We start from the raw sequence: 72089 nt of genomic DNA, 5'->3' as shown, positions 1-72089 counted from the left end.
GCCTCTGCTGTGAACACCCGAGGGGCTGACTTCCAGGAGCTTGTTCACCCTCTGGTAAAAAATCCATCTGTGACACTTTTGCCATGAAAGGGGCCTGCCCCACTGTCCCAGCTCTTAGCACTTGTCCCACCTGAGGGTCTGTCCTGGCATCTAGCTGCCCAGCACTAACAATCAGTCATTTCTCGTCAGACAGGAGTGGGTGATGGTGAAAGGAACCAAGGCTGTACTTGCAGCCACGAGGGAGGTTTTGCCTTTGGTGTTTCTCAACAGCTGGAAGATTTATACCTGCAATGACATGAAGACTCAACCTGCAGCACTTTGTGACACCTTTCAAGCGACTGCTGGAGCACTGTTGGCTCCTAGGGGGAGACGGCAGAAGGCGTTGGGAGGACCGGAGAGCGGAGGAGGGCTGCTTGGCAATTTTAAAGCCCACGCTCTGGTTGCTGTTTGCTGAAAGCAGTTGGAGTACAGAGAGAAGACTTCAATTCATAGGATCAGAGTTTAGAAACAAAAATGCAGATTGCGGCAAGGTGGTGGCCGTTGCGTCATAGTTTTTGAATCTCTCCTAATCACTCCATAAAAACACAGAGAAACTGGGATAGCAAAACTAAAACTCATGGATGCCATCTACACCAAACACAGGAGAAAAGTATCCCCCAAAACCCTTACTATGAGCAGGTGTAGGGTATCGAGTGTGTTATTAGCATTTGTGTAGCAGGAAGCCGCAGCAATGGGGTGTCTGATGGACCTGAGAACCCCAAAATAACGAACAGGAACCCAAAATCTCAGTGAGTCAATTTGAGAATGGCGACTGAAACTGGGAGTGGTTTGCACTCTCCAGTAGGTGAGTGGGAGGGATCTGTGGTAAGACCCACAGGGGCTGGAGCAATCAGTGTCCCAGGAACCCTTACGACAAACTGAGGAGAAACCACTGGGAGTAGGATCCAAGCGGGAGCAGGGCAGGTGAGACAAAGGAGAAAGAAGGTTCCGTCGAGGGGAACAGAGCCAGGAGATCGCAGAAAGTAAGTGCTGTATTTATGAATACTTCACGAAATCAACAGAAAAGGGGCTCTAGAGCCCTAAATTAGAAAAACTATCCTGGTTCAAGTCTCTCTTCCAGAAATTCAGGAAAATTAATTTCACATAAAAATAAGCAACAGAAAAAAAGATTGAGATAAAATGCTAAACAAACTAGGGGCCGGCCCCGTGGCGCAGCGGTTGAGTGCTCTCACTCCACTTTGGCAGCCCGGGGTTCGCAGGTTCAGATCCTGGGCGCACACTGATGCACCGCTTGTCAAGCCATGCTGTGGCAGCATCCCATATAAAGTAGAGGAAGATGGGCACGGATGCTAGCTCAGGGCCAATCTTCCTCAGCAAAAAAGAGGAAGATTGGCATTGGATATTAGCTCAGGGCTGGTCTTCCTCACCAGGAAAAAAAAAGCTATACAAACTTAAGGAAAATGAGGTACAGAATGATATGCCCACAATGAAAGTACATCATAAAGATGTGCCCATAAAACAGATGGAAACATTGATGCTTCAAAACACATTTACAGATTTAAAAATAATATACATAAGAATGACGTAAAGAGTCTGGCCGGGTGGCGTAGCAGTTAAGTTCGAGCGTTCCACTTCAGTGCTCTGGGGTTTGCCGGTTTGGATCTTGGGAGCTGACCTACTCTCTGCTCATCGAGCCATGCTGAGGCAGCGTCCCACATAGAAGAACTAGAACGACCTACAACTAGAATATACAATTGGGGCCAGCCCCGTGGCTTGGCGGTTAAGTGCGCGCGCTCTGCTACTGGAGGCCCGGGTTCGGATCCCAGGCGTGCACCGACGCACCGCTTCTCCCGCCATGCTGAGGCCGAGTCCCACATACAGCAACTAGAAGGATGTGCAACTATGACGTGCAACTATGACGTACAACTATCTGCTGGGGCTTTGGGGAAAAAAAAAAGGAGGAGGATTGGCAATAGATGTTAGCTCAGAGCCGGTCTTCCTCAGCAAAAAGAGGAGGATTAGCATGGATGTTAGCTCAGGGCTGATCTTCCTCACACAAAAAATAAATAAATGAATAAATAAATAAATAGAATATACAACTATGTACTGGGGCTTTGGGGAGAAAAAAGAAAAAGGAAGATTGGCAACAGATGTTAGCTCAGGGCCAATCTTCAAAAAAAAAAAAATAATGACATAATTAGAAAAGCTAAGAAATTAAGTGAGAACTCAGGAAAGAGTTAGAAAAAAACAATCATTTTAAATATGAAGACTCAACTAGAAGGAACTAGAGAACAAATAAACACTACAGACAATGCCCTAAACAGAAGAAGAATAAGAGGAACATTTAAAAAAATCAAAACAAAATGAATAAAAAGATTTAGGAGAAAGTGACAGATACAGAAGATAGGTAAAAAATTTAACATTTATATAATAGGTTTCCCCAAAGAAGAAAACTAAAGCAAGGAAATAGAGCAAATATTAAAAACGATAATTCTAGAAAACATACCTGAGATTAAAAAAACAAGAAAGAATTTGAAACTACACATTTCAGGGGAATACCATGTAACTGAATAAATAAGCCCAGAATGACCAACAGAACATATTATAATAAAATTATTGTACTTTAAAGAAAAAAATCCTTTAGTGTTCAAACAGATGATCCAGTAACTTATAGTAGAAAAAATATTAGATTGCCATCAGAATTTTTCACAGCAACATTTTAGGTCAGAAGAAAATGGAATAACATGGCTTGTGGTTACAAGAGTGTTCATTATAATTTATTAAGCCTCACGTTTGTTTTATGTGGTTCTTTGTATTTGTGCTAAATTTAACAGTAACAAAGTCAAAAGAAAATACCAATAGTGGCCAGGTGGGCAAGTTATTTGAGTTAGAGCTGGTGGGATTGGATATGATGGAGGGGAGAGCAAGTGCCCTGTGTGAAGGAGGCAGGAGGCACCCACCTGCAGCTGATTGGCCCTGTAGTTACCCCGGCCCCTGGCCCCGTAAGGCATTAACCACGACTTGCTCAGAACAAGCCTAACATATTACCTTTAGCTTACAGGAAACCATGAAGGGAGGAAGGAGAAGGTGGCTGAGACCCATGGTCAGGACCAGTTTAAACCGGTTGAAGGCAACATGGTGGTCTGACTTGACCTGACATAGACCCTGCAGCTCATTACATGTTCATTGTAATACATTACCTTACTAAATGCACACCTGCCCATGGCCATGACAGGAAACACCAGACCTAATAAGGAAAGAAAAGAGGTGGCACCCTATTCCCTCAAAAAGCCTGCCCAGTTCCCCAAATAACTATGAATATTCCTCCCTTTCCTTACCTTGACACCTTATAACAGCTGCTTGATCACCCCAAGAGCTGAGAAGCTGATTTGTGAACTTTGTTCCCACTTCTCCATTCTTTGACCATTGAATAAACCTTGTGCTGTTGAACACTCAGCTTTGGTTTCATTTCAGCTCCGAGACACCGAATGGGAAAGAACCTTCCGAGGGTTATTTGGGTCCGAGGCCCACCCATGTGCCCCTCCTTGGAAACTTTCTGAATGTGGGTTGGAGTCCCACTGGAGCGAGGTGAAATTGGTAACAATGTGATGAAGAAGGCTCACAAGAGAAGCGTAAGAAGGTGATTTTAATGAGCTGAAACTGCTTGTGTGGGACATATCCCAGCCAATTATTTAACATTAAACAAAACAAAAACATGCGTGGGTCAAACAAAACACGTGTGACCTGAATTTGTTTCTTGGGCAGCAGTTGTGTCTTATTGGAACGTAAGCTCCTTGAGGGCAGGCACATAGCCATTACCCTCTCCTGGCAGCCTTGTGGCCAGGTGCCTGCTGCTGAGTGAAGGGACGACTGCCAGCAGCACTCACAGACACCTAAGGCTTAGGTGTGCCCATTGCACTGTCTTTGAAAGGAGATGCTGCAAAAGACACACCAGGTCACGTGGTTGAGAATCTCTTTCTTGGTCCAGAACGCTCTGTGTTCTAATAGTCAGGGTGGACTTTTTTTTTTTTAAGAGTTGGAAGGGACCATATGAGGAAACTGAGGTGCAGATTGAAGGCCCAGACCAATGTTGCACCAGTTCCTAGTCTCTTGGCTCTCAGGCCAGGGCTCTTTCCACCAGGGAGTGTTCTTCCCCAGTGCCTGCCCCAGAAGCAGGTACAGCTGCTGGCTCCAACCTCCCTGCCCCAGGGCCCACTCTTGTTCTTTTTTTTTTTTTTTTTGTGAGGAAGATCAGCCCTGAGCTAACATCCATGCCAATCCTCCTCCTTTTTTTTCCCTTTTTCTCCCCAAAGCCCCAGTAGATAGTTTTCTGTCACAGCTGCACATCCTTCTAGTTGCTGTATGTGGGGCGTGGCCTCAGCATGGCCAGAGAAGCGGTGCGTCGGTGTGCGCCCGGATCCGAACCCGGGCCGCCAGTAGCGGAGTGCGTGTGCCTAACTGCTAAGCCACGGGGCCGGCCCCCTCTCCTGTTCTTCATCTTTCTAATTCCTTCCCTTCTTCAGAGTCTAGTTCAAGTTCCACATGTCTCTCCATGAAGTGTTTCCCGATTGCTCGAACTGAAAGTCCTTGCTCTGAATTTCTTCTGCATTTACTTTCTTCACCAACCGTAATAGATATTTCCCTCTTAAAATTTAGCTTTACCCGTGTCTCTCCCACTAGACTTGTGGCTCCTGGGGTCCAACGCTAGCTATTGCCCAGGACCGGGCACACAGTGTGTACTAAATACATATTTATTTATTGATATAACGGGTGAAGAAGTTCAAACACGTTTACAGCAGAGTGGATAATGGGAGTGGAACTGAATCCAGTCCCATCACTTACTAGCCAGTGACTTTGGGCAAGTTACCTATGTTCTCTGACCTCCAGTTTCATCATCTGTAAAATGAAGGTACTAATGGTATCTACTGATAGCATATTTGTGAGTGTTAAGTGAAAAGATGTGTACAGATCTCGTAGCCCACTGCTGGGCAAGTAGTTAGCACTCAATTAGCTGTTTCTTCTTATGACAGGGCACCTCTGTGTTTAAACAGGAAAGAAAGGTGCCCATCCTGTTTTGAATTCTCTGCTAATTGTCCCAGAATTTCTTAATTATTGTCCCCTAATTTCTTCCTTCCCAAAAACTCTCCAATTTTCCCATATCATTATTTTTTAAAATAAACTTTATTGTTTAGAACAGTTTTAGACTTACTGTGAAGAGAATATAGAGAGTTCCTTTACACCCTGCACCTAGTTTCCCCTGGTATCAATGTCTCATATTAGTATGGTACATTTGTCACAATTAGTGAACCAACGTTGATGCATTATTAATGACTAAAGACTACACTTTATTCAGACTTCCTTGTTTTTTCCTGATGTCCTTTTTCTGTTCCAGGATCCCATCCAGGACACCACCTTACATTGAGTTGTCATGTCTCCTTAGGTTCCTCTTAGCTGTGACAGTTTCTTGGACTTCTTGTCTTTGATGACCTTGATAGTTTTAAAGAGTACTGGTCAAATATTTTGTGGAATGTCTCTCTATTGGAATTTTTCTCCTGATTAGACTGTGGTTATGGGTTTTGGGGAGGAAGATCACAGAGGTAAAGCGTCATTTCACCACATCATACAAGGGTACAGACTATCAACATGACTTTTCCTATCGCTGTTGACCTTGATCACCTGGCTGAGGTGCTGTGCGTCAGGTTTCTGCACTGCAAAGTTACTCTTTTAATCCTCCACTTCCATACCGTACTCTTTGGAAGGAAGTCACTATGTGTAGCCCACACTTAAGGAGTGGGAAGCTATGCTCAATCTTCTGACAGTGGACTATCTATACAAATTATTTGGAATTCTTCTGCACAGCAGATTTATCTCTTTTCCCACATTTGTTTGTTTATTCAATCGTTTCTTTATATCTGTCGGATAGACTTATGGATATTTATCTTACACTTTGTGGTATAATTAATACTACTTTATTTACTTTGTTGCTCAAATTGTTCCAGCTTTGGCCACTGGGAATTCTTTCAGTTGACTTCTGTGTCCCTTTGACACACCCCCATCATTGTGTGTGTGTGTTTTAAGCACTTCCTTACTTTCTGGCGCTACAGGATGTTCCAGGCTCATCTTGCATATATCTTGTCTCAGTTCTAGAATTAGCTATTACTCCAAGGAGTCCTAGTTCCTTTTATTGGAGAAAGGTATTTAAAACCACTATTTGGGCTCTAAGTGGGTTCTTTGCTACTGGATTGCCATTGCTTCTAGGCCCTCTCAGCTGAGAGCAAGGAAGTGTATTTATGTATACTAACATGTATATTTCTCTATATAACCATCTGTGTCTATATTAAGCTAAACATGAGTTCATACTGATATCTCCAACTCGAATCCATTTTCACGTCCTCCTGCTTATCTGTGACCTCCCGGTCCACTAGTGAGAAACCTATCTCCCACCATCCCCATCCGTTCACCTAGTTGTTCAGTTGCTGTGTACACGTGTAGCAGTGTTAGGACTGTTAACCTGTACCACTGCGGGGAACAACTGTATCAATTTGAGTACAGCGTTTACGCGCAGTTCCTTTTGCTTTGGCTTCACAGACTCCACTCATTTCCAAAGCTCCTTAAGTCAGCACCCTTTTCTCCCACTCCTTTCAGGGAGGTTGTTTCATACATTTTAGTACAGTTAGATTGTTCTGTCACACTCTGCATTCCATCCTGGGATTCCGTGACGTCTTCAATGATTGATTTCAATTTGCAAACATTAAGGTTCACTCTGTACTGTAAGGTGCAGTGGGTTTTGGTAAGTGCACAGTGTTGTGTATCCACACTCACAGTATCATACAGAGTAGTTTCACCACCTTAAAAAAATCCCCTGTGCTTCACCTATTCAGACCTCTCTCCCTCCCCCAAGCTCCTGGCAACCGCTCATCTTTTTATTGTCTCATAAAGTTCTGCCTTTCCTAGAACTAGAGTGTCAAATAATTGGAATCATACAGTATGTAGATTTTTCAGACTATATTCTCTAGCTTAGCAATATGTATTTAAGATGCGTCCATGTCTTTTCGTGGCTTGATAGCTTATTTTTTTTATCACTGAATAATATTCCATTGTCTAGATACACCAGTTTGTTCATACATTTACTTATTGAAAGACATCTTGTTTGCTTCCTATCATAATTTTTTTAAAATAAGAGAGAAAGTTTTTTTTCCAAGGAAAATTTTATTTTATTTTTATTTATAGAAGTAGCGTGTGAAAGGCAGCGTACTGTAGTGCTTAGGAACAAAGCAGAAGGCACCGTGTACTAGCTGGGAGTCCTTGGGCAAGAACACAACCTCTCTGAGCCCTCGTTTCACTCTCTGTAAAGTGAGGTTAGTGGTGGCCTCTCCCTGTCATTTAGTTACAAGGACCGAATGAGAAAACTGCTGTAGAGTGTGTCCCTGAATGTTAGCATGGCGTGTATGCCCATGTCTTCCAACCAACCTGAGAAATGTGTTTTTTAAATTGCAGCTTTATTGAGATATAATTCACATACCGTACAATTCACCTATTTGAAGTGAGACACGTTGATGCTGGTGAATTCTTGATCTCTCCAGAAGGTGTCAAAGAATGTTTTCACACAGAGCCATTATGACTCTAAGAAGCATCTTCATTTCTGAGGCGTTAAAATGTGAAACAAACCTCATTACGGAAAATCTTACCAAACCCGCTTGGGTGTTGTGGTCTGGGCTGTAGTGAGACCTCTTGGAGAAGGGCTGAGCAGAAGGCGTCTCGCTCTCTCCACCGTTCACGCTCTTTTTCTTTCCTCTGAGGGTCAGAAGAGTCTGCAATTTACCCAGGTGGGTGGTGGAGGACACATGTTTCTGAACAAGAGAAAGGTTTTTGAAGAAAAGAATGATGAGTCCAGGTAGATGCTTGGGAAACCATAAGGGAGAGAGCCTGGGGTTCCCACAGCTGACTGCCGCATGCCAGGGGTTAGGAGAGCGTGACTCTGTGAGCCAGGCATTGGGACTTTCCAGCAAATCGCTGCAGGGCGGGCACAGCTGCACCTGAGGCTTTCATGTGTTCTGCCAGCAGATGGCAGTGCACTTCTGCGGAGAGAGCAGAGACCATCTGCCCCGGAGGATGCCAGCTGAATTACAGATATGAAGTAAGATCTGGGGAGGACCCTCATGAGCTCTCATACTGATATGGAGGCTGGCACGTGGCTGTCACTCAGTGTCCTTTCAGGGGTCATTGTACCCAGCCCCTGACTGTAGGCAGGAATGTAGGTAGAGTTCACTTAACAAAGATGGACTGAAGCGCCAGCTCTGATGGGACCCTCAGCTGGGTATGATGGGAACAGAAAGACGCGTCCCATGGGGCCATTCACAGAGCATGTGCTTTAACGGAGACATGACACCTCCAAATTTGACCGCAGCACAGGGGAGTTTATAATGTGAGTGGAACAGGCAGGAGGCTTCTACAGAACCTCCCTAGGGCCTCCCCAGTGCTCTGTCCCATTGGCACATCCTGTGCCTGTCTCAGACATCCCTGGACTGTGTGAGTGCATTTAGTTAGAGCAGCCCGCCTCTGGCCTTTGCTAAGATGGCTCACCAGGATAGACGCTAGAAAGTCACCACACCCTCGCTCCCCAGCCTTTTTTTTTGTTTCTTTAATAGACTTTATTTTTTTAGAGCAATTTTAGCTTCACAGCAAAATTGAAGGGAAGGTACAGAGATTTCCCACATACCCCTGCCCCCACACGTGCATAGCCTCCCCCATTATCAACATCCCCCGCCAGAGTGGTACATTTGTTACAACTGATAAACCTACAGGGACACAGAATCACCCAAAGTCCATAGTTTACATTAGGTTTCACTCTTGGTTTTCTACATTCTATGGGTTTGAACAAATGTATAATGACATGTATCCATCATTATAATGTCACACAGAGTATTTTCATTGCCCTACAAGTCCTCTGTGCTCTCCCTGTTCATTTCTCCCCTATCCGTCCCTGGCAACCACTGACCTTTTACTGTTTCCATAGTTTTGCCTTTTTCAGAACGTCATATACTTGTAATCACACAATATGTAGCCTTTCAGATTGGCTTCTTTCACTTAGTAACATGCATGTAAGATTCCTCCATGTCTTTTCATGGCTTGATAGCTCATTTCTTTTTAGTGCTGAATAATATTCCATTGTCTGGGTGCACCACCGTTTGTGTACCCACTCACCTACTGAAGGACATCTTGGTTGCTTCCAAGCTTTGGCAATTATGAGTAACGCTGCTACAAACACCCATGTTTTTGTGTGGACATAAGTTTTCAACACCTTCGGGTAAATACCAAGGAGCACAACTGCTGGATCTTATGATAAGAGGATGTTTAGTTTTGTAAGAAACTGCTCAACTCTTCCAAAGTGGCTGCAGCCTTTTTATCTTCAGCGTCAAGAATCTCACCTCCTTTTCCTTTCCCTCTGGACTCTTCTTTGCAGCCCTTTGTGGCTTTCCCGACTGTCCCATCTTGTCTTAAATGAGAAAACTGTATGTAAAATCCATTTTATGCAACAGGATGTAGAAGGCTAAGGGTTCCCTTCTAAAGTGCTGTTTCCTATTTAAACAAAGGCTTTGTGGTGTTATAGCACTAGAAGTTTATGTTCACTGGGACCCCAGAATCTTTTTCTGCCCTCTCCACGTCTTGTGCTTTGTACTCTGTAGCTCCACGTAGTCTGGTTAGTTCAGTGGTTTGGAGCTCAGCACCAGTAAGATCAAAATTCTTTGCTGAGACCTCAGGTGAGCCAGTGGGTTTCTATTGTTTCACGATCATAGCCAACACCTTTCACTTTGTCCCCATTGTCGCGGTGTCCTGGCTTCTCTTCCTGCATCCTCATCTCTTCAGTCCAAAAATGAGGTCCTTTAGCCCCACCTTCAGGACCAGCCCCACCCAGACTCCAAGACCACACCCGTGCTCTGACAGGCTGAATGCTGAGCTGATTCTGAGACCTGTTTCTGTCAGTCCTGTCTCTTCTCCCTTGTGCCCACTTCTAAGGCAGGGCATGGGCTTCTGGATGATCCTCTCTACCTGAGATCCAGCTCTGGCTTCCTGCTCAGCCCTGTGGTGGCTCCTGGACTCTGGGATGGCAAAGGTACTAACGGGGTGGGGTTGAGCTTACCTATCACTTCCCTACTGTGTGACCTTGGCTTGGTTCCCTGGCTTCTCTGAACCACAGTTTCTTCCTTTCTTAAAAGGTATAAGGGTGTTTATTAATGCTGCCTTGTATAAATCTTATGCAAAATAGATGTTCAGTCAGTGCTCACTCCCATACTCCCAGCTGTCCCTGTCTTTGCATTCCTGGGGCCTGGAATGCCCCAGCTTGATTGATGCCAACTGTTCGCCTGACTGTCTATGTTTTTCTCACCCCCAAATTACAGAATCCCAGCTTCCTTCATGCCTGTGGGACACTCTCCTTTTGCTGTACTCCCCAGAAGTGCCACCAGCCTGGAACAGCACCTCTCACCCTTTCTCCAACACCACTGCCCTGTCGCTGTGTTTGTGTGTTGCTGCCTGCCCCAGGGATGTTTAGGTTCAGATCCCTGACCCTGCCAGGCCACTTCCTGCTGTGGTCTATGCTTCTCTTCCCAGGGCAGTCAGGACACGCATCGCTTACCCCTCTGCAGCACTGGATTTGGTCGCAACCAGGTGAGGGAGTATGGATGACAGTGCAGCCCATCACTGTTCTGGGAGCCTGGTTCAAAGAGCATCTGGTAAGGAAGGTGGATGGCTTGCCAAAAACAAAACAAAACAAAACAAAGCAAAACAAACAAACAAACAAAGCCCCAACGCTGGTGTTTAGGAACATTTGGGTCTATGGGACTGCTGCAAAGACTGGCAGCAAGGTCTCTACAGAGTGCATATATATGATGGAGGCAGAGTCAGAGCAAACACTTATTTTACTGAGCTCCTCCTAAGTGCTGGATCGTCTTTGAAGTGCTACACAGTTGTTGTTTCCTTTAATCCTCCCAACAACCCGAGAAGGTGGGTGCTATTAATAGTCTAATTTTATATGTAAAGAAGCTAAAGCTGAAATGAAATGAAATGACTTGATCAAGATTGCACAGCTAGTAAATGATGGAACTAGGAGTTTCTTCTGGAAGTCCGACTCCAGAGACTGTGTTCCTATCTGAGAGGCAGTGTTGCCCCTTGTCCCCCCACCCCCCCAGTCCCACCCCCATGCTGAGCTCATGTAGGCAGCTGACGTTTGCAGATTTGGACGAACTCCTTGCACAAGCTGGATACGGTGGGAAGGCTTGGGGAGCTGGGGGAGCACTCTTGGTGATTCTGTTATGAAGGAAATTGTATTTCCCATGATCATGGGTCAAGAAATAGAATCTGCAGACACAGATGCACGTGTTCCAGCTGTTCTTTGGTAGGGAGGTGACAGAACGCGAGGTACCAGTGGGTGAAAAAGCCCATGTGCATAAAGTGAAAGGGAAGTCATTACTACCCCCCCTTCCCACCCCCGCGTTGTGCTAGAGTTAGTTGAGTTAGAGGACAGATGTATAAGAGATAGACCTGACGCTAATTGGCAGAAATGCTCTTCACTGCCTTATGAAGCATGGTTCATTAATTAAAACATAATGTTCGGTGTGACTTTAAAATTAAATACCTAAGACATAATGCCTCATGAGGCAGACATGAAGTGGAGTTATTTATATTCTTGCACTTTAGTATGTTAACCTACTGTATTATTTAAAGCCAAATCCACTCTAGGAGATTTAAGGTGCTTCTATTTTGCCTCTTCTCAGTGAACCTCAAGCTGAATTTTGATACCTTGACTTGTGAGGTCATCTAATACCTTTTCTTTGTTTTGTCAATATCAGTTAGTGTCACTCAACCCTTTCATTGAGCATCCATTTCGTTGGTGGAATGGGACAAGATAACAGAACATGTCTCTATCACTGAAGAACCCACGATGTATTGGAGGTAGAGTTTGTTGGGCAGACATATGGTCACATTATACTTGTGATAGAAACTGTACCAGCTGGGTTCTCATTTGTAAAATCAGAAACTGACTCTGCCTATATTTAGGGAAAAAAGTTGGGAGAGGGAGGGACTTATGGAAGGGTGTTGGTGGCATGGGTGTTGGTATCAGAACAGTTGGTGTCAAAATGGTGCAGTCACTGCTGAATCCACCCTGCAAACATTCCCTCTAACTTAGCACCACTCGGCAAGGCTCAAGGTCCCAGGAACGAGCATCTGACCAGTCAAGCCTAGGTCTCTGGCCTGCCTCAGCGGGTGGTGGAGAAACAATGTGGCCTCTTGACTTTGGCTAGTAGAGGAGGCAGTGTGAGGTGGCAGGGGCTGGGACTTATCTTCTGCCAAGACCTGGCAAGTTGGGGAATTCTCCCAAACAGGAGATCGAGGGGCTAACACAGTGGTGGGTGTTGAAGGCTGGACAGCCCAAAACAAGGCAAAACTGCCCCCTGTAGAAACAATGGCAAAAATACTCAACTATAGAGCGATGCTGGAATGTGTCTTGCTTTATGCAATATATAAGGTTTAAAAAAAGTTATGTTTATAAGGAATCCTACGTCAGATGGACCAGGACACTACCTATTAAAAGGAACTCTTGGTGCATCCTTTCGCAAACTGGAGATACAAAACACAGCCTCAGATTGATTTGGTTTTGGGGAGCTGAGTTTTCCCTTGAAGCCCCCTCACCTTGAATAAATCTCAATGGAAGATTCCATCACAGACTCCATAGTCTCACCAGACAGTTATTCCTTAAGAAGTGGGCTCACCGGGATTCCCTTACTTTTCTGTATTTCGCGTTTATCTGATTGCTTCCGCGGCTCCTTCAGGGCAGGGAATGGGTCTGGATGATTTTCCTTGTCAGGTTTCTCCACAGGGGCACGTTGGGTGGATGCTGCTGCAGATGGACTCAAACTCCATCACAACTGTATTGCTGGCTGCAGCACAGGCGATTTTCTTGCCCCTCTGCCGGGGAAGTCAGTGCAACAAGCATTTTTTTAACTGAATGCCCGCCATGAGGTCTTGCAATCTCTTCAAGGTCCTGCTTTGGCTCTGAGGGCCTCCTGAGGACACAGCCCATGGACCATCCTCCTCTGTCCTGAATTCCACGGGGGCCCTGATTTGAGGACACTCGGACTTGAGTTCATGCTGCCTTGCTCTGTTCTCTGGTCCTGTCCTGTAAGCAGGTTACCCACCACCCCTCCCACCTCCAGCCCAGACCTCCATGCTGCCTGACAAAACCTCACCTGGTCTGTTTTAAAGGGAAGTTGAAACTAGCATACACTGTCACTGTGTCCACACAGTGCGTGGGGGCTACAAGCCTCTCCTCCTTTTCTCCTTTCTCCTCTCAAGAAAAGTCAAGAGTTTTGGTTCTGTGACTTCTTGGGCACCTCTGCGGGTCTGTAGAATTCTCTGCATTCACACTCAGCTGTCAGGGGGCTTTAACCAGAAAGCTGAGTCGCAAAGGTCCGCCTGGTAGATCCCAGTGCCCAGAGCCCTGGGCTCACTCAGTCCAGCAGGGCCCACATTCGGGGATTTCCTGGCCCAGCCAAATTTCAAGACAATAGAATTTAAAGATTGAATTTGCTAAACAGGGACAAAAACAAATATATCAACAATAAAACAAAACAAAAAACCAACCAAACTTCCAGGACATTATATTACAAAATAGATGAAAGAACATTGTCTCAGAATAAAGGACGGTCATTTAACTTAAACACACTTAACCTGAAGAAAAACTCACGGTATTGACTTCATTTTTCACATTTCTTGGAATGTGTTGTTGCAAACATCCTCACCACACACAGCACAGTGGATGATGCTGAGTGGAAGAACCAGGCACAAAATAGTGCACACTCGAGGCGTCCCGTAGAGACAGGACAAACACAAGGTGAGGCTGATCTATGTGGCCAGAGGGCAGGATATGGTTACCCTGGGGGGTTGGTTAGTGGCAGGAAGGGAGCAGGAGGCGGCATCTGAGCTACTAGCAATGTTCTGTTTCTTCATCTCGGTGTTGGTTTCATGGCACGTCCCATTTGTGAAAATCCAGAGAATTGTACACTTATGAAACATGTATGTATTATACTTGAATTAAGTGTTAAAAACACACACTTCGTCATTGTCCACCCTGGGCCTTAAGTCCATGGGACCTACTGACCAAGTTCAACCTCCACATTTGATAGAGGAGGAAACCAAGCCCCCGAGAGGGGAAGTACCAGTTCCGGGTGACAAAGCAAATCAGTGGCCAAACTGGGAATGGATCCCCAGCCTGAGGCTTAGCTTGGGGACTCCTCACTGCTTTAGGCTTTTCAGTCCTGTAGTAACCCCGGAGCTGGAGGCTGGGCTAGTGGAAGGGTCCGGATGTCTTAGTGGGGGCCTGCTCACGGGGAAGACGCTCAATATATATTTATTGGGTGAAATGTGGAATGGATGCTGCTGATGCCCATCCCCACCCTGAGACCCTTCAATTCCCCCCACTGAAGAGCTGTCTACTTCCTACCTGTAAGTCCTTTGCTCACGATTGCTTCGTACTATTATTTCTTTAGAGGAGAAAGTTCTTCTCCCTTTCAAGGCAAACTCTTCTCCCACTTACACCCTTGAGGCTATCCAGTCTGCTTTATTTTATTAATTCCTCTTGCATTTGCATATTTTATCTTTTTTCCCCCTATAGGGTTCTCTCCTTCTGACTACAAATATACTCAATATTTTTCCCTCCCTTCCTTGGTCCTGATTGATAAGTCAACAGATATTTATGGAGTGCTTATGCTGGCCGCTGGGCGAGGGGCCGGATGGATGCTGTCCCTGCTCATCCTCGAGCAGGTCTCGCCGCCTCTCAAGTGATTTTCAGCATCTTCAGACTTTTTGTAGAAGCTGAGTCCGTCTGCATTTCCTCCAGTTCCTCATGTCCTGTTTCTCTTTTACCCACTGTTATCTGGCTCATCTTCGCTGCTATTTCATTTCCTTTTATTTATTCCATTTCATTTTTTACAGCCAACCTCCTTTTAGTAGGATGAACACACATGCTAGGTTGCCTGGGATGGTCCCATCTCACACGAGTTCTTACAGCATAATTGTCAACAGCACCCATTTCATTCTCTGACGTGTTCTGGTTTGGATTTTGAGCTATAAGGTTGTGCCACCTCTTAGTAGCCATATGCAGTGGACTCTTCTTTTTCTCATTTATGTTGGTCCTTGTGTCAGTTTTGGCAAAGTGTTCGTTAAGAGTTTTGACTGATGACACACAGACCTGAGTTTAAATCCCAGAACCTTATGCACAAGCTCTGAGCTCCAGTTTCTTTATCTGTAAACAGAGGAATAAAACTCATAGTTCCTACTTCACAGAGTGGCTGCTGGGTTCAGGGAGGGAAGCATTTAAAATGCTTGGCAGGGCTCCAGGCACAGAGTAAGTGCTGAGTAAGCAGTGCTCCCTTCTGGAAGCTCCCTTCTCCCTTGACACTCAGACTTCTCATAGTCTCCTCCAGCTCTCAGATGCTTTCTAGGCTCCTTCTCTGGTACTGCAGCCTTTCCCACCCTAACCTGCAGGAATCCTTGTCTCCCTGATTTCTGTGATTCCGCCTAGTCTCATTATGAGGAGTGTGGTCTGTGTGACAGATGCTTTGGTTCAAATCTCAGTGCTGACACTTACCAGCTGAGTGCGCTTGGGCAAGCTGTTTTAACTCTTGCTGCCTCAGTGCCCACACCTGTGAAATGGGGATGCCCACTTCATAGGGTGGGTATGAGGATCCCTTGAGCCAAGACACGCATCAAGTGCTCGCGTAACTCCTGGCACCCAGTAAACATGAGATCAATGTTGTTACCAGTCCCAGCTCCCCAGGTGTCCTGCATTGATTCCTTCCTCTCCCACACCCTCCTTGTCAATCTTGTCCATTCTGCCTCTGGGGGTTTCTCACAGCCCTCTCCTCTCCTTTCCCACTGCTGCTGCCCTAGTTCTTTCAGAACTTTGTTCCTTTTTTCTGACCTACTCATACCAGTATCCCTGCTACAAGTCTTCCCTTTCCAATCCATTTCCATGTAAATAGCAGCTGATATTTTCTGAAGCACATTTCTGATTGCACCACTCCCCTGCTCTAAACCTCTTATGACTCCCTGTTGTCCACAGACTGGATCTCAAATCCCCAGTCCTGCTGTTCAAGCTCCCCCCATCCGGACCCTCCCTACCTAACCAACTGATTCCCCTGCTGCATCCTTCCTGCACCTGATTATCCACGGAATGGACTTGTTCTTTCTCTGTCATCTCCTCCCTGTAATTACCTGCCTCAGGGCTTCGTCCCTGCCATCCATCTGGAACACCCATCCTTTCCCGCATGCCCAACTTCTACCATCCTTCAAAGCCCAGAGGAAATGTCACCTTCTCCTTACAGTCTGCCCTGATTTTTCCTACACCCCAAATTGGAAGGATTCTCTAGAACTTGGTCTGAACCTCTCCAATGGCTGCTCCACTTTCTTCTCTGCATTTGTCTAAATGCAATTTACTCACAACAGGTCGTCTGCCACTGTTCCTGTGTCTGCTTGTCTGCTACCTGCTGTCATTAACCATGGCAGTCTCCCTCAGCGTGTCCAGGACAGGAGCTGTTGAATGTCGTTGTGTGCAGGACCTGTGTGCAGGCTCTGAGGTGGATGCTGCAAAAACCATCCAAGTCTCTTCCCCTGCCGTGAGGGAAAAAAGCTGAGTGGAGGGAAGAGTGTGTGTGTGCATACACACAGGAATAAGATTTAGGAACATTCTCAGAGCAGCAGAGCACACAAACTGGGGCAGATGAAGGCAGTGCCCCAGAGAACTGGTGAGCTCTGAGGCTGCAGAGCAGGAAGGACTCAGCCTTGTGTGTCGGGGGAGGCTCGGCAGAGCCGGGAGTTTTGCACAGAGACTTGAAATCAGGGAGGCACAAAGATCGGCTGGCAGTCGGTGGGGACTCTGGGCAGGGGGCAGTCATATCTGTTTCCTCATTGGTCTGGGGGACACTTCCTGGCCCTGCTGGGGACCTCTCTGAATCTTGTTTCCTCGTCTGCCTACGGCATGGTCTAGTGACCAGGATCACAGGCTGTGGTATCAGAGTGACTTGGATTTAAATCCTGGATCTCCTAATTGCTGACCGAGTGACCTTGGGAAAGTCATCTGAGCTTGTTTCTCATCCTGGCAGGATCACAGGAGGTAGAATGACATAGCGAGCCTAAGTGCCTAGAAGTTTGCAAATGCTCAGTATGTCTTAGGATGCGGTTTCGGAGCCTCAAGCTCTTCCCCTCCTCTGAGGAGTGTCGTAGCTGGGCTCCCTAAGGGCTGGCACACAGCACTCAATTAAGTCACAAGTTACATCCCAAAGCAAGATGTGTCGGGGGTTAAAACTTAAAAAAACTTGATACTACTCTATTTAATTAATTGTCTTCTATCCTTTTAGAAAGTGTTCAAAGATATATAGTTTTTAAAAAGATAAAACCATGACTTTCATACCAATATAAAAATGAACACGTCAGAGATTTCACTTAACTCATGAATGATGGAATCCATGCTCTTGCCCCAAAGTCTTTACTGTTGTCACATTGATCATTTCAATTTTCTTTCATGGGTTTTAATTCCTACCGTACAGGCTGAAAAAAATTTATGTGTGTGGGTATGGGTGTGGGTGTGGATGGGGAGGACAAAAACCTTGGTTTATGAAGGTGCTTTCCATTTTATAGTTATAGTGTGTTTTGTTGTCAATTTCCTAATTCATGGCAAGCCCTAATTAGTCCCAGGAGGGAGGAGTTCCCTGAGGGTGAATGCTATGGAGAGAAGAGAGACAAACCAGAAAGGAAGAGAGGGGAAGAGATCTTTGCGGAAATCTAGCTGAGCCACTCAGGGAGGCTACAAACCCAAAGACAGATTAATAGCTTCATTCATCAGCATTTATTGAGCACTCACTGCATGCAGTAATGCAATGTGCAATGTCAGGCAGTGTGAGGATTACAGACACAATTATGACCCCAGCCCCCGTTCTCCAGAAGCTTGTAGCCTGGTTAGGGGAATAAAGCCACCTTGAGTCAGCCTGTGGAGCACCGTGATTTGGTGGTCAGAGAAGACAGAGCAGGATGGTGAAGCATCTTGGGAACTTATTTTAGGCAAGTTTTAGCAGGAAGGACAGGGTCTTCAGCGTCTGAAAGGGTGGCAGGTAGAAGGCAGACTTACTCCATGTGGCTCTGAGAGGCAGAGTGAAGACTCATTCATTCATTCAACAGATATTCATAGCGTGCTTCTCTGTGCTAGGCTCTGTTCTAGACACTGGGGTTACAAGTAGTAAAAAAACAAAAAGACAAAAATCTCTGCCACCAAGGAGCTGATTTTCTTCCCAGCAAGAGGAAGTTGAAGGAAGACAGGGTCAATATCAGGTTGAACTTTCTACAGCCAGAGCTGTTCAAAGATGGACTTTTTCCTTGAAGGGATAAAGGGGCCATTCATGTTTACTGGTTTGACAGTCTCTTGGTGATGATGTGGGTAAAAGAAATCAAATTGACAAGTGACAGAGATAAATGGTTGTTTCATTTATCCTCTTTTTACTACCCAGTTTTGGCCCTTTTGGAAGACCTTCTTCGTGGGTGGGTGAGAATGTTCTAACATAGGGTAGCCTGGTACTTGATGGCCTCCCTTCCTGGATCGGGACTCGGCGGGGGCAGCACGGTGCTGCTCTCTCCCATCAGCTTGTGAGATTGTGCCCATAATATTGGCCAGAAATACCAGATCTTTACTCTATTCCTCCTGCGTGCTCACTTCTGTGCCAGGCGACTGAGAAATGCGTGCAAGACCCAGGCCCTTCTCTGGGAGAACTTCAAAATAGAGCCGGGAAAACAGCATACCTTCTGAGAGGTGGACGGGCCATCCTATAGTTGCGGTTTGAAGAAGCAGCAGCCAACTTTATTAAAGGTGTAGATTAAGCTTTACCTCGTGCAAGTGTCCTTTCTAACATGAAAATATGTCTGGGAAGGGGTAACACATTGTTGCGACGTAGTTTACTTTGATCCTGGTGGCAAGGCATACCGGAATCAGTTTCCACAAATGTTTGTGGGGCTTCTACTACCAACAGGCGTAGTTCTGGGTACGGTGGGTACAAAGATGAAAGTGGCCCCAATTTCTTAGCAGTAAAAGGTTCTGTAAGGAAAGCAAACATCTGCCTACATAAATAAATAAGCCCCCTCTATACAAGAGCTGACACGCAGCCATTGCTCCCTCCAGCGATTTTCACAATTGGGGTTGCAATTCTCTCAGCCACAAAGCTTCTCTCCTTTTGTAAGTTTGAATTCATATTTATTATTATTTTGGCAGCAAGAAGACCCAGCCCAACTGATGGAAATAGCAGCTCAAACATGAGACATATATTTTCCTGCATTGTTGAGACGTCTTTGGGAGGGCTGGAATTTAAGTTTGGAGCTCTCAGGGACCAACTGCACGTCTGCTAAAGTTAAACTCAACCCGTGGAGCATCCCCTGAAAACTTCGGCGTGTAGTAGACACTCATTGTTGAAGGCCCTGCCTTCGAAAAACTTACAACCTAGGGAGCTTGTATGTGGGGGTATTGGTCTAAAATGCAAACTGATATAAAAGCTTTGGAAGGTTTAGAGGAGAAAGCTATCATAGCCTCTAGAAGGGCAGTAATCAGGAAAAGCTCAACAGGAGAGGTATTGTTAGAAATATGGACCCTGATGGTTGGTGGAATTTCAACCGAGGGAGAGGAAAAGGGGACCCTATGGTATTGTGCTTGGATTCATGAACATGGCAGATCTGACAATCAATGAGACCCCCTCCCCAGGAGACAGACTATTCAGTTCATTAGGGAGACAGAATTAAGGGTAAAGGCTCAAGTTCTTAGTTGGAATGTCTTTGGTACTTAGAGAGTCCTCTTAAATAAATAGAAGTCCCAATATTAGTCTTGTAATCCACACAAAGATAAGTAAGTGCAAAGTTGGTGTTGTTCTCATTTAAAAAGCTTCCTCACTTATCAGAGTCCTCTATTATATACTAGAAGCCCAAAGGTACAGTGAGGAATCAGTGTCATTAAAACACCCTAGAGGGAAAGCAAATAGGGCCATTGGTTCATATACAAAAGTAATGGGATAGACCTGTGACCTTAAGTCACATACTCAGAGTTCCTGCAAGAGTGAGTGAAGTGGCATGTCACTGAGGTCCTTAGTCATGGTCATCAGGGTCAGGAGTGCAGTCTAGAGCTGGACGGTACAGTGACACTGTGCTTTTCAGTGGCCAGGAAACTGCCCGCCAGGTGGCCTCTGAGCTTATCTCCCGCTGGAGCTGAATGAGTTAATGAGCACCAGGAGGCGACCATACTATTTTCAAATGTCTGGCCACATTCTGATGCTCTTCCCTCCATTATTTTTATTAGTTTCTCTGAAGGCCAAAAGGTCAGTGCACGTAGCTGTGTTGCCAAGGATCCACTTGAAGATGATTTCAAATAGACGACTCCCCCAGGAACAGAGTTGTCAATTTAGCACCGAGAATGAGACAGTGTAAAAGCTCAGTAATGAAATTATATGGTTATTATTAACCTTCTGGTTACTATTTCTCTCCTCTCACCAGGCAGTTCTGCTGCTGCCTTCCTCCTTTTGTATCAGTAGTTTTCTCACTGGTTTTGAAACCCAAATCCAATTATGTCACCCCTCTGTTTAATATCCTCCAATGACTTCTGTGACTCTTAGAATGAAGACCCTGGAACGTGGAGCTAAGGGCCTGCATGACTTGATGTGCTTCCTTCCTAGACTTATCCCTCACAACCCTCTCCCTGACTCTCTTTTCTCTGGCTCTACAATGCTTCTTTCAGCCCCTGGTAACTTCCAGATTCCTTCCCACAGGCCTTTGCACATGCCACTCGCTCTGCGTGAAATGCTCATCTCCTCCGTCTCCACCTGTTACCTTCCACTTGCAATTCAGATCTCAGCTAAAGCTTCATTTTCTCAGGGAAGTGCTCCTTGACCTTCCTGACCAGCTCAGAGCCCCCACCATAAACCCTCTTACCACTGCACATGCTGCTTCTTTGTAGCACTTATCGCATCTGCAAGCCAACATTTATTTTGTGATGATTTGACTGAAGGTCTGTCTTCCCCATTAGTGAATTCCACAGTGTACGAGGCCATATTTGTTCTTCTCACAGTCTCATCTCTAACACCTGGCACAATACCTCACAAGTGGTAACAAAGTTTCACAAATAATTTTCTATTTGTTCAACAAATATTTATTGAGCACCCATGAATTGATTCTAGTGACTGTTGCACAAAATGAGAAAGAAAGAAAAAGCTCAGATGATAATGGTTGTGGAATCACCGGAGAAAGGAAAATTTGCAGAGATAACATGATTTAAAGAGGCAAATGAATGAAATAGAGAAGTTAGTAAAACAGTTGCTCAGTCTCCGACAAAGAAAGACTTTTGGCATATCCCACTTTAACTCATGTCTACTACCAGGTACTTGCGGTTTCCCAGGATTACAGAGTCACTGATGTAGCCAGCGCTTCCTAGGAGACATCAAAATAGTGGGGGGTTGTTCAGAACTCTGCGAAATTCAACTGAGAATTTTTATTTCATTTAGCAAATATGTACTTAGACATAGCCTTTTGTGTGGTAGCTCTAAAATGTTAGGAACAGCAGGAAGAGGCTCACCTGCTCAGAAATGATTCAGGCACAAGGCAGAATGTGCTTTGATGGCTGTAGGAAAGAGCTATAGCTTAGATTTATTTATGTCATCTAAGAAATATCTAGAGAATACTATCTTTCAGAATGAAATCAAGTCCTGGAAATGAAGAACTGTTTTTAAGGAAAGTTTGTTTGATACTGACACAGTCACTTGAGAGCATCAATTTGAGTCTTTGTATCCAGAATTTACTGAACTGTAGAATGAATATACTATACCTCATCTGCCTTAGGCATTGCCTTGTAAATATTTCATGGCTTTAAATATGTCCCATGATTAGGTATATTTTAGTAGTCAACTGAATAAGTGTTTAAAGCAACAAAATGAAAATATTTTCTTTTAGTTTAGCATATTTTAATCTAGGGGCTTTAAAGACACGTCACAAAGAAAATTCTGTCTCCAAGGCTGAGGTTCTCCTGGTGATATCAGAATTGAGCAATAGGAAAGAGATCCTGAGTCTTGATCTTTAGTGCTCCCATTTTTCTAAAAGAAAATTCCCTAAAAATGCTCATAGAAGTCTTCAGCTATTTCAAAAATTTGTTTTAGTATTAGATAATATTATTTCAAAAGCCAGTTTTAAAATAAATTAGCAAAGACTGAAAAAGAATTTTAATGTTGAAGTGGCCTTGAAATCGAACAAATAAACAAATAATATTCAACAAATATTATTGTGTACCTACTGTGTATTGACCTGTTCAATATCCAATCTGAGATGACAAGTAGTGGCTCCTGGCACCCTAGACATCAAGATAAGATCAGTTTGATTTCCTAAATCCATGTTCTGTTAAAGTCCATATTCCTCCTCTAGCCTTGAAGGAATGTACCATTTAAGAGGGGAGATAAGGCAAGTTCAGGAATAATTACAATATAGAAAATAAGTGAATTATACAGAAGAGAAAGAGAGAAGCACTTCCAGCTGGAAGAATCAGAGAATGCTTCTTGGAATTGTGGAGATGTGTTTAGATGAAGGAAGAGGATGCGATGATGGACAAAGGAAGCAGTCCGAGCAAGAACATGGCGGCAGGAAAGTGTGGGCAGGTACGGGGAAGAATGGTCCTTTGACTGGAGCACAGGGTACATGAAAGAGAGTAGCCTTCTTAGGCTGCTCTTGCCTTCTTACACCAGGAAGGCAAGAGAAGGCCAGATTATTGCAGATTTGGGGAAGTTAAGGATTTTGCCCTTTAATCAGTAGTCTATGGAGAAATTATCCAAGTGTCCTGTAACATAAAGACTTGTTCTTATCCCCTGACACTAGTGACATTTGTGTACAATGATTTGTTTGAGGACCTGTTTTCAATTCTTTTGGGTATATACCCAAAAGTGGGCAAACTCCATTCTTAATCCTGACCTGGTGGACGACCACAGTCCATTTTTACAGCTTGATCCCAGATCCAAATCCTTCCTGAAGAACTCAAAAGCACCATTTCCCCCTTTTGCTTGACTGTTCCCTTTAAATAAGTCTTAGGTTCTCTTAGTTGAAAGGCAGTGTGGGGCAAGATAAAGGACACATGATTGGAAGCCGGAAGACCAGCAACCTAGGACCAGGTCTATCAACTAGTCAGCTAATCGTATGTCCTTCAGTTAAACCTCAGCTAAACCTCGGTTTACTCAACTATACCCCTTATTCCTCTCAAGGTTGTGATTAGCATCAAGACAACTGGTGTTTTGGAAAGTAGTTTCCAAATAGTAACATAATCTAGGTATGTACTAGATTCTTAAAATTCTTAAAACTTCAAGCCAGAAAGGACTTTTAGAGATTAACTGCTGCAAAATGCTGTCATTTCACAGCTCTGAGGCCCAGGGCTGGGCTATTTAGTGGCTGGATTAGGGGTAAACTCCAGATCTTCTGACTCTGAGGTCTGGGCCCTTTCAACCTAGTCACAGCCTGACCTCCTGCTGAGGCTCAATCATGTCCTTTGTCCTTTCTCCTCTCACTGGGAAAAACGAAAGCAAAAACTGTACCTCTGAGTCATTCGTTGAGTCAGCTGAGCTCAGATTTGTCTCCAAAGTCTGGCTGCTTTGTGACTTTTCCTGAATCCATTCTCCAGGCGTGGGAGGGAAGTCAGTCCTTCCCCAGCCTCTCTGCTTGGTATCATTGGGAATTCTCTTATTTGTATTCCTGTCAGTGCCACATTTAATGCACCAAAGCCTGCCTTTAAAGCAATAACCAGCTTGAAGTTTATGAAATAAAAGATTGATATCAGCTTCATGAAACTCAGGCAAAAGCAATCTCTTTTCTATATCTTGTTATGCCTTTAACTCCAAGAACCTTCATACTCGGTGGCCACTGAAAAATGAAATAACAATAATAATAATGACAATAGTGAAAAAAGGCGATGTCTTCCAAGAACCACAGTTTTGAGTAATGTTGTCTTTAATTTCTTTATTGATTTAATGACAAGGGAAAATTAGACTTACTACTTTCTTCAGTTTCCAAGTACATTTTCACTTTTAAAAGAAAGATCATTGTATGTAGCTTAAAGGTTAATGTTTTATTTGTCACTTGGCTTATTTATGCGCTGGGGGCTTGGGTAGCTGAAATTCATGACCATGGCCACCCTGTTTCCTCATGAGGAAAGTAAAAATCAGAAGATGGGAGAAAGATTTGCTTTTCTTATGAAATAAAACATATTGGAAAGTAAGTCAGCTTTATACCTGTTCTTCTGGAAGGGTATTCCATTTCATAGGGTGCATTATTTATTTGCACACAGAAGGCACATGTGCCTGTAGTAAGTATAGGATTTGACATCTACTACCCAATGTAATTTGTCAGTCAACTTTTCCAGTCTTATGTCCCATTACTTAACTTACCAAATGTGAGGAGTTGATCAAACTGGACATTTGCCATTTTCCACGTGATTATTTTCAATTTTACTTTTATCCAGTCAGATAGTCTCCGTTCTTTAATTGGAGTATTTAATCCATTTACCTTTAACTGGATTTGAGTCTACCATCTTGCTATTTGTTTTCTATTTGGGCCGTCTGTTCTTTGTTTCTTTTTCCCTCCTTTCCTGCATTCTTTAAGATTAACAGTGTTATTTTTTATTATGTTATTTGATCTCCTCTAATGGCTCTTTTAAAGCCCTTTCTGCTAATTCATCCCTTTTATTTTTGTATCTGTTTCTTTTGACAGATTTCTCTCTTGGATATGGGTCACATTTTCATGCTTTTTCACATAACTAGAAAGTTTTGATTGTATGCTGGATGCCACAGTGTGATCATCTGATTTTTCATCATTTTTCTTGAAGAAATGTTTTGTTCTGTCAGGCAGTTAATTTACTTGTAGACCAAGGTAATCCTTTTAAGGCTTGTTTTATGCAAGTAGTGAAAATGGGAGGAAGGTGATTTAAGGTTAAAATATATTTAGGAGCCAAAATCATCTAGGACTTTGTAGACACCAGTAAGGAGTCTGAATTTTATTATAAGTAAACAAGAAGCCATTAAAAATTTTTTAGCAAAGGAATGATACAATCTGATTTGTCTTTTTTAAAAAAGATTATTTTCTCCGTTCAGCTAAACAAAAACTTATTGAAGACCCATTAAAAGCCAGGACATGTGATAGGCATTTGAAACAAGATCATGAAAGAATATACAGGACATCCCTGCCCTTGAAGAGCTCACGGTGTGATGGGGGCTATTGTGTGTAAATATCGTGTTGGAGGCAAGCACAGGGAAGTATTGGGAGACAGACCTCGTATCTCAGCGATGGTGTCCTAGAGGAAGTTACTGTCATCTGGGTCTTAAAAAAATCGCAGAACTTATCCAGGTGAAAAGAGGAGAGTTGTCAGAACACCTTGATTAAACGCATGGAGACGTGAAAGAGCAGGGGGTGTGTGGAGAAACACGGAGTTCAGTATGCTGAGTGTGAAGTGCAAAGCTTTGTTTATCCTCTTCCTCCTGCCTCAAATATGCTTTCCACCCCCAACCTGAGTTCCGCATGTGCATGTGCTTCCACCCATTCTTCAAGGTTTAATTCATACACCACCGCTTCCATGAAGCATTTCCTGGTGCCCACAGAGAAGTGATTAGTGTCTCCACTGGTAGTGTTTCTATTACACTCATATCTAATCACCCATGCCCAACTTACTCGTGTTTCCACTACAGAGTCCAACAAGGATTGGCCTATAGTCAGTGCTCAATAAATATTTATTGATTAATAAATTCAGCAAATCTCCTCGGATGCTGATCTCTTTCTTTTTTTTTTTTTTGTGAGGAAGATCGGCCCTGAGCTAACATCTGCCAATCCTTCTCTTTTGGCTGAGGAAGACTGGCCCTGGGCTAACATCCGTGATCATCTTCCTCCACTTCATATGTGATGCCGCCACCGCATGGCTTGACAAGCTGTGCATCGGTGCGTGCCCGGGATCCGAACTGGTGAACCCCAGGCCGCAGCAGCAGAGCGCGTGCACTTAACCGCTTGCGCCACCGGTTAGGCCCCAGGATGCTGATTTCTAACTTTATTACCAATCCCATCCTCTTTGTCCCGACTCATACATCTTTTCATCACATTGGGCTCAGCCTTTCAAATAGTTGCCCCAAATCACCAGGCAGCCGTAGCTTTTATTTGTACCACACCACGTCCACTGACCTCTTTTAATTCAAACAATGGAGTATCTTCTTTTTCTTTATTTTGTTGTATCAAATATCTGGTACTTGGAATCTTAAACCTGGAAGAGCTGTTAAAAACAGTCTAGTTCATTGAGTTTAAAACTTGGCTGCACATTAAAATTATATGGAGGAAATTTAAAAGAAATCTATGCCTGGGATCCACTCTCCAGAGATACTGATTTAGTTGGCCTGGGTTGGGCCTCAACATCGTATTTTTAAAAAAACTCTCCCCAGGTGATTCTAATGTGTAACCAGGAATTAGAACCACTGACTTAAGGCACATTCCTTATATTACAGATGACAAAGTCTTATCTGTTACAAGGGAAGAAATTCAAGAAATCCAGAGACTTCAAGTGACTTGTCCAAGGGTCACACAGGGACCTAACATACAGCAAATCTGCATCTAGAACCAAAGTTGCTGCTCTTTTGACTAGCCTGCTGTCTTCTCACATTAACAACTTATGAGCAGTCAGTGCTCTTTGAACTCTGAACTCTGCCCCCACTTCTTATGAGAACAAATCCATATTCTCTGGAGTCTGATGGGCTTAGGTTTGAGGGATAGCATTTGTTTTGGTGACCATGTTCAACTCCACTTCACAACAGAGAAGCTCTTGTCCAAATTTGATAATCATTTGGCCGTAATTTCATTGGAAAATTTTTACAAGGACAAACTTGTACTCAACTGTCTCACCCTCAGGATCGTTGTGAGCATTGAATGAAGTCACACACCTAAAGTATTTAACATTGTGCTTGTGACAGAGTGTGTGCTCAATAAACAGAAACAATCGGCAGTATTATTATCATCATTACTACTTACTGGTGCTGTGTTAGAGCCTGAATTGACAGTGATGCTGAAGCCCAATGGGTGTGGGTAAGGGATGCACATATTTCAGCATCTTTGAGTGACTGTACCAGGCACTTTACAGGCATAGTTTCATTTAGCCTTTACATCACCTCTGCCATAGGTATTTATTTTCTCATGAGCAAACTGAAGCTCAGAGCATCTAAGTGTCTTACTCAATGTCACTGGCAAATGATGGAGATAGAATTGGGTCCCAAAGTCTATGTGCTTTTGTCCACAGCTGACAGCCTCGTTTTGTCACAGCATTTTGCAGGAGGGGTAATGGAAAGTTAAGGCTCTCTTGCATTCCTGACCTTTTCAGGTCACCTTCATAAGGGGCAACAATCATGACCTTCCTCAAAACGGGCATTTCTGATGTTCCTGTTCCACCTTTCACAGCCTCACAACATAAAAATGTCTCACTAATCAGGTTGGTCCCATGGTCTCCCCTACCTATGTCCATTCCTGTCTCCTTGCCTTTGGTCATGCTACTCTCATCATCTTTGACAATCTTTTTCCTCTTCTGCCTTCTTCTCCAAATATTTCTAATTTCTTAAGGTCCAACTCAAGTTCTCTCCTCTGTGACATCACCTCTGGCTGCTCCAAGTTGTGTAGACCTCTCCTGTCTCTGAATTCCTATTGCAAGCAGGGCCTAGACCATGCAGGCAAGCACTTGTCTTAGCCAATCTCCCTTGGTGAAAAGTAGCAAACACCACTCAAACTAGCTTAGGCAGGCGAAGAGAATGTGCCAGAAGGACACAAAGGTATCTCCTGAAACCCAGGGGCAGATCACACAGCTGGGCCTTATGAGGGACTTGATCCAGGATCGGGAAGCCTTCAGGAACCAAGGCTGCTACTCTCTCTCTGGCCTCAGGTCTACTTCTCTCTGTTCTGCTTCATTCTCTCCTTACAGAAAATTTTCTACTCTATTTGATGCCCATGACTTGGTCAGTACCCCCTCACCTCTCACATGTCCCTCTAGTTCAAGTGTTTAAAGAGACTCATAGGAATTCCAGTGTCATGGGAGGGATACTCATCAGCCCATCTTGGTGTTCATTGGACACCACCCTGGTCCAATCAGCTATGACCCAACCAAGGATACACCTTGTAGGTGGGGGGTAGTTTCTCTGACACGGGGATAGGAGGCAGTGTTGGCTGGGCAGGAAACCCAAAAAATGTCTACTTCAGCAATTGGTAAGACATTACCTTGGATTATTCTTTAATTGATAGAGCAATTAATATTGACATTGCCAAAAGCTTCCCAATGGAAGTGACACTGTCTTTTCTATCTTTTGTGCTCCCCTCTCACTGCACAAACTCAAAATGCCATGGCTGATTGGTTTATCAACTGATTGGAGCAAGGACTTTATTTAGAGAGCTGCTGGTCTTACTTAGTGGCAATGGCATACTGCTGGATATGTTACCACCTCACAAATTTTCCCAAAGATAAGGCTGTGAAATCATAGAAAGATATTTGGTTTTTGTCCCTGGTTTCCGGCACACAGCTCCTAAAACCCTTGGAATTCCCTGCGTGATAAGGATGATAGGAGCCTCTCTTGTTCTAAAGAGGTGACTCTTGGTGGACCGCTAGATAGCTTCAGGATGGGGGCTTGGTCCAGAGAGGCCAAGCCTTGATTAGAAGCTTGCAACTTTCAGCCCTACCTCTCAATTTATGGAGAAGAGGGTGGGGCTGGAGATTGAGTTAATCACCAATGGCCAGTGATTCAATCAATCACGCCTTTGTAATGAAACCTCCATAAAAACGCATAAATGATGGGGTGCGGAGAGCTTCTGGATTGGTGAACACATCGAGGTGTTGGGAGGGTGGCACACCTGGAGAAGGCATGGAAGTTCTGTGTACCTTCTCCCCGATACCTTTCTCTGTACATCATTTCCATTTGGCTGTTCCTGAGTTGTGTCCTTTATAATAAGCTGGTAATAGTAAGTAAAGAGCTTTCCCAAGTTCTGTGAGTTGTCTTGGCAAATTATGCACCCTGAGGAAGGGGTCATGGGAACCCCTGATTTATAGCCAGTTGGCCAGTACAGGAGGCCTGGGACTTGTGATTGGTGTCTGAAGTGGAGGAAGCCTTGTGGGACTGAGCCCTTAACCTGTGGGGTCCATACTAATCCCAGGTAGGCAGTCTCAGAATTGAACTGAATTACTGAATACCCAGTTGATGTCTGGAGAATCAGAGAGTTGGTGGTTGGTGTCAGAAAACACCCCAGAGCAGTGAAAGGGAGAAGCCCTGCACCAAGGAGATAGAGAAATTTTTGGAACAATTGAGCTTAACAGATCATACTGGTACTCAGTGGGTTAATCTGCTCATACTGAATGAGGAGGAAAAAAAAAAAACACCTCTCTAGATTACCCTGGAAAAGTTTTGGTGGTGCCACCAGGTCAAATAGCAAAGCAAGATAGTGAAGTTTCCCACATGCCACTCAGCCCAGGGAGCCCAGCTGGTAGAGATATACGGCCTGGCCTCAGGCTCTTCGGAAAGCCTCACCTCAGGAGAACTGGGCATGTGGAACGAGGCTTAGCTCTAAGCTTCTCTGTCCCGCCCAGTTTCGATTTCCCTCTGTATCCACATTCCCTGTCACAGGAGAAAGTGCCCCAAGCATTTCCCAAACCCCAAATCTCACTCTGGGAAAAGGCTCTGAAGTGTCAGTTACACCTTAGGGGGCTGCCCTCGGCAGCGCTTGCATTTTCAAACTTATTCTTAGGGTAGGAAACTTCATTTAGCTTGGCACACCTCAGGGCTCCTGGCACAAGCCTTGGCACATTATGGCCATTCCCAAAGTTTACTCTGCGTGCGTGATTCCAGCAGGGTCTTATGGCTCAGCCCTGTTTAGCTCCAGTGAACTGTGACCAAGGGCTGGGATCACACAGGAGGAGGAGGAGGACCCTGGCCACCAAGGCCGAAATGTATTATGTGTGAAAGCTTCATTCTCTATGAACTTCTGTTCTCTATGAACAAAATGTCAAGCTCCATCAGGCAAGCAGAAGAGAACTTTTCTCGTTTTGACAAGGAATTAGCACTGTCTGGGCTTCCCACCTGTGCTGTCTTAGGGCAAGTTTGGCCTGCGTCCTCTGTGTCTGTGGGTAAAGTCTTCACCTGCTGCACTAGTGAAAAAGACAGCTTCTTAAAAATACCACAAACAGATAAACCAGGATGGTTGATTCAAACCTTGCCACTTTTTGACAAGCTACACAAAAATGTTGGGAGGTATAGCTATATCCCCTAATGAGAGAAGAATGATAAACACCATTAAAAGGCAATTCAGCAAATTAATCACTATTTATTAGCATCTACTACATGCCCAAAACTACAGTAGGTAACAGGGTATGAGAACCAAATAAAACATGGCACCCCATCAAATATAACGAGCTAGGGATTTCTGTACAAGCTGGCTTATCCTTTTTTTCTTTTTAAATAATTATTCCCATAACTGCTCATCTACTGTTTATTAGGGATAAACAAACTGATGAAAAATAAAAGAAGAGAAGCAACTAGAATTTCTTCCCAGACTTCAAATAAAGCTTGTTTTTCAAAGAACTTCCTCGCCTTACAACTCTTTTCCTTCTGACCTAAGCCCCCTAACTCTCTCCTCTCCAGTCTTGGCTAGAAACACATAGGCCAAAGCTCCGTGTTCTGAGGAGGAAATGTGTAGGGAGAAAGAAAGTCAATTCCCGAGCAGCATCATTCTATCCTCAAGGGGCCCTGACCCAGCGAACCTCAGGGAGAGGTTGGTGGTTCAGAAACAGCCTGGATACAGAGTTTCAGCTCCACCGAGCTGTAGGGATGCTGAGTAACACACCACTGCAGAGCAAGCAAGGATCAAACCAAATCTTAATAACTTCCCTGACAACATCTCTTCAGATCACAGCCCCTTTGGTCACCATCATTACCTCAATACACGTGCAGAAGCACACTTTATTTTCATTGCTTCCTACATCTTCAATTCTGGTGGAAAAGTTGCCAGTGTACTCTTTATATTGCAAGTTTTAAAGTCTAATTACCTTAAAGGCAATTTGTTCCTTTGGAAGTTTCTATCTTCTCTTTCTAGTTCTCCATTTGGGTAGGTCACAAATAGAGAGCAGAGGCAGGGAGAGAGAGCAAGGACAACCTTTCTTTGAAGAGGACACTGACATAAATATATAGATATATGTATATATATATATATATAGAGAGAGAGAGAGAAAGAGAGGCTCAGCAAGAGAGAGACGGAGAGAGTGCAGGATATTCACACTTGAGAAGACCGTGGCACATTTGCTTTCATTCACTCGGACAATGTTGAACTTCACCTGAGTCCTGTGCTCCCAGAAAACAGTGACAGTTAAGAAATCCCCCTGACCTTTGTGTCCCAATAAACAGTTTACCACAAAGAACTACTCTGCCCCATGTGACTTAGATAAGACTTAAAGTGCACTCTTTCTCATGACTCTCACAAGGCTTGGGGGTGTCTCCCTTATTCACCGGTGTCAAGGTCAAACACAGATGTTTCCCCTTTTGTCTGAACCTGCTGACTAGGCTAGACACAGCCCCTCCAGCTTCCTGTTCTTTGTCTCATTATTGAATAGCTGAGATTAGGACTGTTTGTCCCCCTGAAACTAGCTAACCACAGAGAAAAACATTTCCTGGTCTGATAACTGATCAAGACTTGTCCTGCTTGCAAAACAACCCCAACTGTAAATCACCTTGTCTGCAATTATTTACTCTCCTCCCCTTTCCACAAAAGTTTAAGGCAAAAGCACCGTGCTGAGACGTTCTGCTCTTGGGATCTGAGTGTTCTTTTTTTATTGCAATAGCCTGACTACATCAATCTTCTTACTAGTTTGGTTTTTGCCTTTTCCTCCCAGCTTTACTGAGGTATAATTGACTGGTATCTGCCTTTGACAAGCTGCCCAGGTTTTATTGAACCTCTGATATACATGTGGGAGGCAGAGAGAACTATGTCACTCTCTCTCCTCTAAGAGCTCACTATGGAATAGAGAAAAGATACATGAACCTAAGTAATCCTAGTACCTGTGGAGATGGAGAGAGGAATTCTACCTGGGGAATATGGAATTTAAAATGGGTATAGAAGAGCAAAGCAGCCCTCCCAATGAAGGGTCTCCTGCTAGTGGTACAGGGGATGAGCTGGGAGTTCTAATTTCACCTTGCCATCAACTTTCCCCAAGCCATCTCAAATAAACACACCATCAAAGTAAGCCCAATGTCCTTGATATGCAAATATGACAGCCTCAAAAAAAGTCATCTAGGGCCGGCCCCGTGGCTTAGTGGTTAAGTGTGCGTGCTCCACTGCTGGCGGCCCGGGTTCGGATCCCGGGTACTCACCGAGGCACGGCTTCTCCGGCCATGCTGAGGCCGCGTCCCACATACAGCAACTAGAAGGATGTGCAACTATGACATACAACTATCTACTGGGGCTTTGGGGGAAAAAATAAATAAATAAAATTATAAAAAAAAATCATCTAGCCCCCACTTCCAATCAGTTTGCTTCTTTCTGTAGAGAAAATCAGTGGTAGCCACCGTCTGCTTTCAAGAATCTGAACATTACCAGAGCCGCTGGAATGGGACCAGCTGACAAGGGGCAGGGGAATGTAGTATCCAGGCAAGCTTAGGAAAGTGATATAGGGACCAAGTTGCTGGACGGCATGAAGCTTATTTACTCAAACCCAATCAGGTCTTGCCAGTGAAAAGTGGATAGAAGGGAATGATCAATTAGTAGTCCATTATGATTTCAGCCTTGCCTTAGTATGCATAGGCTCAGATTGTAGCAAGTGAGTTGGTTTCCCTCAATTTCAATACTGAGCATGGGGGAAAGGGGAGGCAAATTGCCAAACAAAACCAGATTGCAGAGGGCAGTCTACCACAGCTTCCAGGGAATCATAAAGTGCATTATCTTCATCATAAATCATGAATGTGCATAAACTTACATTCACATTACAGTAGCTGAAGCCTAGCCTAAATTTGTACTTTTTTGTTTCAATAGTGTTTGATTACTCTTGTTATGTTATTACTATGATCATACCTATTGCAGTTTGCCAGTGTATAGAGATGGCTTGTCCAAAGAGATGCAGCTTGAAATCAAGAATAACAGAGATGATTTGCCGTGAGCACCCACTTGGAGGGCAATTGGTCAGGCAGAATTCCTCTCAGAAAGCTCACTGTGTTAGAGAGCCTGGCCTCTCACACCTGGAGAGACAGATGCTGTGCAAAGAGAACTCTCCTTAACCCCAAGCCTTGCGGTTAAACAGCTTCAGGACCTTGGATAAGTCACTTCACCCCTTCCCACTATAAAGTTCTGAAAACACACCATATTGTAAATTAATGCTGCCAGATCTCTGCATACCTTATTCCCTTTGTGGAGAATGCTCTCTTGTATTTCCCTCAAAGGTCCATCTACTTGGTAAATTGTCTTCCGTCAAGTTTCTGCCAGAGCATCACTTCATTTGATCTTCCCCTGGTCTCTCCAAGTGGAGCAGATGACCAAGGACGATCATCAACACATATTAATACCATGCATATAAGACAGTATGGTGGTAATGGGGTTCATGTATCACAGTATTGCAATCATTTGTCTACTTGCTGCCTGCCTAGCAGACTCTAAGCGTCTTAAAAACAGGAAGTGTTTTTAAGTGGCTCAACATTATATCCACAGCACAGTGATCGCACTTGGAGGACATTTAGTGATTATTGGTTGAATAAGTTTCTTCCTGGTATAAAAAGAAAAATTCTCACAGAATTGTGGCAAGGATCAAGAGGAATTGTAAGTATTAAAGTACCTGGTAATGGACCGGCCCCGTGGCTTAGCGGTTAAGTGCACGCGCTCTGCTACTGGCGGCCCGGGTTCGGATCCCGGGCGCGCACAGATGCACCGCTTCTCCGGCCATGCTGAGGCCGCGTCCCACATACAGCAACTAGAAGGATGTGCAGCTATGACATACAACTATCTACTGGGGTTTTGGGGAAAAAATAAAGGAGGAGGATTGGCAATAGATGTTAGCTCAGAGCCAGTCTTCCTTGGCAAAAAGAGGAGGATTAGCATGGATGTTAGCTCAGGGCTGATCTTCCTCACAAAAAATAAAATAAAATAAAATAAAATAAAATAAAATAAAAAAGTATCTGGTAATGAACTATGCACAAATCAAATGTTTTCATAATCTCCCAACTGGACAGGAGGAATCTATGTGAGAAACTGCACAGCTGCTCCTAAACCCAGCTGGTGTCTGTCAATCCCAGTCTTTGAAAATCCAAGTCTCTGACCTCAGCAGCTTGGCAGAAAAAGAAAATCCCATCTCATCGTGAGCCAAAATGGGAAGTGCTGCCATTTTTTACAAAAATAGAGTATGGAGAGATGTAGTGAGTGGCAAGATAGAGTGATGCTTTGAAACAAAATCTACCTGTCAAAAATTGTATTTGCAAACACTGATTCTGCCACTACTCTTAGACTTTACATGTCGGCCTCTGACATCCAGGGTCTTCTGCTTCTTAGAAGGTCCAGGGGAAGACCAGGGTTGCTCGTGGTGGTTGCTCCTTCCACAGGAGGTAGGGGAACATGAGGCATCAGGAAGACCAGAGAAAGGGGTTTCGTCACGGAAGGAGCCAGGGAAAGGAAGCTGCTTGGCTGGGACACCCCCGGGCCACCCTCTGTTACTGCTGGTCAGGATGGCTGGCCTTAATCTCCATCCTGCCCTCACATGGACACAGGTGGGAGGCAGAGGGGAGGAGATACCACCAAGAAATAAGGGAAACATTGTCCTCAGGACACACAAAGACATCTGAGTCTCAGTCTTAGCACTAGGACTTGTTTTCCCAAAGTGTGCTGGAGGCTTCATTGTCCACAGGCAAATATTTACCAAAATGATTCATTTTTAGAACTTCAGTTCCATTGTTTGTTGTGGATATATTTTATGGGAGTGGAGGCAGGGCCAAAAAGGGGCGGTTACTTTTTCTCGCCAGGGAGACAGGGCAGAGCAACCCCAGCTGCTGGGTGTGGGCAGGACGGATAGTTTTCTTTGTCATTAAGACTCCTGCGGCAGGAAGGACCGGGGAGGAGGTTGTACACTGTGTGTCGTGGGAACGCAGTACACTGGTTCTTGCTACCTTCCTGCTGGGCTAGACTGCAAGCTCCCTGAGGGCAGAGGTGCTGGCTGGCTTCCTTAGCTCTGTATTTCCATGAACATGCACAGAATAAAAGCGAAGGAATGAACAAGGGAGTGAATGAATGAGCTCTCTTAAACACCACCCACACAGAGAGAAGGGTATTTGGCTCTATTTTAGGTGGAGAGTGTTGCAGACAGGTGGAGACCGGGATGGGAAGGGATGAGACCTGGCTCCCAGAGGAGGACCAGGCACCAATAACCCAGGGGCTGATTTCTCCTGAGAAAGAGCAGCCCGTGATCTGTTTTTACTCCAAAGGCCAGGCTGGAGCTGGTGGGGTTGGGCAGGTTCCTCTCTCCAGGTTCTGCGCTGTGATCCCTGCAGCAGCCCCTCTGCCTTGTTGCAGGTCAGAGGAGGAGCCCTGGAGGAGGAGAAAGTGGATCCCAGCTCTGACTCTCCTCTGGACACCGTGTGGCCTGGACAAGTCCCTTTCATGTCCTGGGTCCTCCTTGTCATCATCACAGAATTTGGTGAAGAGGCAGCTCACTCTGTGATTCTCTGCCATTCCACTGGGCTACGCCTGGGGGCAGAGGAGAGACAAGGCGTTTGGGTTTAGAGCACAACCGAAAGCCACTACTGCAATCAATAAAGTTTTTTGACAATGCCACTGTTAAAAATTCAGGCAAATCGCTCATTTGACTTGATAGTATATCTGTGTTAGTTTTTCTATATAATAATGTGTTTGTAGGAAACCTAAGGGCACTGAATTATCTTGGAAGCTGAACCATGTTTGCGCTTGACTCCTAGTCCCTGTGGGCATTTCTGCTTCATTCCTCCAGTGTTGGGAACCTCAGAGCTAGACGACTCTAGGGTTCCTTCTAGCTTCCAAACTTTATGAGTTTTAAACAAAGTTGAAATAGATGGCTCCTCTCATTTCCCCCCCAAACAAACCCACATTTCCTTCCCTTATTCCACAGTATTCTGATCTGAATGTTGTTTGTTGATGAGAAAGTTAAGGGTACAGCAAACTTCCATGAATTCTTAGTAAATCCTTGAATTCAGAAACGTATCCTTCATTATTTGATTTATTTCTTCCTGGCCACACTGCTTCTTAACATCTCTGACAAATTTAGGTGGAAATCATTCAGGAAAACATTCCTTTCCAGATATGGCTCTTTTTTCTAAAAGCACATGATAACCCTCATAGTGGAGGTTGGCTAAGCTACTTGCTTCTTGATAACAAGTTGGAGAAAAAAACTGCAAGGGGAATACTTATTCACTATTTCTTTTTTTTTTTCGGTCTTAGTAATTAGTTTTATAATTGCTAGACCTCTGCTGGCTTCGGTGAATAACTGTTTGCCATTTTAGAAGCACGCGTGAATTATAGAGGATTACTAGATGTGACAAGTGCTAGAATTATGTGGCAATAATAATATATAACGCCTCTGGTGTCCCTGTGCATAATTTGCCAGCTTTCTCTGTATGGCTCTAACAAACTCAGCGAAGGTCTGCTCACAGCTAGGGGCCAAAGAGCAAGTCTCCTGTGGCTGCAGCCATTGGGAGAACACATTGGTTATGCTGACAAGGAAATTACTTGGTCCTTAAATCAGAATGCCATCTTCATTCCCTGGGACTGGAAGGCAGGAGCTGCCATCCTTCCAACTTTTATAGCCACAAGGACCTAAGACCTATTTAAAGGACCATCTCAGGGACCTCTCAGGCATTGCTTGTGACAGTTGGATGTCACTAATAGGAAACTGCCAGCTCAGAACACGGGCTTATCAGCACATTCAGCACAGTGTCTTCTGGGAGGACCAATACTACATGAGAAATGGGAATTAATCTAAAGGGGAATAAGTATTCTTGCCCTTGCAGCTGACTCTTCATTTTTGTTTTTTTAAAAACCAACTTTATTGAGAGTTAATTTATCTACAATGGAATGCACTCATTTTAAGTGCACAGGTTAATGTTTTGGCAAATATATATACCCATGTGACCATCACCACAATTAAGATATAAAACACTTTTATCACCCTCCAGAATGTTTTCACGCCCTTTACACTCAAAGCTCCCTACCCCTAGCTCCAGGCAACCACTGCTTGCTGTCACTATAGATTAGTTTTACCTATTCAAGAATTTTAAATGACTACAACAATAAGGTACATACTCTTGTTTCTGACTTCTTTTGCTCGGCATATTGTTTCTGAGATTTATCCATGTTGCTATGCATATCAGTAGTTCTTCCCTTTTTGTTTCTGTATGGTATTCCATTGTATAAATATACCACATTTTGTTTATCCATTTACATGATGATGGACATTTGGGTTGTTTTCAGTTTCTGGCTATTATGAATAAAGTTTCTATGAACAAAAGTCTTTTTTTGTAGACATACGTTTTCATTTCTCTTAAGTAAGTGTCTAGCAGTAGAATTGCTGTATCATATGGTAAGTGTGGATTTAAATTTTTAACAAAGTGCCAGCTGGTCCCTAAAGTGATTATACTACTTTACATTCCCCTTAGCAATGCATGAGAGTTCTAGTTGCTCCATATCCTCACCAACGTATGGTGATGTCAGTCTTTCTTTTTTACTGGTTTGATTTACACATATTATGAAATGACTATCACAATTGGTTCAGCTAACATTCATCTTCTCATATAGATACAACAAAAAGAAAGGAAAGATGAAAAGAAAAAAAGGGAAAAAATATTTTCTCCTTGTTTTGAGAACTCTCAGAATTTACTCTCTTAACAACTTTCCTATATACCGTACAGTGCTGTTAGCTATAGTCATCATGTTGTACATTATATCCTTAGTACTTATTTATCTTGTCACTGGAAGTTTGTATCTTTTGATCACCTTCCCCATCCTCCCACCCTCTGCCTGTGGTAACTGTAAGTCTGATCTCTTTTTCTATGAGTTTGGTTTTTTTCCCCCCTTTTTTGGATTCCACATATGTGTCAGTCTTAATTTTAGTCATTTTAGTGCATGTGGAGTGGTATTTCAGTGTGGTTTTATTTGCATTTTCCTGGTGTTGAGCATCTTTTCATGTGCTTATTGGCTGTTCCCAATACACATCTTCTTTGTGATGTGTCTGCTCAAATAAAACAAGAGGGTCAAGTTATTTACCTCTGGCTCCAATACTATGTAGAACTGTATATTTAAAAACAACCAGAGAAAAAATTTACAGCTTCTAGATAATAGTACATTTTATAGAGAATTTAATTTTATTTATGGCCATAACTCAGAAATTATTTATTACATGATAAAGAAATTGAAAATTATGGTCAAGATAGGGAGTTTCTTACCTCCACCTATAGTCCAGAATACCATTAAAAATAACTCTATTAAAAGACATTTTAAGAACCTGTCAATTAGATTTGATCTGTGATCAAGTTCATTGACTAAGTAAAATCTATTCTGCATTAGATGATGATGGTGATGGTGGCTGAGAAAAAGGAAGAAGAGAAATAAGAGAGAGGGGATGAAAAACTATTGAGTCTTTTTCTTATTAAAAAAATTTTTACTTATGTTTAATTGCTCCAAATGACACATGCAGGTTTAAAGAAATAATAGTAACAAAACTTTGTGTGTTTATGGCATACCTAAAATTAAAATATATGACATTGATAGCACAAAGGAGAGGAGGGAGTAATTGGAAAAATACTGTTAAAAAGGTCCTTAACAGGTATAGTTATATATATTTCAACTATATTTCCACTTACTACTTTTATTATGAATCTTATGTTTTGTGCATTTTACCACAATAAAAAAATTGGAAAGAAAAGGTAGGCTATTTTGAAGACTTAGGAAGGTAGGTGTAGAAAAACATAAATCCTACAAAATCTAATATCATCTTAAGTGTTTGGAGGGGCCACAGAATTTTTATTGTTGTTTTGTTGGTTGTACTGATGTTTTTAATGCCTTCATTCAATTTTTCTAAAAAGGCAGTATTTCTTAATATTCAGTCTTGAAGAGGGAGCAGAAAGCAACGACTGTGGTTGGCTGCAGGCAGATGTCCCATATAGGTTCTGAAATAATGGCTTATGAAACTTTAAAAAATTAAAATTTTTATTAAAATATTATATATATAAATATATACAGAAAGGCACTCATAAGTGTCAGATGAATGAATCTCTGTATGCTGAGACATCTGTGTAACCACACTCACATCCAGAGCACTGTCAGCACCCCAGGAGACCCCTTAAATACCCTTCCAGGTATCACCCCTCAAAGAGGAAGCACTATCCTGACTTCTAACTTTAGTTTTGTCTATTTTTGTACTTAATGTTAAGAGAAGCCGTGTAGTGTGTACTCTTTTGTGTTTGGCTTCCTTTATTTAATGTTATGTTTCTGTGGAATTTATCTATAGCGTGAAACTTCAGAGAATTCATTGTCGTTGTATATAGTATTTATTTTATGAATATAATAAGTCAATTTATTCATTCTGCTGTTGATGGGCATTGGGATAGTTGAATAAATAAAAAAATTGTTTTATAGAGTCTTTTAAATTCTGGGGTTAAAAATTCATGTTACACAGAATGGTGTATATATGTGAAATATTCTTTGGAAAAGAATTTGTAGGGAATATTTCAAAATATTAGCCCTTAATACTACCTCTAATTGATTTTTAATTGTCTGTCTTGTCTATACTTTTCAGTTTTCTCTAGTTAACATGTATTTGTTCAGTACTCAAAACAAAAATAACTACCTTATAAAATGAAAGATTTAAGCTTTGCTAAATTAATCTGGCCATAAATCATTGGCATTTAGTAATATTTGATGACTCACCAAGCCAAGTCCATGGCACTGAGCAAAACCAATCTTCTCTGAGTGATGGAGGCCAGTAAACAGAGGACTTATCTGCTGGCCCATGTAACTGGAAGTTTACTGATTGTTCTGAGTTCAGTTTGCTGAAGAAAAGTGGACTTGCAGTCAAATTCTCCAGTCTATTTATTACAAAAAGGAAAATCTGCTATTAAGTTGTCATAATGTAGCATATGGAGAAAAAGCAAAGACACACCAAACAAACAGCAGATTGAAGTGGAGATTCTGTTCCAGTGCCAGTGTGGCTTTTGCTGTCTGGGTGTTGTTATCATGGAGTTGTTCCTCTTCAAGAAATGGCAGCAAAAATTTACTTGGCTTAATTCCCCAAACCGTCTCCTTTTTTTTTTTTTAAATGAGAGAGCAGAATATATTCCTTTGTCTTGTATTTCTCTTCATATATACCATTTCCCCAGCTTCCCTTCACTCCTAGATTGTCTATTAACTTTACTCTGAAGACTTAGTATGGAGACACATTAGTATCTCTACACATTGGGCCAAGATCATGACATACACTACTTATGAACCCTCTCTTCCAATGAACACACAGGCCCTTTAAAGTCTATTCCAATAATCTCCAGCTGTCTTCCAAAAACCACCAGTGCAGATAGTGCCACCAGGTCTTCTTTGGGAGAAAATTTTCTACAGTCCAATATATTTAAGAAATACCAGGTTAAAACAATCTGAACAAGTTTATTTCTTGTAATGTTTCTAGAACACTAAGTGAATTGTGATTCTCCAGGTGGCTGAGGATTTATTATGAAGCATTTCCCAATGTATGTTACCAAGGAGACTGTGTGTGTGTGTGTGTGTGTGTTTGAAACATACGTTAGCATAGCGTGGAAGTGGGGATTCCAAGTACATCATTGTTAAATGTTGATTTGAGTTCCAAAACTTCAAAGCCTACAAGGGCTGAACAAAAAATACAAAGTACTGCCTGTGACGACACAGGGTGGCGGGGGCGTGGGGGGGCGGCCCTTCTGAGCTGGACCGAAGCTGCTCAACTCCAACTCATTGTTGAAATGCTGAAGTGCAGCCCCTGGACTTTCGGATCTTCAGATATGTCAAGAGAAAAGAGAAATCTAGATTTTTATGTAAAATGCTCAATGTTTAGGTGTTGGAAAATAATTTTAATGTTTTTTAAAACACTGTGTGGATCACGTAAAACATGCTTGCCAAGTGGATTCTCCCCATAGGCTGATGATTTGGAAACTCTGAAGGCCGTGCATCCATCACTTACCACACAGTGCTTTGTGCTGATATATTTCAGAGTGCCAGGTGTGATATTTAAATTATGCATTTTATTGTATAGTTTTTCATGTAATGACAACAATATGAAGTCATTTACTGAATAATACTTCAGTAGATTTGATATTAAGCACTCAAACCTAAGGTATTTAACTGAATCTTTGCCATATGAAGGCATATATTAACTAAATTTTAAGGTGGGGAAATAGAGGAACTAAAGAAATTAAGTTTATCATTTGAGGTCAAAAGTAAGTGGTAATAGGTGGGCTGTGAATGACTCCAAGTCTGTATGATTTACCACTAATCCTATGTTCATATCTCCTGTCTTCAGCTAGGCTGGGGAATTCATAATAGATATTCAATAGATACTTTTGAATTTATGGTGTTGAATATAAACCCTTTGAGAATGGGAACCACACCTACTTCTAATGGATAGCTGACTATTTATCTATCTATCTACTCACTTATTTATTCCTCTACAGGAAAGAACCTATATGACTGAACACCTAGCTGGTTCTCAAAAATCACTGTCTAATAGATTCTTAATGTATTATTGAAGTAGTATGGTGTAGCGGAAAAAATCACTTGACTTCAAGTCAAGAAATTTGATCTTGACATATAGCTTGTCACCTACTCGTGGACCCTTTTCCAAAGTGCTGTAGACCTTAATCCATAAAGTAAGTGTGTTGGACTAGAAACACAATGAGTTCTTTCTAGCCCCAAAAGATCTATATCTCTGATTGATGTATGTTGCTGTGAAGAAAATCTGGGAAACTAGACTTTTGGTCTGAGTTTGCCAGTGGAGGTCTGTTAGTTAGGACAATTCCTGTTGCAAGTAACAGAAAACAAGAAACAACCTCCCATCCCAATCATCTCAAGCCAAAAAGGAATATACTGGTTCATAGAACTGCAAAGTCCAGGGCTATTGTTGCTTCAGGTGTGGTTTGGAACATTGTCACCGGGACCCACATTTCTCCATCTCTCTCCTCAGTGCTGGGTTCCTCCAAGTGTTGGCTTCATTCTTATGCTCCTCAGGGTCACAGCATCTCCAAACCTTATATCACCTTACCTTCATCTCCAGCTAGAAAGAGAGAGCTTTGTCTCCTTCTCCTCCTCCTTCCAAACAGGGAAATGTTTAGGGTCAGGGTCTCAATGTATTAAGTAAGATTTAATTCCTATCTCTGAAGCAATCACTACAGCCAGCCAGGAGGATACGAATGCTGATAGGGTCAACCAGTGGCTCTGTATTCTGGCTTCACAGTAGAGTCACCTTTGTTGTTAGTGTGTCAAGTTTCCGACTCCTAGTGACCCTGTGTACAGCAGAGTGGAACCCTGCCTGGTCTTTTTGTGCCATCCTCTTACCTTCTGGTGCTCTATCAGACAATGCTCTGCTGCTATTCGTAGGGTTTTCATGGCCAATTTTTTTGAAAGTGGGTGATAAGATCCTTCTTCCTAGTCTGTCTTAGTCTGGAAGCTCCACTGAAACCTGTCCACCATGCATGACCCTCCTGGTATTTGAAATATTGGTAGCATAGGTTTCAGCATCACAGCAACAGATAGCCGCCACAGTATGACAACCGACAGATGGGTGGTGTGGTTCCCTGATGGGAAATGAACCTGACCCGCAGCAGTGAGAGCACTGACTCTTAACCATTAGACCACCACGGCTGACCAGAGTCACCTAGAGTTATTAAAAAATATTTATGTTATTTCCACATCCTAGAATTATGACAGAATATCTGGGGATAGAATGCAAGCATTAGTATTTTCTAAAAACCCTCCAGGTGATTTCATTGTGCACCCAGGTTTGAGAACCAGTGACTCAGACTCTTTAGTACCCACCCCCGGAAGTGTGCCTGAGGTCAACTCTATCCAAAGCCCAGAGACTGAGAGTGTAGGAGGGGTGATCTACCAAAGGGAGTTTAGACTACTGTTTTACCTAGGGAAGGGTGAGGGCATCCTGAATGGTAAAAAATAATAGATTTCCTCTAATTTGAATTAAACAAAGTTTGACTCCTCTTTCTTCCCTGTTTGCCTCCATATTTTGCCCTAAGTAACAGCTGAGATGCTTGTAGGCTTCTATGGCCTCCTGATTCAGCTATTTATCAAATAGCCCGAGGCTCTGAACCTCAAACCCAATTGAGTTTCAATTAAGTGGTCACATCAGGTCATCAGAAGATAGAGTTTGGCCTTTTCCCTGGGCAGGGGGAGGAGGCCGTTCCTGAGACCTTGCCCTCTCCCACAGAGATCCCTGCCTGTGAATTCCATCCTTAGAATTCACACCATTTCCATTTTGTCCTGAAATATAATACTTGTTATGGCCAGCCAACCTGTTTTCCCTAAGTAAAACGCATTCCCAGCTTCATGAAAATATAGGACATTAACTCCTGGATTCATAAGCCAGCCCAATTCCCAGGCAGTAGAGCATGTGAAAGAAACATAAAGCACCAAGAAAAATAAGATGAACCTAAAATAACTCCCAGAGCCCTGACTGCATCTTCCAGGAGGCAGGGACTCTTGCCAAAAAGGCCCCTGATGACCTCACTCAAAGTCTCAGAAGTTCTCTAGCTGCCGTTAGTTCTGCAGTGATGCCTGTGAGTTGGAATTTAATGACCCTCAGTCCTCCCTTCAGGACTCCAGCCAAATAAATTCTTGCACAGCCCTGAATGCTGTATGTCTTATATCATGCCTAGGTCTGGCCTTCCAGGTACCTCCATGTCTAATTATACCTGTCCTAGGTTCTGTCATCTCCTTGCCCTGCTCTCTCCCAGAATCTTCAGAGAAAAAGGGATGTGATTACGAAAAGAAAAGAAACTTCTTTATGCTAGGCACTGTGTGAGATGCTTTACCTATCCTTACAATGTTCCAAGGAAGTGGGTACTATTATTGTCCTCAGAGGATGAGTGACTTAATAGTTCTCAAGTTATACAGTTGGTAAACCACTGAGTTGGAATATGGTCCCGGGTTTTCCCAACATATCAAGCTCAACGTGTTAACTTTTTTGGGAATATACTTTTCCTTCCCGGGAGGATCGCCAGGGTCATTGAGAGCAGGGCCCATGTCTTGCACATCGTGGAAGCCCTGGAACCTCATCTAGTTCCTGGCCCAGACTGGCTGCTCAGGACATACGTGTTGAATAAAAGACATGGGCCAGTGTGTGGCGAAGATACTTTTGACTTGGGAAGGAGGTTTCAGCTTCCCCATAAATCATACTCAGCTCTTCCAGTTCATTGACCAATTTTGTTTGTCAAAACAAAGAATATTGCCATGCCCATATTTCTTCTGGTGGGATCGGTATGCCCAAGCGCTCCTTTGCACTTGCTTTCTGGGTAAGAAGCTGATGAGGATCTTTCCAGACTTGCACAATCACTTCATCTTTTGTCCTTTCTCAGACTGCCTATGCAAGGACCTCATTGCTGGAGCCTATCCACAGGGATAAGTGAGCTCTACTAAAGTGACTCCAAACTAGGGATGTTTACTTTCCATAAAACCCATGGAAGAAGGCATACAGTAGGTATTAAAAAATGTTTAGACTCTCGTACTCACAGAATATTAGAGGGTGAGTTACAGTAAAGTTGATTTAATTTATCTCCCTAATTTTATTACCTCCCAAAGTCATAAAAGCATCAAATAGTGTGTACTCTATTGACTAGTTTTCCCCCCAGCTTTAATCTGACAAAATTGTAAGATATTTAAAATATGCAATGTAATGATTTGATATATGTGTACTTTGTGAAAGTATTCCCCTCATTGAGTTAATTAACACACCAATTACCTCATATATTTACCTTTTTTCTTTTTTTTGGTGAGAACATTTAAGTTCTACTCTCTTGGAAAATTTGAATTATACAATATGGTGTTTATTAACTATTGTCACCATGTTATACATTAGATCCTCAGACCTTATTCATCTTATAACAGAAAGTTGGTACCTTTTACCAAACTCTCCTTATTTCCCCCACCTCCTAGCCCCTGGCAATCAGTTTTCTGCTCTCTGTTTCTATGAGTTTGACCTTTTTTTCTTTAGATTCATCATATAAGTGATACTATGTGGTATTTGTCTTTCTCTGTTCTATTGACTAGTTTTGGATAGAGGGGAGACTTCTCTTCTGACTCTCAGTTAGGTAGACTGGGAATTAAGGCTGTGAAGTATGTCTAGAACACTTAAGTATTTAACCCAAATAAGTTAAAATTAAAAGTGAAATTGAAGAAAGAACCTTGAGAGAGTCCCATGGTCAGCTCTGGTCTCTTGATCCCATTGTGCCCACAATCCTTGCTCATGCTCAAGACTGGAGAATGGAGACACGCTGGCAGGGAGGACTGTGGGAAAAATTCTTATCGTGAGCCATGTCGATATGGTCTATTACAGGAGGTTCAAGTCGCTCTTAGGCACAGTGGTTGCAGACCCTAAGATTAGTCTCTTGCAAGACTAAATAACACTTAAATAATGTTATAAGACTTAGCAGCCAGGGGACTGCAAGATCCTTTTGGTTCACTTATAAATTGGGGTTTATGTATTAAATAAGGACAGAAATCAATATATGCCCAAATGTAGCCTAATTAGGATGCTGACATCTAGTAGAGAAGCACCTGGCAATGTGTACGAGATATAGCTCCTTGTCATAAAGATAATAAAAATTGGTAAAATAGAGGGGTGACGTCAGTGTCATGGTGGAGTGAGCTTTCCTGTAAACTCTTCCTCCAACAAGATACAACAAAAGGAACAGTCACAGACCAACAATGGACTCCTAGACAGCGAAAAGCAAGATTGGAAAGATCCACACTGCTGCACATCTGAGAATGAAGCGTGCTGGGCCACTGGAGGAAGTGGGGAGAGGTAAGGAGACCTCCTCTCCCTCCCCATCAGATCAGCAATCCCAGTCTGTGCAGCTCCCAGAGAGGAGGGAGGGGCGGCCCTCAGTGGGGAAACTGTAGCTCTTCGGGCTCTCACAGCCAGTGGGAAACTCCCACACAGAGGACTCAGAACTGCTACAGGGGTACCATCAACATCTGAGCACCCCAGGAGAGTGGATAATGAAGGGTAAGCAAGAAGCCCCCCATGCCAGAGACCCAGCAGGCAAAAGAGAGACCCTCTCACTCCCTGCATGCCGGACACTGCAGCTCAGCCGACCAGACCAGACCAAGCGGCCAGTGGATCACAGTGAGAAGCTGGGTCAGAGCACGGGGGGCTCAGAATACACAGCCCTTAACCCCCACACGGTGGCGGCAGGTGGAAATTGCAACCAGATATTTCCAGGATGAGGAAAAATAAAGCCAATACAGGAACCACAATGCAAAGGTACATGAAATCACCAGACCAGAAGGAAAATGACAAGCACCCAGAAACCAACCCTGAAGACAAAGAAATCCATAACCTAAACGACAGAGATTTCAAAATAGCTATCATAAAAAAACTCAGCGAAATATGAGACAACACAGACAAACAATTCAATGAGATTAGGAGTTCCTTCACAAAAGAGATTGAAATCATATAGAAAAACCAATCAGTACTGATGGAGATGAAGAACACAACGGAGGAGATAAAGGAGAATCTGGAATCTTTAAAGAACAGAGCTGACAATATGGAGGAAAGAATTAGCATTATAGAGGATAAGAATACAGATATGCTCCAGATGGAAGAGGAGAGAGAACTAAGACTAAAAAGAAATGAAGAAAGTCTCCGAGAAATATCTGACTCTATTAGGAAATGTAACATAAGAATTATAGGTATTCCTGAGGGAGAAGAGAGGGAAAGAGGAACAGAGAGACTATTCAAGGAAATAATAGCTGAGAACTTCCCAAATCTGGGGAAGGAGCAGAAAGTACCAGTAAGTGAAACCAATAGGTCACCTAAATACGTCAGCAGGCAAAGGCCCAGTCCACGACATGTAGTGGTAAGGCTGGCTAAGGTCAATGACAAAGAAACAATATTAAGGGCAGCTAGACAAAAACAAAAAATAACGTACAAATGAACTCCCATCAGGCTCTCAGTGGATTCCTCAACAGAAACTTTACAGGCTAGGAGAGACTGGAATGATATAGTCAAAACACTGAAAGACAAAAACTTTCAGCCAAGAATACTCTATCCAGCAAAAATATCCTTCAAATGTGATGGAGAAATAGTAACTTTCCCAGATAAACAAAAGCTAAGAGAGTTCATGGCCACGAGACCCCCACTACAAGAAATACTCAAGAAGGCCCTCAGGCCTGAATGAAAAAAAAGAAAGGGAATACAAAGCTTGGAGCAAGGAGAAAAATAGGTAGACAAAATCAGAAAAATAGTAGATCTTTATACCACTTAAATACGAAAATCAAAGATCAAAGGAAGGAATTCACCAAAAATAAGTATAACCTCATCACTGCAAACACACACCCACAACACAAGATAGAATAAGGTATAACAAGAACGACTTAGAAAGGGAAGAGGAAAATGATTGAATTGACTTAGTATAAGGAAATAAGAGGCCATCAGATAATGGACTATCTCATACACAAGATTTTTTATACAAACCTCAAGGTAACCACTAAACAAATAATCAAAACAAAATCACATATGATAAAAAAAAAGAGAAAACGAGAGGAATCATAAGACAGAACAACCAAACTGAATTGGCAGTCTGAAACAAATGGAACAAGAAACAAAGGAAATGCAAAAGAACCAGAAAATAAGTGACAAAACAGCAACATTAAGCCCTCATATATCAATAATTACCCTAAATGTAAATGGATTGAACTCTACAATCAAAAGATACAGAGTGGCAAGATGGATTAAAAAGAAAGACCCAACAATACGCTGCCTCTAGGAAACACATCTCAGCTCTAAAGACAAGCACAGACTCAGAGTGAAAGGATGGAAGACAGTACTCCAAGCTAACGACAAAAAAAAGAAAGCAGGTGTTGCCATACACATATCAGACAACGTAGACTTCAAGATAAAACAGGTTAAGAGAGACAAAGAAGGGAAATATATAATGATAAAAGGGACACTTCACCAAGAGGACATATCACTTATAAATATATATGCACCCAACATAGAAGCACCAAAGTACATAAAGCATACCATTTACAATTACATCAAAAAGAATAAAATATCTAGGAATAAATCTTACCAAGGAGGTGAAAGACCTATACAATGAAAACTACAAGACATTATTGAAAGAAATTGATGATGACATAAAGAAATGGAAAGACATCCCATTCACATGGATTGGAAGAATAAACATAGTTAAAATGTCTATATTACCTAAAGCAATCTACAGATTCAATGCAATCCCAATCAGAATCCCAATGACATTCTTCACAGAAATAGAAAAAAGAATACTAAAATTCATATGGGGCAACAAAAGACCCTGAACAGCTAAAGCAATCCTAAGAAAAAAAAAACAAAGCTGGAGGCATCACAATCCCTGACTTCAAAACATACTACAAAGCAATAGTAATCAAAACAGCACGGTACTCGTACAAAAACAGACACACAGATCAATGGAACAGAATCGAAAGCCCAGAAATAAAACCACACATATATGGACAGCTAATTTTCGACAAAGGAGCTAAGAACATACAATGGAGAAAGGAAAGTCTCTTCAATAAATGGTGTTGGGAAAACTGGACAGCCACATGCAAAAGAATGAAAGTGGACCATCCGCTATTGCCATTCACAAAAATTAACTCAAAATGGGTCAAAGACCTGAAGGTGAGACCTGAAACTATAAAATTCATAGAAGAAAATATATGCAACACACTATTTGACATTGGTCATAAAGGAATCTTTTCTGATGACATGCCTACCCAGACTAGGGAAACTAAAGAAAAAATAAGCAAGTGGAACTTTGTGAGATTAAAGAGCTTCTACAAGACAAATGAAACCAGAATCAAGATGAACAGACAAGCCACCAGCTGGGACAAAATATTTGCAAAACATATATCTGACAAGGGGTTAATCTCCATAATATATAAAGAACTCACACAAGTGAACAACAAAAAAACAAACAACCCAATCAAAAAATTGGCAGAGGAAATGAACAGACACTTCTCCAAAGAAGATATACAGATGGCCAATAGGCAGATGAAAAGATGTTCAACATCACTAATCATCAGGGAAATGCAAATCAAAACAACACAAAGATATCACCTCATGCCCATTAGAATGGCTATGATCACCAAGACAAAAAACAACAAATGTTGGAGAGGATGTGGAGAAACAGGAATACTCATACACAGCTGGTGGGAACGAAAACTGGTGCAGCCTTTATGGAAAATGGTATGGAGATTCCTCAAAGAATTAAAAATAGAAATACCCTATGATCCAGCTATCCCACTACTGGGAATCTATCCAATGAACCTGAAATCAACAATCCAAAGAGGCTTATGCACCCCTGTGTTCATTGCAGCATTATTCACTATAGCCAAGAAGTGGAAGCAACCCAAGTGTCCCTTGACTGATGATTGGATCAAGAAGATGTGGTATATATATATATAATGGAATACTACTCAGCCATAAAAAAAGACAAAATCGTCCCATTTACAACAACATGGATGGGCCTGGAGGATATTATGTTAAGTGAAATAAGCCAGAAAGAGAAAGACAAACACTGTATGATCTTACTCATATGTGGAATATAAACCAACACATGGACAGAGAAAACTGTATTGTGGTTACCAGGGGCTATGGGGGTAGAGGGGTGGGCACAAGGGGTGAAGGGAGACATATATATGGTGATGGACAAACAAAAATGTACAACCCAAAATTTCACAATGTTATAAACTATTAAAACATCAATAAAAAAATTGGTAAAATAGTAACGGCTAAATGAAAGTACTTAAAGGAAATGAAAATTGATAAAATAATATGGCTAATTGAAAGTGCCTATCGACATCAATCAAATAGTTTGAACTGCACGCTGCCTGCATTGGACACATCCTCCGGAGACCCCAATGAGCCATGCCCTTGTATGCCCTCTCCTTATGTGTGTGTGAGACCTGTGATTTGCTTCTAGTCAATAGACTAAGACAAAAAAGAAGAGATTTTTGGAGATGTAATTAACACCCCACATCAGTTGATTTTGAGTTAATCAAAAAGGAGATGATTCTGGGTGGGCCTGACTTGATGGGGTGAAAACCCTTAAAAGTGGCCTGGAGGCTCTCCTTGAGGTCAGAGACCCTCTCTCCTGCTTGCCCTGATGAAGCAAGCCATTATGAGTTCTACAACTACAAGGAAAGGGATCCTGCCAACAACCTGAGGGAGCTTGAGCAGATCTTTCCCCAGTGTGGCCAGCACCTTGACTGGCGTCTTGTGAGACTCTGCGTGGAGGACCCAACTAAGCCATGCCCAGTTTCTGCCCCACAGAAACTGCAAGATAATAAATGGGTGTTGTTTCAAGCCTCTAAATTGGTGTAGTTTGTTATGCAGCAACAGAAAACTAATACACTGCCCCTCCCTCATGAAGATGACTTCAAAGGGATAATAACAGTTATTTTATTTTGAGTTTTGGAAGGGGGCAGGTATAGTGCTGGTGTTTCCCAATATTTTCATATCTCTGGTTTCTGAGGCAGAGGACTATTCACCAAAAGCTTGGTCAACAAGCTTGGAAATCTGATCATTACTGAGCTTTGGGGTCATGGCTGGCTTTAAAACCCAAAGGAAAGAAGCAAAGACATCTGAGTTGAAGGGGGTGCCTACATAATTTACACATACTATCTCATTGAATCCTCCAGCAACTAAAGGATGAGGTAATCAAAATGTATAGAGACAAAGCCACTTAACCAGGGCCATTTAGCTGTTGAGAAAAATCTTTGAAAACATGTCTGTGTACTCTCTCAATGTCTAACTGGCCCACCCAAGTGTTATTTCATTCTCTAGGTAAATGTATCTTCATGTGATATATTCATTTCCTATTGCTGTGTTGACAGAATTAATCTCCTTATGGTTGTAGGACTGACAGCACAAGCTCCTCACTGGCTGTTGGTTGGAGGTTGTTCTCAGATCCTAGAGGCTGTCTGCAGTTCCTAGAGGCCACCAACAGTTTCTTATCAGGTGGGATTTCCCAACATGGCTGTTTACTTCGTCAAGTCAGCCAGAAAGGAGTGCTGTCCAATCACCTTTGTCATGTTCTATTGGTTAGAAGCGAGTGTCGGGTCCTGCCTACCCTCAAGGGGTGGTGGTGGGTCTTATTAAGGTCTTTATTGAGGCCTGCTTTAGTAGGGCATTAATTCTATGTTCATAAGGTTGCTTCCTTGCCATCCTTAAGGTCAAGTTTTTGCAGGTTTTGATGGTTCCTTGGAATTGGCAGAGAAACAGTCAGCTGCAGAAGACAGAGAGCTCCTGCTCAAGACACTGTGAGAGTTTACATTGCTCGATCTTCCAGTTAAACCTAATCAGCAGTAAACTACTGAAACCCCAACACATTGCTTTCTCAAAGCCCAGGGGAACACTGGTAGGCACCCTGGGCTGGTGGAGTAAAGGGGTTGACTAAGGAGGCCGGGAGAAGAGGGTTTTGCAAAGAGAACAGGCAGAATGGATCCAATTCTTAGGAATCAGGTGAATTCCTTCAACCCAGAGACATAAAGTCCAAATTAGTTCACATGATTGTTTCCCTGTGAATGAAAAATGCTTGAAAGTAGATATGCAGCTATTGCATCTTGGCCACTGATGAAAACACCATTTTTATTAATACATCATCTCTGTTTGAATGTTTTGGTCTAGCATATAAGGGGATGCACTCAGCATCTAAAACACATCATCTGCATGTTTCTAGGTTGAGGCTCCCAAAAGCCCTGGGAAGGGCAGTGTCGTGGAATGGGAAGGATCCAGGGTTTTGGAGACAGATGCAGGATTGTGTTTCAGCCTGCCCTTGCTAGCTCTGTGTCGCTCATTGAGCAAATTATTTCCCCTTTTGAGCTTCAGATATTCATTTGTAAAATAGATTTAATAATAACCAAATTGAAGATCGAAAGAGTGGATACTTGCGAAAGAGCTTATAAAGTACCAGTGCTCTATGTATGAGGTACTATTGGATTATCAAATCATGGTAGATTTTTCACTGAAGTTTTGGGTAAAGTCAAGGGATATGTTTATCTGATGATGCCAATATAGAAAACCACAATGCTTTTCCCTGGACCTTAGAGTATTTGGTGATAAGGAAATTGATCTGCCCCAATATGGTAATGCTTGTATTTCACATATTTGAATTCGAAAATATTTCTGCAATATTCTGCAAGGCTGTATATAAAAGAATAATAAATGGACTTTAGAAAAGTTGCCATAACCATGTAATGGGAAAACAGGTGCTATTTGGGGAATAAAACTTTACGTTTTATGGACAAAAATTATATGCAGCCACTGCCGGAAGCTATGAATAACATGGCAGTTTTTACCATAAAATATTAGCAGAACTTACCCTCCTGTTTCCAGACAATTTTTCCTTTGATCACAGAATCAAGAGCAGGCATAGAATGAGAGCCCTCATTGAGTCTCTCCCATGGAACCAGGGTGTTCCTTGATAGTCAAAGAAGGTATTCTTTATTATCCCCATCTTCTGCTTTTGTTAGTTTCTCATGAATTTGGCCATAGGAAAGCGTGAATCTTTCTCTTTAATATAATTGATTTCAGTACGAGTTAAAGAATTCAGCCTAGTGAAAAAGTAAGAAGAGGAGAGGAAAATCCTATTAGGATCATTTTCTTCATTCTAATGTGGCTGATACTGGGGGGGCCTTCCTGCCAGCACATCTTTGGTAAATTTCTCCAGTTGATTTTTAAATAACTCGGGTGATTGGCCTCTTATTATTTCCCTTGGGAACTCATTCTACCATGTAACGGAGCTGACTCTTACAAAGTTCTTTGTGACATAATGTTATTATGTACAATTTCTTCATACATTTCCCTGTGTTCAGTTTCATTCCACAAAGAAATCAATAAGAATATAAAAAGAGAGCAAAGAAAGTAGGTAGGAGATAGACTGGCAGAGGAGGAGTAGTTGTTGGCTGGCAGGAGGAGGGAGAGGAAACGGGATATACTCAGAGGCTGAAAGAGAGGAATGCCTTTGGCTACCTTCACCCATTTCACCCACTCCCTGCCCCACACCTCTGGTAGCCACCACTTGATTCTCTGTATCTGAGTTCGATTTTTTTGTTTGTTTGTTTTCAGATTCCACATGTAAGTGAGATCATATGGTGTTTGTCTTTCTCTTTCTGACTCATTTCACTTAGCATAATGCCCTCAAGGTCCAACCATTTTGTCACAAGTGGAATAATGGTCAAAAGGTACAAACTTACAGTTGTAAAATAAATGTTGTCATTATGTTGTACACCTGAAACTAATATAATGTCATATGTAACTTATAACTCAATTAAAAAAAAAAAGAAAGGTCTAGTTGAGGGAAAATGGTCCTCAGAGTGGATCTGAGGAGGCAGCAGTGGCCCAGGATCCACAGCAAGTTTCCTTCTTTTTTTTTTTGGTGAGGAACATTGGCCCTGAGCTAACATCTGTTGCCAATCTTCCATTTTTGCTTGAGGAAGATTGTCCCTGAGCTAACAGGTGTGCCAATCTTCCTCTATTTTGTTTGTGGGTCACCACCACAGCATGGCTTGATGAGCAGTGTAGGTCTGCACCTGGGATCTGAACCCATGAAGCCATGAACCCTGGGCCACTGAAGCGGAGCGTGTGAACTTAACCACTAAGCCACCAGGCTGGCCCTGCAAGTTTCCTTCTTAATTTTGAGTGCTCTCTAAACTGAAGTGTGCCTCAAGACGTTGATTTCAGGAATCTCTATGGATTTGGTCAATTTTGAGGTTGCTAACTTCAAACAGATATTTAATCTATTTCAAAACTCCTTAGCTATCTATGTTAACCTGCAAAACCCAAGTTTTTAACATCAGTCCTGGGAGTACTGGGGAGTGAGGGTGAGGAAGACAGCGTTACTCTCCTCCACATTGTGACTTAGCATTACTTTTCCCACAGGTCCAGTCCACCCCCTTTCCCCTGGTTCGTACTCCCATGTTGCTCCATTGTTGAACTCTGGCTTACAAAGTGGTAGATCTCTGAAGGAGACACAAGAGGGCAGGCGTGTAGCACACAAGAGGGCTCTATTGTCTCCAGAGCCAAACCAGAACCAGATTCACCCCACTTTACTTCCTGTCTGGGCAGTCAAAAACAGAGGTTCCAGATGGTTGTTTAGAGGATAAAGGCATCACATCTTAGGGTTCTTTTGTAAAAAGACGTACACCAATCTGAGAGATATTTGAAGAACTATTTCTTCATATCAGCCAAAGGCAAACATGCTTTCAACATTCAAGGCTTGCTCCACTTTGTGTAGTTACTGGATCACAAATCCAACAGTTTGTCACACCCCAATGACTCTCCGTTGTTCTTGGAATAAACTTTAAAATTGTTCACGTAAGCCACAAGGCCCTGCCTGATCTGGTCCTTGTTTGGCTCTCCCACCCCACGTCTGGCCAATCTTGCTGGCATTCTAGCCACACTGACCATCATCCATTTCCTCAAATGTGTCACCCTTTCTGTGTAAGAAGCTTCCAGCTGCTGCCAACCTCAGTCTCCTCCCGTTTCTCCGATTAATCCCCACTCACCTCTCATACCATTGCTTAATCATCCTATCTTCAGGGAAATCGTCTCTGATCACCTCCGTTCCCAGACTAGTTGGGTCCTGTCATGAGCTCTCATAGGACTTTGCCTCTAGAGCCTGGATAATTAGCACACAATCATGCAGGTACACATGTAAATGTGTCCATTCCACTGGGCTGTAAACTCCACTAGGGCTGAGATCTTGTCTGCTTTGCTCACCACTGTATCCCCAGGGCCTGCTAATGCCTTGTGCACACTGGAAGCTTAACTCCTTTCTGAACGACAAATGACTGTGTAGGTTACAGCCCATGTTCAGAGACAGGCCTCTGTATAGCAAAGTGTGACCCATCTGGGAATGGCCAGAGAGTAACTGCTGGGATCCAGAGACCTGTGAGTGGTTGTTCAAAGAGATTAGAACAACTAACATTGACTGTTTAAACTGAGTTAAGGAAACCTTTTCCATTTGGGAACTAGTTTGCTGCCAGTTTAAGTAATCAAAGCAACGCTTCAAGGGTCTCAGAAGTACCTTCTGGTGGGTTCCTGGGTTTATTAAACGTGCTCAGAAACACACACCCTTCCATGTACCTCAAATGTTCTTACAAAGGAATCATCAATCTCCTTAGTATTTTGTTTCTTTTCATGCTGTGCTTTCTCTGACTTCTTAGAAAACATATATATAATACATATATATGTGTTTTTTTTCTGATTTAATTTGTTAACTCACTGAGAAGGGAACACATCTTCATTTCTTCACAGCAGCCAGTGCACTGTTAAATAACACTTACAATAATACTTAAGGATAACAACCCTAGCATATGTCTTGGGAAAATTAAGATGCTCTTAGAGAACCTTGTTATTTTCCTTATATTGTGGGTAGCTCACCGGGATATTTAAGTTCAAGTTAAATGTGTGTTAGAAGAGTGAAGAGATTCACTGGTGTCATATAGATAAGCATGAATCATCAATTATCCAGAAGCTGAATCATTCAAAGACATGAGTAAAGGGAGCTGGTGAATAGAAAGCCCAGTGGTTGCAGGAGTCGCTGAAGCACATGAATAAACTAGTTGTTTTGGGAGAAAGGAGGCTGTTCCACAGGGCTTGTTGGGAACGGGATCATGAAGATTTAGAGAAATGAGAGTGAATGATGTTAACAAAGAGGAAGATGGGGGGCCTGAAAAGTTACAAGCAAGACCATGATAACCATCATCTTGTGTTAAGGTTGAGTTGGTGAAGAGCTTCCCACACAGCCTTGGCCAGTGCTGGGGACACCAGGAGGTGGCACAGAAGCAGAATTCATGTTCTCCACTTTTCCGTAAGTCCTGAGTAGGAACACAAAGAGGTCAGTAGTAGATGATACTATAATGGTCCAAAGTGAACTATCAGGTTAAGACCCACAGGCCCAAGAGGAGGTGATCAGGAAGGGGAAGAGAGTCAGGACCTCCCCTCTTTAGTAAAGTCCTTCTCCACTCCCCACCCCCAGGAGGCTCTTCTCAGCTGGATTCCTCCTGCTCTCGCTGCTGTTTCTCCCGCCTGGTGCTGAGGTTTGATGTTTCTGGTGGTCAGTATGGTCGGTGTGGAGCTTCCTTGTCTGTCCAGTTAGATCAAGGAGACCATGGTCCATCTTCAGCTGCTGTCTTGGCCACCTCAGCGCATGGTACAGATACGGTCGCTGTACAAGTCTTGCATTTGAAAACAGTCTTTCTTTGCCTCCAAGTCACACATGTAGAAATCATCAGGCCCATCTTACCAATCTCTCTTGATATCGTTTGCTCTGAATGCTGACCTCCCCACTGAACACTCTGCGTTTCCAGGCCTGGCTGCTTGTTGCAGATATCCTCTGGTGGAACAACAAGGAGACCACAGCCTGCCTCTCCTGGCATCAACTATGATAGTGGAGTTTTCTTCACTTTTCCTTCTCTCAATGCTACAGCTGTTTGAACAAACACTGGTTATTGATGATGCAGGGGGCCAGCTTCATTTCCTCCCATGTGCCTTAATTAGCCTCCTTTCTGGGTCATGTTGTTGGCCTCCTGCTGGGTGTTCCTGGATGCAGGACCATGTGGATGGTCTGGGGGGACTCTTATGTTTCCTTACTGACTCTGCAAAGATTATTGCTTTTAAAAGATATTTGGGCTCCATGGAACTGTTTTGCTCCTGTTGCTCTCCGAAATACATCCATAATCATGCCTATTCCATTATCCTCTGATTTAAAAACTGAGGTGCATCATCTAGAGCCATGGTGAAGTTGGAAAAGAAATCAGATTCTTTTCCTATTTTTGTAGCCAAAAATTTAGCAGGAAGCTAACCAAGAGTGGTGTCTTCAATTTCAGTTGTTGGGTAGGATAACAGAACAGAAGATGGACCAGAATAGATTTTAATGTGGTTTGCTATGACCTAGCCACACGACCTTGAAACTCTCATCTCAACATTTTTTTTTTTTTTTTGTGAGGAAGATTGGCCCTGAGCTAATATCTGCCAGTCCTCCTCTTTTTGCTGAGGAAGACTGGCCCTGGGCTAACATCCATGCCCATCTTCCTCTACTTTACATGGGACGCCGCCACAGCATGGCCCGACAAGCAGTGCCTCGGTGTGCACCCGGGATCTGAACAGGCAAACCCCTGGCCTCCGCAGTGGAGCATGCGCACTTAACCATGTGTGCCACTGGGCTGGCCCCTCAACATTTTTTTTAATTGATGTCTTAATAGTTTATAACATTGTGAAATTTTGGTTGTACATTATTGTTTGTCAGTCACCATATAAATGCTTCTCTTCACCCCTTGTGCCCACCCCCCAACCCCCTTACCCCTGGTAACCACCATACAGTTGTCTCTGTCCATGTGTTGGTTTATATTCCACATATGAGTGAAATCATGTGGTGTTTGTCTTTCTCTGTCTGGCTTATTTCGCTTAACATAATACCCTCCATGTCAATACTGTCCATGTTGTTGCAAATGGGACGATTTTGTCTTTTTGTAAGGCTGAGTAGTATTCCATTGTATATATGTACCACATCTTCTTGATCCAATCATCAGTCGAGGGACACTTGGGTTGCTTCCACTTCTTGGCTATAGTGAATAATGCTGCAATGAACATAGGGGTGCATAAGCCTCTTTGGATTGTTGATTTCATGTTCGTTGGGTAGATACCCAGTAGTGGGATAGCTGGATCATAGAGTATTTCCATTTTTAATTTTTTGAGGAATCTCCATACTGTTTTCCATAGAGGCTGCACCCAGTTTGCATTCTCACCAGCAGTGAAAGAGTGTTCCCGTTTCTCCACAACCTCTCCAACATTTGCTGTTTTTTGCCTTGGTGATTATAGCCACTCTAATGGGTGTAAGGTGATATCTTAGTGTAGTTTTGATTTGTATTTCCCTGGTGATTAGTGATGTTGAACATCTTTTGATTTGTCTATTGGCCATTTGTATATCTTCCTTGGAAAAATGTCTGTTCATATCCTCTGCTTATTTTTTGATCAGGTTATTTGTTTTCTTGTTGTTCAGTTGTGTGAGTTCTTTATATATTATGGATATTAACCCCTTGTCAGATATATGATTTGCAAATATTTTCTCTTAGCTGCTGGGTTGTCTATTCATTTTGATCCTGGTTTCTTTTGCCTTGTAGAAGCTCTTTAATCTGATGAAGTCCCACTTGTTTATCTCTCTTTTAGTTTCCCTTGTCTGAGTAGACATGGTATCTGAAAAGATTCTTTTATGATCAATGTCAAATAGTGTAATGCCTGTATTTTCTTCTAGGAGTTTTATAGTTTCGGGTCTTGCCTTCAGGTCTTTGATCCATTTTGAGTTAATTTTTGTGAATAGTGAGAGCAGATAGTCTACTTTCATTCTTTTGCATGTGGCTGTCCAGTTTTCCCAGTACCATTTATTGAAGGGACTTTCCTTTCTCTGTCATCTCAACTTTTGTGGTCTCTGTTTTTTCAGCTATAAAATGAAAGGATTACATTAAATGGACCAATTCTAAGGTATTTTCTGGTTTTAATACTCTAGGGAGACATGGTACACAAACCTCAAAGGCTTACAGAGGAATGGAACTGTTCTAGTCCAGTGTGGGATTTGGACATGACTAATATAACCATCATTAGAAATTGGAAAGTCATGAGGTGATGCCTTTCATTTTCCCCCGTGAAAAGGAGTCTCACCCATGAGGCTCCTTGTGTAATGCTATTACACAAGGCAAGTAAAAGAGAAAACAGCGGGAGAGACAAAAAAAGTACTTTATATAGTAAGCAGAAATTATTTTTTTATGATTTTCACATTAACTCTATAAGGTAGACATTATTATCTCCACCAGACAGATGAGAAAGCTGAGGCCTACAAAGATTAAGTAAGGCTGCGTAAGTGCCTATGATGACAACATACTCAACAAGTAAGTTGTATAAATCAGATTCAAATCCATATCTTTCTTATTCCAAAATTTCTACTCTAAAACTCTATATAAAACAAAACAAAACACTACAAAACAACAAGAACAAATTCCTTCCCTCCAAACTTAGATTTATTGCAAACATTAATGCAAGTCATTCTACAAGGGATTCTGAGTGATGGGCAAGAGGAGAGAAATGTTGCTTTGTCTTTGTAGTAGGGAAGATTCCTGAAGGAGATGGTCTTTTAAGAGCCTTTTCCAAGTCTCCATGGTACGTCTGTCTCTTTGCTGATGGACATATCTTTCCAGTGGAATCATATCATCATCATCATCATCATCATCATCACCACACATGAAGTGGGGTGTATGAACACACGCCCCCCACACTGTGAAAATTTTCCTCTTTTTGCTGCTTAGGCAAAGGCGGATAGACTGATCTCCAGTCTGGGTCAAGGAGTTGTCAGTGAATGATGAAGAGGCTGACTGCAGGAGGAAGAGTTTGGAAGAAGGCCTGTTCTAAAGCCTGCCTGCTGTAACTGGAAAGTGCAGATCCCCCTGGTCCCCAGCAAGTTCGCCATGAAGTGCCCTCCAGCTGGCCCTGACTTCTGCCTCCTCCACATGGTCTGGCTTGACTGGAGAGCACATGATGTGGTCTGTGTGAGCGATGCAGGGAAAACACCACATCCCTAGAGATAAAGAGACTTTGGTGACCACCTCATGCTTTCTAGATTAAGAGGCTCTTAATCTTCTGGGAGCATCAGAATCTTCTGGAGGACTTGTGAAGATAGTTTGTTGGCCCCATTCCTGGTGTTTCCTTTTCAGTAGTTCTTGGGTGGGGCCCATACTTTGCATTTCTAACAAGTTCCCAGGTAATGCTGAGAACCACTGGTGTGCTAAGTAGAAGATTCCCTGGCCCACAGGACTGCAGGAAGTTGCAGGTAGGATTGCATAAGAGAATGGGAGGCACCTGTTTTTATCTACAGAGTAGCTAAGGCTGAGTAGGAAAAAATCATGTTCATGTCAGGCATGAAGTCATATGATGGCATCACTGGTGCTGCCTGTCCCTTCCTGGAACAAAGTGCTTCTGCTGTGTACCCCAGCATTGCCCCCAATCCCTCACCTCCATTCCAAACCCCTCTCCTACCTGCCATCTAAACTGCTGAAGGGAGTTGAGAAAGAATAAAGTTGACTGGTTGCTTAGTCCTATGTGTAGGATAGCAATTGTACATTGCAATTTTACCCCTCATGTAGAAGTTGGGAATTTCTTTCATTGTTCACATGGCAGACTTTCTTTGCTTTGATTTTTGTATTTGCAAATATCTTAAAGGTGCAGTTTGCTGGTTCCAGTTCAGTGTTTGTTTATAGAGATTTGATGCTACCTGCAAAGCCCACTTAAATCTATGACATAAATTCTTCTTTCTTTTACCCACATACATGCACCTGCCAACTAGTAGAATATGCAGTAGAGGTGTTTCTGCAACAACAGAGTGGCATTGTGTTGAGTTACACACTCACTCTAGGGTGGTCCCCTCTGTCATGGGCTGTACTTATGGAAGTCATGGATTCCTCACATCAGGGAGACCACTCAGAGGCACCTTACATAGAGCTCAGAACCAGAAGAGACCTGAGAGATAATCTGATCTAGCATCAGACTGGCTGGGGCTGGGGTGATGGACCATGCGAGGATTGATGACTTTGGTCTCAGGAACATCAAGTTCTTCTGAATTAGCTGATGATATTTGATTTCAAGTAAGAAACCACTTAAGCTAGTGTAAAACGAAAATGGGAATTTATCATAAAGATGAGGGAAGGGAGATTCACAGAGCCAAAGGAGAACAGCTGAGCTTCACGAAGGAGCTGGAACCAGGAACGTGCATAGAGACAGGAACCCAGGGAACCTTGTCTGTGCCTCTCCCATGTCTGCTTTGTTCTGTTCATCTGCTTCATTTGTCTGTGTCTGCAGACTGGCTCTCTTTGCAGATAGTCACATGGCAGAAAGGATCTGGATCGATCCGCAGGGGTAACTTCTATTCTCCATCCCCATGAAAAAGATTCTCACTGGTCCAGCTTGGGGCAGATGCTGTGTTAATTATATTATTGGTCCTAATTTTTTACTACACTTTCAAAGAATTATATATCTAGAATCATTGCATGGTCTCTTAGTGGACAGATGGCAGCAAGGAAACTTGTTATAGGATGCTGAGAGAATGGCAACTCATGTACTGGCCAGCATTCTGTAAAACTATTGCCTGTGGTAATCTGGAAACAGAAAGAGTTCTTATTGAGCATGAGCTTTGGGTCAGTCAGTTTTAAAAAAGAATTTGCAAATGTGAGTTGGTTGTTACCAGTTTTACTTGATAAAGTAGTACAAGAAAGAGATGAGCTCAGGAGAGAACGTTTGCAAATAGATTCAGATAGATATAAACAGCCCAAGATTCTGGGACTTTCAAGGTTGGAAAATGAAACTGCTTCTAACCATTTCTTATTAAATTTTTTAAAAAATTGAGGTAACATTGGTTCATAACATTATATAAATTTCAGATGTGCATTGTCATATTTCGACTTCAGTATACACTATCACCAAAAGTCTACTCTCCATCTGTCACCATACACATATCCCTCTTTACCCCTTTTGCCTTGCCTCCATCTCCCTTTCCCTCTGGTAACAACCAATCTGTTTTCTGTATCTATGTGTTTGTTCATTGCGGTTTTTTTCGTCTTCCACGTATGAGAGAAATCATACAGTATTTGTCTTTCTCTGTCTGACTTATTTTGCTTAGCATAATATTTGTGACAACATGGATGGACCTTGGGGGTATTATTCTAGCTGCTTCTCAGGTGTGGCCATTAACCCACAGCCTTAGGACTGAGACCAAATCCAGAGCACTGATGTTAAGACACAACCTTAGAGCAAGTAGAAGTCACAGCCTTTGTTAACACTTCTGAAGAGACTAAGATGTTACTAAGCAGATCCTTTTATCCGGGCAAAGGTGTTAGAAATATTAGGGATGTGGTCCCACTTAAGCCCATGTAGCAGATGCTACTGGTGCCCCACCCAGATTCCTTTGACCAGGCTGGGGCACTCATCCCCCAGCTGCTGCAGGTGTCAGCTGTATATGGCTCACACCTGCACTCTTCCCCCTATGATGGCCCTCAGCTGACTAGAGCTGTCCTGACTTCCCTTCAGCCTATGGCCTATGTCCCATCAACCACTGGCCATTCCACAAATAATTCCCAATTATTCCGAACTTAGAATAAGAAGGCGGAGTTTAAAATGGAAACCTAGAGCAGCCCTAGAAGCTAAATCATCAGTGAATTGTGGAAAAGTGACTCTGCTTTCTATACTTATTGAATATACGAAATCCTAGAAAGACAGTTCCACAGCATTTAAACAACTTTCCTCCACGTGATGTAGATAAAAATAATACTCAAGTCATAGGCATCATCTTTTCTTCCATTTTCCCTGATACTTTTGCTGAAGTTTGAATGAGAATAGGAAAGAGCCGAATATCACGTGGTATAGAAGACATTACAAAGCAGCTCACAAAGCCTCGGTGACTGTAACAAAAGGCAACTGATATGAATAGTGAGAAAGGGGAGCCATTACTACCCAAAATATCTTGACAGGTGAATGTGGCTGACCTTCTGAGGTAGAGCCCTGAAAATTGTAAAAGGGGATGCAGCCTCTTGGGAAAATGTGCTGCTCTATTCAGCCTAAAGCAGTGGGTCTCTTTAGCTCTGACTGTGTCACAGGCTCCAGGGCTCTGTCACCACTCTTCTCCCAGTAGCAACTGATGTGAAAAAATGCCATTGCTCCTAAGAGCCCGCTGAGCAAGGACCATCAGGGCCTTCTCAATCTGGTCCCCAGTCCAAGCTCTCTAGCCTCCTTTCTCATGACTCTTCCCCTCCCTGGGTACCATTTTCCTCTTATCTTGGTTCACTTCCTAACGGGCAATGAATGCATTTTACCATGCCATTCACTGTCTTCTCTGTGGTCAAATCTTTCTTCAGGTCCAAAGATACCTAATTTAGTTTTTTAAGTGGAGCAAAGCAATCTTTCGTCTGAGCTTTGTTGGAATGTTGCATATACTTTACAGTTTTTTTTGATGACTTTGCATTGCATCCAGGATAAAATCCCAAATCTCTTCCATGGCTTGCAATACCCTGAAGAATCTACTTTGGTTTCTTTTTCATGCACCATCCCATGATATCCTCCCCATGTCTCATAAGTCTCCAGCCACACTTGCTTCTTCTAATTCCTCAAAATGAGGAAAGCCTCAGGGCCTTTATGTATTCCATTTTTTCAACTGAGAACAAGTTTCTCCCTATTGTTCATTTGTTCAATTTCTACTCATCATTCTGAGAGCTTAATGACACTTAGAGGCAGCTTTGCAGAGTGGTTAGTAGTGTGTGTTGTGTAGGCAGAATGTCTGGATTTGTATCTGATTTCTACTGCTTACAATATTTGACCTTGGGAAATTTTCTTAGTTTCCTCATCTTTAGTTTCCTCATCTATATAATGGGAATAATAATGGTAAGTATCTCAGAGGTTATTAAATGGCTTAAACAGATAACCCAAGGGGTTCTGGGAAATTGGCAGTGGTGGCATTATTTTTTAATTTCTCCAAGTACACCTAGAAAATTAAACAGAGAAATTAAATAGAAAAATCCCCAGCCCCCTAAATTTATAGTCAACATCTACAGCAAAACTAGTTGATAAAGTATCTCCATGAACCCTAAATATGAATAGGAGGGGACAAACCACCACCACTCCAAGACCTGAATTGTTTTTTTTTTTTTTAATTTTTTGTTTATTGCAGTAACATTGGTTTATGACATTGTAAAAATTTCAGGTGTACATCATTGTACTTCTATTTCTGCATAGATTACATCATGTTCACCACCAAAATACTAATTACAACCCATCACCACACACATGTACCGAATTATCCCTTTCACCCTCCTCCCTCCCCCCTTCCCCTCTGGTAACCACCAATCCAATCTCTGTCTCTATGTGTTTGTTTATTGTTGTTATTATCTACTACTTAATGAAGGAAATCATACGGTATTTGACCTTCTCCCTCTGACTTATTTCACTTTGCATTATACCCTCAATGTCCATCCATGTTGTCACAAATGGCTGGATTTCATCATTTCTTATGGCTGAGTAGTATTCCATTGTGTATATATACCACATCTTCTTTATCCATTCGTCCCTTGATGGGCACTTAGGTTGCTTCCGAGTCTTGGCTATTGTGAATAACGCTGCAATGAACACAGGGGTGCATGTACCTTTACAAATTGGTGTTTTCAAGTTCTTTGGATAAATACCCAGCAGTGGAATAGCTGGATCATATGGTAGTTCTATCCTTGATTTTTTGAGGAATCTCCATACTGTTTTCCATAGCGGCTGCACCAGTTTGCACTCCCACCAGCAGTGTATGAGAGTTCCCTTCTCTCCACATCCTCTCCAACACATGTTGTTTCCTGTCTTGTTAATTATAGCCATTCTGATGGGCGTGAGGTGATATCTCATTGTAGTTTTGATTTGCATTTCCCTGATAGTTAGTGATTTTGAACATCTTTTCATGTGTCTGTTGGCCATCTGTATATCTTCTTTGGAGAAATGTCTGTCAAGACCTGAATTGTTTTAACGACTGAGCTGGAGAGAGCAAAGGAAAGCAGTGGGGCATCTGATGTATGCCACGATCTCTAAAACCAGCAGACAGGTATTCACCAGAAACCATAGTGGGCCAACTTGAGAACAATTACTGAAACTGGGAGGAGTTTTTCAGACTCTGTTAGCCTTGTGTGCAAATGGTAACATCTGAAGGGGCCCGGTATTCAGGGCCCCACGAACTCTCAAAGCTAGCCAGACTGAACTCCCTTCTAAGACAAAGTCCCACGGTGAGTAGAAACTGCTGGGAATAAGATCCAAAGAGAGCCCCATGGGGTCAATAGAGACCAGGAAAAAGGAAAGTCCAGATGAAAGAAGAGGAGGAGAGCAGAGCTAGGAGAGTTTCAGAAAGGGAGACAACATATCGTGAACATTTCACATAACAGCAGAAGAGGGAGCTCTAGAGCCATGGAGTTAGGAAGGAAAACAAATTCCGTATAAAAATGAACAACAAAAAGATAGAGATCAAATTCCATAAAAAGATGTTAAAACTAAAAAAGGGAATAAGGATCAGAATAACATTCCACAGACAATTAAAGCATGCCAGAGGCACATGTTTACAAAGCTGATAGGAACATACTCTCAGGTGTAGGGAGAACACGGAAGGAGGAGCCCATCAGCGAGGAGATGGCGTCTGCTGGAGAAGGCAAGGCATTCTGTGGAGGGGATTGCAGAGGGAGCTGCGTGGTTTCTAATCCTCTCCCTCATGGAGAACCAGGCAGAGCCAGGTGGGGTACCATGTCAGCCAGACGCTTAGTTCCAAGGAGCTAACTGGAGCAGTGATCACTATTCGAGAGACTCCAGAGCAGAAGGCATGATCTTGCATAGATAATGGCACCAACAATCTGGACCAGAGCAAAGAGTGTAAGTGCAAAGCAGAGTTCAGCAGGGTGAGAAATCAAGCAGAGCAACAGCCAGCAGCAAGCGACTGGGAGGTGTCCACAAGTGGTTTTGGAGACTTATCAGTACTTATTTAAGGGTCAACGCTAGGCAGCCCACAAGCATATCAAACAGGCTTAAAGTTCCAGAATGTGCAACAACATCCATGGCTGCACTGGTGCCTAAAAAGGAGGCAAGATATTTTGGAGCAGAGCAACCCCACCAGCACAGCAAAGGCCTTGGATTCGGTATGTGGAAGCTGGCCAAATAAGTGAGTCTGAAGTGGAGGTCTCAGCCTCCTTAAGTCCATTCTCTGACCACCATCCCCTATGCTTCCATCACCTCTACTCTAGATCTCCCACTTGAGCAATCGCATAGCCTCGCTGTGACTTTCACTCCTCTGACCCTATGACATTTCCCCTAGTCTCGCTGCTCGCAGGTCCTTCTTTCCCTTCTCACTCACTTAGACTCCATGGTTCGGTATGTTCACTCACTTGCCCACAGAACATTGGTGTCAGCCCCTCCCTCCATCGTACTCAAGTAGCAACCTTGACTCTGGTAAACCCATCTATAGGTCAACAATTGCCCAATATCTTTTTCCAGCTCTGACCTTTCCTAGCAATTCCCTCTGCTTTCTTGACATTTCCCTCGCTTTCTTGACATTTCCACTAGGATATCTAAAAGAGTTTTCAAATTTAACTTACCAAAGCAACATCGACTTCCCTCCTTTACCTACTCTTTCCCCATTTTCCTCATGTCAATAAACAATGCCACATGTACTAGTTACTCAAGCCAAAAACAAGTTCTTCTCTTTCCCTCTAACACCACACCCAATCTATCAACACATTGTGTGGTGTCTTCCTCCCAAACGTACACTGAATCCATGTACTCCTCTACACCTCCTCTAAATACCCGTAGCACAACCCACTATCTATCCCTAGTACAACGGCTGATCTCTCTGCTCTAAGGGTGCCCCTGTCTCCGTTCATTCCCACAAAGGAGCTGAAGTAATCATTCACAGTATAAATCAGATCACGTCACTCCACTGCTTAAAATCCTCCCGTGTCTTCTGGTTGCACTTAGGATAAAATCTTGAATTAAGCTCTCATGGGCCTGACTAATTTGCATTTCTGACCTACTCATCCTCCCTTCTCATGATACCTCAGCCACACTGATCTTCTTTAGGGCACTGGAAACTGTCAAGCTTGTTGTGACCTCAGGGCCTTTAGGACAAAGAGGGAATGAATCATACGTGCTACAGGGGAGTGGTGCTTGTTGCTAGGGAGCCTCTACTAGGGAGGCCTGACCTTGTCTGGGGAGGCAGGGAGGATTTCTTTGAGGTGGTGACATTTGTGCTGGTATGTAAAGGCTAAGCTGGACTATTAACTGTGTGAAGAGCTGCAGAAGAGAGCTCCAGATAAAAAGAAGAGTATGTGCAAAGGCCCTGGGGCTGATGAGATGGTGGTGTGTTTGAGGGGGAAGATAGGTGTCACCAGTGGTAGGGTATAAGTCAGAGACTTGGACAGAGGCTGAATCCTTCAGGGTCTTATAGGCCATGTCAAGGGTGATTTCTTTGGGTACAGCCTACTTATAAGGCTGCCTATTAACCAAAATTCTATTTCTAGCAATACATTCTTTTAGACTTAGGGCTTGGTCCCAATTAAAATGTGAAAACACAGAGAGGAAGAAATTCCACTGATATCTTGGTGTCAATGATGTCTCTGCATGCAGGTTATATTATGGGAGGACGGGATACTTTCCTTTATGAGAGCCCGGAGTGAAAGAAATAAAAATACTGTGGGGTTACTTCTTAGTTCAGTCCATAGAGGAGGCCCTTGCAGCAATGCCTCGGTGGGAGCAGAGAGGGAAATTGCTCCCAGTTGCTCCTATTGGCTAAAGCCTCCTTCCTCTCTGGAGGGCAAGGAGCTCACTGATAGGAGCTGTGGTTCAGGAGGCAGTGGCCCCAGGGCTGCCCCTGTGTGGTCGGAAGAACCAGCGAGAGCTCAGGCCAGCGTGACGTGGAAAGTCTGCCAAGCTGCCCTGGTGTCTGGGTTCTTCCATTTCCATAAATTACAGGAGACAGGCAACAAGCATCTCTCAGAGCTCCTGAGCAATTGAAAATAAGAATGACATTAGATTTGGGCCAAGTTTGCCAGACTGCTGGACAATTACAAATACATTATGATTCCAGGTTTTAACGTCCTGTATCTCCCTGTGGTTCTTTGACTAATAGATACTCACTTTTTTTCTTTTTTGGTTCCTCTGTCCTTTACTTGCTCTCTTCTTTTCCCTTTAGTCTCCCTTTGCCCTCTCCTCTTATTTTGCAAGTGGATTAGATAAGCCAATGCTCATCACATGTCTCCATAACCCCAGCTTGACCACAAGCCACTAATCTCTGAATCTTATTTCTGGCCATGGATATAAGACTTGCTGATTCATATTTCCCCATCACAGGAATAGCCGAAAACTTCTCCCTTTAAGACAAAGCTGATGAAGTACAGACGCCTCTTCCTCTCCTGTTTCCCCCTATATGAAGCCTTTCTCCAAACCCTAGCTCCTTTATGAGCCTTAAAGCCTCTGAGGCAATGACAAAATTCCTGTCTGCGCCCTGAAAACCAGTGAGAGAGAGGCAGTACCAGGTGTCCTTGGCCCAGACCCTCTGTTTTGATGGGATGGGCTGACAGGAGCCTGGAGGCCAACAGCTCACTTTAATGGGCAGGATATATTTTTTAGTGATTGATCATTTCCGCCATAAGTTATGGATATGCATCTCTGCTGAGGCCACTGACTTATTGAGAAGCCTTTTAAGCAGTAAATCCCCTCTCTCTCCATTCTCTGGGCAGTAATGACGTTGCTCAAGTCACAAATACAGAGCTGCCCTTTGCAGGAATGGCACTTTCTTAAAGAGCAAATTTTCACTTGTTAAAGCCTCAGCAGGGACGCTTTGGGGGAGGATCAGCAACTTCAGTCTGGGCAGCCTGGCTCCCCTCAGCTCTCATTTAGGGGAGACCTAGGTGGGAGCAGGCCACTGATTTGCATAAACCAAAGGCTTTTGGTTTGTTGTTGTTGTTGTTATTATTTTTTGGCAAAAGAATATTTATTCGAGGGCTGATACAGGAAGAGAGAGAGAGTAGGTATCAGAGGGAAAGGAATGCCTCCCAGCCCTTCCCAGAGAAGGGACCGTGGAAGAGAAAGGCCAAGAAGGTCCCTGTTCCATCTACCAGAGCAATCTGCCTATTTTCCCTCAAAGATCCGTAGGACCAACCTCCTTCATTTCCCTCATCAAGTCAACCTCTCCCCTCCGGGCCAGTCCAGATTTCAGACAAAGGATGTGCAGTTGCCCAGTAATTTGATTTCAAATCTCCCATGAATGGATGACCAGATCTCCCACTTGTGCATGCTCTCTCTACACGCTTCCAGTCATACCCCTTGAAGCCCATCAGCTCCTCTCTTGCTGCTCCAATCCTCATCTTCCTCCGAGGCCACCTTCCGTTTTCTTTTACTGCTGGCCTTCTCTATGTTCTTTCCCTGACTCAGGCCTCATCTACTTTATTCAGCTACACAAACTTTGAAAGTGGATACATTGTCTGTGGACCCTATTTTTCCTGTTTTTTTCACCTGTTCTCATTATTATCTAATTTCTATTAGTCTTTGTATACAAGTAAAGGTGATTTTTTCTTCAGGGGAGATATGCAGACACCACTCCAAATGAAGTCAGGATGTGATAACAAGGAAACAGTCCTAGAGGTAAGGAATTAATTCACCACCATGTGCTCTATGAGTAGGACTCCGGCCTAGGAAAAGAGATCAATCAGAATCTTGAAGGAGATGTTCCCAGAATTTATTGTACAAAGACGAAGCCGGGTACCTGAGGGTTACTGTAGATATTCAATAAGAACGTGATTGCCTTTTGACCTTGTTCCCAATGCAGACATAGATGAATCTTGTCAATTTGCTGTTTTCTTGTTTAACTTGAGGGGTGACTCAGGTCTTGAGGACTTGTGAGTTTGTTTAGCAGAAGAACGAGAATGCCTTCAGGGAGTTGTGATCACCAGATGGCCGGCCCCCAGCAGCTGTTGCAGATTGCCCAGGGGTTTATTGGAGGTGACCCCTTTGTTTCTCCAAAGCTCCTCCTGCCAAGCTCCTTAGCTCTATATAACCCCCTTGCTTTTTGCTCTTGTTAAGCCAGATTCGAACGAACCCATGCTCCCAACTTCTTGTCTTGGTCAACTTGAATGGGGCCTTGCTCCATCTCCAAGCGCCGATGTCTCAGTGTTTGGCTTGCTGTGCATCAGGCACACGAATTTGAGATTAAGAGGTTTGGTATCAAGGCAAGTCAATCTCATCAGCTCAAAAGGGTAGATTGTAGTGGACACAGTGGTGCACTTCCCCATCCTGTCCCCTCTCCCTTTCAGGACTGAGACATTCATTCTCCCAGTTGTTGAGATTGGTGGCAGCTCACAGCTCTCAGCTGAGTCATTCTCTGAGAATTGCCCTCAGCTGAAGAGAGCTGCCTCACCCAAGTCCACTCTCCCTTCCTGTGGGAGTCAGCTGAGGACACTGCTGTGACCATGTCTTGGTTCAGTTCCTCCTTCTTCACAATTCTACTTTTTTTCCCTACAGGTGATGATCCTGATAACATTCTCCAATAAATTTCCTGCCTGCAAATCTTCATTTCGAGTATATTTCCTGGGGAACCCAACCTGTGACACAACATATCTACGAAAGCATCCCATAGTTTTCACAACATGGCTTGGTCACTCTTATGTACTCTGCTACTTCTCGACAAGAACTGCTTACTGCCCTGGGAGCATTCTCGTATATTCTGTAAAGGCGCAATGTTCTTTCAAGGCTCAACTTATTCTTTTTTTGGCTTCAGTTTGATGTTAAACTCACCTCTTCTTACTCATTACTTTAATAAAAATGTGAGTGCTCAGTTGTTGCAAATGTAAATTACACACATTGATTACACTTTGGTTGTGCATCTGTGAAGAATGCTCACCATTGTGCCCCAGAGCGCTTGTCTCGAACTACTGCAGACTATGCGTTGGTTGCAAGTGAATGTTACTCTGCTCTAGTTGGCTTGTTATGGGGTAGTGAGTTATTTTCACTGGACATGTTTTTTTTTTTACTGAATCATCACAATTTATATTTGCTACCAAAATCTTATTGCAAAGAAAAATACTCATACTATCTATGAGTAATGTGTATGTAATGATTTACATAGATTTTCCCCAAAATCTTCCTCCAGCCTCCTAGGGCTTCCATCACACTTTTTAATTATTTATTTATTTTTTGTTTTTTGTTTAGTGAGGTAACATTGGTTTATAACATTGCATAAATTTCAGGTGTACATAATTATACTTCTATTTCTGCCTGGATTACATCATACTCTCGTGTTCACCACCCAAATACTAATTACAATCCATCACCACACACCTGTGCCTAACTATCCCTTTCGCCCTCCCCCCTCCCCCCACCCCCCCACCTCTCCCAAGTAACCACCTATCCAATCTCTGTTCACTGGACATGTTAAAGCAGAGAAATGGAAAGGGAAAGAGAACTAATGTTTACTGGCTAGCTGCTATGTGCTCACTAGGATAGGACTTTTATATATGTTATCTCATTTTATCCCCCCAAACAACCTTCTTTATAAAGTGCCATTAAGCCTATTTTACAAGTGAAGATTTTGAGGCTCAGGGAGATTAAGAAATTCCTAAGTAAAAGGAAAATGGAGGATTTAAAATTCCAACCAGAATTTACTTGACTCTAAATCCCATGCTTTTTCTCTTAAAACATACTTTTATCCAGAAGTATAAGACGAATAGTTTGTGTATGTGTGTTTGTCTTTTCCAAGAAATGTGTACCTCAATAGATAATTTATACATAAAGGTAGTTGTGCCACCGTGTGAACTAATGATAGTGATGATTCTGGCTTCCAATTTCCCACACTGGTTGTATAGCACTGGGCAAATTTCTTAATTTCTTTATGCCTCAGTTTCCCCAACTGTAAAAAAGAAATGATAGTTGTACCTAACTCATAGGGTTACTTTAAGCAATCTGAGAGTTAGGACAGGGCTTGGAACATCATTAGAATTCAATAAAAGTAAGCTGTTTTAAAAGTTATTAGATAAAGATGGGACTCAATGAGTGGTTGAAAATTTAGAGCGTGCACTTAAATCACTAGGCATTTTAAAAAAATGCCCCAGGCCCAAGACAGAGAGTCTGATACAGTACATCTTAGATCCAGGCCCGACATTTGTATTTT

Source organism: Ceratotherium simum, chromosome 6 (genome assembly GCF_057802395.1).
Source record: "Ceratotherium simum simum isolate JZ-2026a chromosome 6, ASM5780239v1, whole genome shotgun sequence".
In the NCBI taxonomy this organism is placed as follows: domain Eukaryota; kingdom Metazoa; phylum Chordata; class Mammalia; order Perissodactyla; family Rhinocerotidae; genus Ceratotherium; species Ceratotherium simum.
Note: the sequence above shows the minus strand (reverse complement) of the source record.